Here is a 72,089-nt window from a genome sequence, read left to right as displayed (position 1 = left end):
TAAATGGACTTTTCCTTAGAATAATCAGGAGCATCTATTTAAAACCATCAGTAAGCATCATATGTAATGGGGACAAACTGCAACCATTCCCAATAAGATCAGGAGTGAAACACGGTTGCCCACTATCACTGTTACTATTCAATATTGTATTAGAAATGCTAACTTTGGCAATAAGAGTTGAGAAAGAGATTAAAAGAATAAGAATAGGTAATGAGGAAACCAAATTATCACTCTTTGCTGATGATATGATGGTATACTTAGAGAACCCCAGAGATTCTACTAAAAAGTTATTAGAAACAATCCACACCTTTAGCAAAGTTGCAGGATATAAAATAAACTCACATAAGTCATAAACATTCTTATATATAACTTAACAAAACCCAACAGTTAGAGTTACAAAGAGAAATTCCATTTAAAGTAACTACTGATTGTATAAAATATTTAGGAATCTATCTGCCAAGGGAAAATCAAAAACTTTATGAGCAAAACTACAAGACACTTTCCACAAAAATTAAGTGTGATCTAAACAATTGGAAAAATATTAAATGCTCTTGGATAAGGTGAGTAAATATAATAAAGATAACAATACTACCTAAACTAATCTATTTATTTAGTGCTATACCAATCAGACTCCCCAAAAACTATTTTGATGACCTAGAAAAAATAACAATAAAGTTCATATGGAAAAACAAAAGGTCAAGAATTTCAAGGGGATTAATGAAAAAAAAAAATCAAATGAAGATGGTCTAGCTGTACTAGATCTAAAATTATATTATAAAGCAACAATTACCAAAACCATTTGGTGTTAGCTAAAAAATAGACTAGTTGATCTGTGGAATAGGTTAGGTTCAAAGGACAAAACAGTCAATACCTTCAATGCTCTAGTGTTTGACAAACCCAAAGACCCCAGCTATTGGGATAAGAACTCACAAAAATTGCTGGGAAAATTGGAAACTAGTATGGCAGAAACTAGGCATTGACCCAAACTTAATACCATCCACCAAGATAAAATCAAAACGGGTTCATGAGCTAGGCATAAAGAATGAGATTACAAATAAATTATCCAAACAAAAAAAAAATTAAAAAGCTCAATGAAGGAAATAATTCTCTAAAAAGTTAGAAATTGGCAGATGGAAACAAATGACTCCAATACATAAAAAAAAAAATAGAAAATCAAGAGATTTAAAAAAAAAAATGAAATGAAACATGTCATCAGAAACACAAATGCCCTGAAAAATAAATCAAAATATATTTAGGGGGCAGAGCCAAGATGTCAGAGAGTAAACAGGTCTTTGAGCTCTTTCTGGCTTAACACAGATCACTTCTCTGAACAGAATGACAGAATCCACAAATATTTGGAGTATAACAAATTTCTAGTAGAAGATTCTTTGGAAAAACTATAGGAAAGGAATCAGGGAATTTACCTGATCAGGGAAACTTACCACAGAGGCTAGGCTATGAGAGAGATTGAGGCTAATAGAAGGAAGAGCAGTTTTGGAAGAGCAGTAGTGTTAAGCAAAATGTGTCTAAGGATGAACAGGATTAAAGGAGAGAGTAGAATAAGTAGAAAATAGGAAAAAAAGGACATAAAATTAATAACAATAATTGTAAAAAATTATAGCAAATATCTTTGATAAAGCCATCATATAATGAGAACAGAATCAAATTTATAACAATAAGGACCATTCTCCAACATACAGTTTTCAAAGTAATCAAAATTATGTATAAGCATATGAAACAATCTTCTAAATCATCAATAATTAAAGAAATGAAATATAAAACAAATCTTCATGCCACTCTTCAGCTGTCATATTGGCTTAATATAATAGAAAATGAAGTTGACAAATGTTTAATAGAATGTGGGGGTGGGGGAAAATGTGACACTCATGCATTATTGGTGGAGCTGTGAACTGATTCAGTCATTATGGATAGCAATTAACTATGTCTAAAGAACTATGGAACCATTGAGTCAGCAAGATCACTACTAGGTCTCTAATCCAAAAAAAAATTACAAAAAAAAAAAAATGAAAAGTACTTACTTGCACAAACATATATAAAGCTTCTCTTTTGGTAGTTGCAAAGAAATGCAATTGAGGGAAATGCATCAATTAGTGAAGGAAGGACTGAATTGTAGTATATGATTGTGATGAACTTATATTGTGCCATAACAAATGGTAATCAAAATGCTCAAAGAATGCACCTGGAAAGGCTTACATGAACTGATGGAAAGTGAAATGAGCAAAAGAGGGAGAAGATTGTACACAGTGAAAGCAATACTGTACAATGATCAGCTGTCCATGACTTAACTATTTTCAGTAATACCACTAAGAGAATTCCAAAGGATTTATGGTGAAAAATGCTATCCACTTTCAGAGAAAGAACTGATACAATCTGAATGCACATTGAAGTATCCTTTCTTAAAAGTTCTTTCTTTTCTTTTTTTTCCCCCTTTCATAATATGAATAATATAGAAAATTATTTTTGCACATTATATGACAAATTCTTTTTTTTAATTTTTTATTAACTTTTTATTGATAGAACGCATGCCAGGATAATTTTTTACAGCATTATCCCTTGCATTCACTTCTGTTCTGATTTTTCCCCTCCCTCCCTCCACCCCTTCCCCCAGATGGCAAGAGTCCTTTATATGTTGAATGGGTTGCAGTATATCCTAGATACAATATATGTGTGCAGAACCAAACAGTTTTCTTGTTGCACAGGGAGAATTGAATTCAGAAGGTATAAATAACCCGGGAAGAAAAACAAAAATGCAAGCAGTTTATATTCATTTCCCAGTGTTCTTTCTCTGGGTGTAGCTGCTTCTGTCCATCTTTGATCAATTAAGGCTTTCTTTATGGAAGAGATCCACTTCCATCAGAATACATCCTCAAACAGTATCGTTGTTGAGGTATATAATGATCTCCTGGTTCTGCTCATTTCACTCAGCATCAGTTCATGTAAGTCTCACCAGTCCTCTCTGTATTCATCCTGCTGGTCATTCTTTACAGAACAATAATATTCCATAACATTCATATACCACAATTTACTCAACCATTCTCCAATTGATGGACATCCTTTCATTTTCCAGCTTCTAGCCACTACAAACAGGGCTGCCACAAACATTTTGGCACATACAGGTCCCTTTCTTTTCTTTAGTATCTCTTTGGGGTATAAGCCCAGTAGAAACACTGCTGGATCAAAGGGTATGCACAGTTTGATAACTTTTTGAGCATAGTTCCAAATTGCTCTCCAGAATTGCTGGATGTGTTCACAATTCCACCAACAATGTATCAGTGTCCTTGTTTTCCCACATCCCCTCCAACATTCCCCATTATCTTTCCCTGTCATTCCAGCCAATCTGACAGGTGTGTAGTGGTATCTCAGAGTTGTCTTAATTTGAATTTATCTGATTAATAATGATTTGGAGCATATTTTCATATGTCTATAAATAGTTTCAATTTCTTTGTCTGAGAATTGTCTGTTCATAACCTTTGACCATTTATCAATTGGAGAATGGTTTGATTTCTTATAGATTAGAGTCAATTCTCTATATATTTTGGAAATGAGGCCTTTATCAGAACCTTTGATTGTAAAAATGTTTTCCCAGTTTATTGTTTCCCTTCTGATCTTGTTTGCATTTGTTTTGTTTGTACAAAAACTTTTCAATTTGATATAATCAAAATTTTCTATGTTGTGGTCAATAGTGATCTCTAGTTCTTCTTTGGTCATAAATTCCTCCCTCTTCCACAGGTCTGAGAGGTAAACTATCCTATGCTCTTCCAATTTATTTATCATCTCATTCTTTATGCCTAGATCATGAACCCATTTTGACCTTATCTTGGTGTACGGTGTTAAGTGTGGGTCAATGCCTAGTTTCTGCCATACTGATTTCCAATTTCCCAGCAATTTTTGTCAAATAATGCATTCTTATCCCAGAAACTGGTGTCTTTGGGTTTGTCAAACACTATATTATTAAAGTTATTGGCTGTTTTGTCCTTTGAACCTAACCTATTCCATTGATCAACTAGTCTATTTCTTAGCCAATACCAGATGGTTTTAGTAACTGCTGCTTTATAATATAATTTTAGATCTGGTACAGCTAGGCCACCTTCATTTGATTTTTTTTTTCATTAATTCCCTTGAAATTTATATGACAAATTCTTAAAGGAGCTTGGAATGTTTATGCTGGAGGAATTGCAGAACTGAAGAGAAACAAAGAAGCAGAGAGCAATAATGTTTTCATTTTATACTTGAATACATACATAGGTACAAATATATGTATGTGTGGATATATGTTTATAGGTACAAATATTTTTCAAGTACTTGAAACAAAAATTATTCCTATGTATATGTGAATATACTTTATTTCATGTATTTATATACCTCTTATGTAAAAATATAATTAGATTTATTTGGCTCAATCCTGGATGAGAATAGCAGGGGGATGGAAGTTATAGTACAGATTTTGACTGAATGGGGCAGAGTGAGGAAAGCTTTCTAACAATTTGAGTTGATTCCAAACATAAATAGGCTGCCCTTGGGAAGTAAGTGTGATGTAATTCTCTTACTAGAATTCTTCAAGGGAAAGGAGAATGACAATTCATTACTCATCAATGATTTTATAAAGCATACTATTGTTTACTATAATTTATATTAAATGACCTCCTTGGATCCTACCAATTCTATGCTCTTATGTATCTTGTTATACAGTTTTCTATTATTTAGTCCACCCAAGTACATGAGACTAATATAATCATCTCTAATGCCAATGTTATGGCTCTAATTGTACTTTTTGACCCACTCAATAGAAGATAATTCTGGCACAATTAAGAAGGTATTAATATTTCTACTTGCATCTTTCTGTTCTTGAAATTTCTTTTAGACATCATTGCTAAAGAAAAAAAGCAAAGTTCTATGCTTATATGACACAGGTGACAATTATTTAGTAAGAATTTAAAGGAAGTGAGTGTCAATGTATGTTATTGTTTATCTTAATAACATAATCCAAAGGCCAACAGGGCTAGAATTTTTCTTTCTCTTAGTTGGTATTTCTTTTTGCTTGTAGCTGATTTGTCTTCCTGTCTTTTGCTTGTATAGCTTTTAAATAGTTAAATTATTTTTATAAGTAATCTCTTCAAATATTAATAATTCAAAAACTCAAGTGATTGTTTTGGAAAATTCCAGGAAGTTTCCATAATCTATAAATAATGGTCAGCTTGATCATTTCTGAGAATTTCACTCCCCCTGAGTCTGAATAAAATACTTTCTTGGAAAATATGTGACAAGGCAACTCAGGTTAAAAACACTAGAACCTGAGATTTCACACATAGCTCTTACTGTAAATGGTTTACTATACATTCCAGTGGACTGCATTTGATTTGGGACAGAGTTATGGAACTAAGATGGTTCATATATCACAGAACTGAAAATTTAAAATCTACATAATATTTTTGAAAAAACAAAACCACAATAAAATAAGACAAAGAATTAAATTGGGAAAAAAGAAAAACTTTTTTACATTTGAATTTTAGAGTCTAGAATCTCTAGATCTTCTGATAAAACAATCCTCAAATGTTCTTTATAATAATTCAAGTTAATATGACCTGACATATACTTCCCAGATACTCTTGAGAGAGTAACACTCTCCTTCTGTCTTTGACCTGACGTAGGACTTTGTTTGGAGATCTTTAATGTATTCATAATATTATCGAACATTATAGATACCTGTTTTGGGCTAACTACTTTACTAGAAAGCTATCTAAGTACTATATTTTATCTAAACATTTTACCAAAAGATTAGCAAACATCTGCTGCTCAGATTTCTCATAGCTTTCCTTCCTAAGAGCGAGATTCTTTAAATTTCATAGTTGCGAATAGCATTTGAAATGATCTTTGATCCCAAGAATATAAAAACTGACACCTTAATTTTCTTATCTCTCTCTATTTTCCAGGAAATAATGGGACCAATATTTTTTTTTTTTTTTGAGATTAAGCTTAAAGCTAGCTTTTACAATCACCTCCTTTGCCTTCATCCAGGAGTTTCTTGTGTTCACTTTTTGCAATCTGAATAGTATTGTCTGCATATGTGAGTTCACTGATATTTCTCCAGGCAATCTTATTTCTGGATTCTGGTTCATTTAGTCTTGTATTTCACATGATTTATTCTACACATAAGTTAAATAAGATGATAACATATAGTCTTGTATTCCTTTTTCAATATTAAACCAGTTAGTTATCCCATGTTCTAACTGTTGCTTCTAAATGTGCATATAGGTTCCTCAGAAATCAAGTATGATGATCTTATACTACCTTTTCCTTGAGGATTTGCTACATTTTGCTGTGATGTGCAAATCTGAAGGTTTTAGTTTAGTTAGTAAAGCAGAAATAGATGTTTTGGTTTTTGTTTCTTCTGGAAATACCTTGTTTTCTCTATAATCTAGGAAATATCAGAAATCTGATTTCTAGTTTCACTGTCTCTTTGAAAAATAGCCTCTTCATGTAATTCTCACACCATATATTGCTGAAGCCTAGCTTACAGATCTCAAGTGTTATCTTGCTGGTATGTAAAATGGGTACAGTGGTTCAGGAATTTGAATATTCCTTGTTATTACATTTCTTTGAGATATTTCTTAAAAAATAAAATTCACTAATGATTAATTGACTATTGTATTTTTCATAAAGACATTCTCTAGTATTATTTGTTCAATGATTTTCTTACTTTCAATCTTTTCCCCTCATCTTTGATTTTCAGGATTTCCAATTTGATGCTTCATTGGCGATTTTTACATTGTTCTTTTTTTTAGTTGCATAGCCAATTAATTGATTTGCTTTCACTCTGTTACAGATGCAGGTGTTTACAAATATATGTTTGACCCTACATATTGCTTTGACTAGATCCAAAAAATGTTGATGTGTTGACTTATTGTTGTCATAATCTTAAATGAAATTACTAATTATTTCTAGGATTTTTCTTTGATCCATTCTGTCTTTAGGATTAGATAATTTAGTTTTACATTAATTTTTAATCTTTTCCCACAGTCCTTTATTGAATGTAATTTTTATGGCATTGATATGAAAAGGACACAATTACTATTTCTTCTTTCTGTACTCATTTGTGAAGTTTTTATGTCTTCCTATAGGAACGAAAAATCATGTAGATTCTATATATATTGAGGGAAAAATGGTGTATTTCTTTCTATTTTCATTTTTTTCTAGAGATCTAAAATATCTAATTTGTGTAAAATTCTAATAATCTCCTTAATTTATTTATTGTTTTGTTGTTATTCTATTTATCTGGTTCTGAGAGGGGAAATCTGAGGTCCCCCATGTAACATAACTTTACTGTCTTTTTCTTCCTCTCTCTTTAAATTTATCCAGTTTCCTGACCCCCTTACTATCTTTGCACTGAGAGCTCTGAATCTAGTAGCCTCCAGACTGCTGCTGATTTGTCATGGTTCAGGTAATGTTGGCATAGTTTACACTGGAATTTGCTCTGCTCTCACCACAGAAAGACAAGCATTTTCTGTCAATCTTCTAAGTTGTTATAGGTTTAAAATTTGTTTCAGTCCTTTTGTTGGTTTTGTCACTCCAGAATTCATTTGGAGGAATTATTTTAATGTTGTTTGTAGAGAAATTTGGAAGCGTTCAGGCAAACTCCTGGCTTTATTAAGTCTTCTCAAATATAATTTCTAAAACAAATGATACTTAATGTTTATTGTGAAATCCTTTGATTATCCAATTTGTCTAGTAAGCTGCTTTTATTTTGTACAAATTGTTTTAAATTGATATAGAATTGTAGTTTCTATATGCCCAAACTTTTTTTATTTTATTCATTTATTAATATTGTCATTTATTCATTTATTCCTTTATATACTTGTGTTCATTCATTCATTTGTTTATTGATTTCCCCTCCCTGAGTTTTCAAACCACTTCTATTTTCTTCAATTACCTGTTTTTCATATTCCCATGTAGCCCATAAATTCTTGCCCATTACTTTCTTCCCTGACCCAGTATACACATGAACATACATATACACAGAGGCATATATTTCCCAAGAGAGCTCTCTCAGTTGTTTTCAAAATTTTTCACTTTGTTCAATATATGATTATAAAATAATGCAAGGAAATACTACATTGGTCAACCAAATAATTTTTATACTAAGATTTATTCTCTGTTTCTGTGTGTGTGTATCTGATTTTGTCTCTGTCTCTCTCCCATGTAGTTCTCTCTCTTTAAGAGATCTTCATTAAGACCATTTTTGGAGTCAACATTACAAAAACTTTTACCAAAAAAAAAAAAAAAAAAAAAAAAAACCAAAAAAACTATGTTTGCTTTCTCTTCATTGACATTCCGTGGAAATGATTCTCATTCTTTCAATGAAATAACACAATTCTAAATTTATCTTTTTATATACATTCCCCTCACTCTTCAGAATCACAGGTAGCAGTTCAGGTACTTAAGTTATGGACACACTGCTACTGAATTTAAAAGAGAGCTCCACTAATTACCCAGTTATGCCACAAGTAAATCAATTAATCTGCAAGTTTTCATTATTTATAATAAATCAAGCAGACTAAGTAAGATGTTTTTCAATATTCTTTTCAATTTTGAAATCAATGAAATCAGTGAAAGAGAAAGCAACATGGTATACTATGTAGAATACTGGATTTGGAGTAAAATAAAATAAGTTCAAATACTATATTTGCTACTTACCACTTTTCTGATTTAGTTCAATCATTTATCTACTCTGATCTTTAATAATCTTATCTATATAATGAAGGACTTGGACTTCTATATCTTTTGTAGTCGGTTTTTCTAAAAATATGAGAACGTAACTTTTCCTTTTTTTTCAAGCTTTCTGTTTGATGAAGAAAATATCTGAAAACTGAAGAATACATGAATTTCAAATTTGAAAGAGGCCTTAAACATGACATAATATAGACCCTGTATGTTGTCAAAAAGGAAGTCAGATTTCTAGGAGGTAATGTGACCTGCCTAACTTTGTAAATGGTTTGTCTAAAAACAGAAAGATGACAACCAAACCAAAATTATCTGATTTCAGGTCCACTGTTTTTGTACCACAGTTCTATTTTAAAGATATTTTTTCAGAAGTTGGTGCATCAGATCCATTAAATTGCCTGATTAAGGTGCTGAGCCTACTGAATCTTTAGATATACTTATTATTTCTCCTGATTAGATTGTAAGACTCTTGAAACAGGGACTGTTTTGTCCTTTGTCCTTAAATCTTAGACCATACAGTTTGCTCTTCATGGGATTAATGCTAGCTGCCAATAGCATGATGAGAGCTGAAAGGAAATTCACATTGGAGAAGAGAGTTTTCCCTAAGGGGAAACAAAGGAGATCAAAACATCAGCTTGGATAGAAAGTCTTAATTTTGGTGAAGGGTGTATCTATGTGTATGATTCAGAAAAGGTGAAACAAACACTAACATATCCTGTTAGCTCAGAAAAGAACTGTCAGAATTTTCCTGTTTGTAAAAGGATAAATAGCATCATAATTCAGTGGAGAACAGATGGCAATAGAAGTTCAAGAGGAAAACTAGCAGATAACAGTAGCAGTTCAGTGAGTTGAATGATACACAGCAGTTAAAAGCAGTAAAATGGTAGCAACTTCAAGCTCAGAGGGAAAAAAAAAATCAGCCCAGCAAATAATAGCAGCAGCTCAGAATATGACATTAACAACTCTTCAAGAATGTGACAAGTGGTAAGTTTTTGAAGAAGAGAGATCCTTCTTCTATGACTTGACCCAAATGGTATGAGATTTCCAAGTCACATATTTTCTCTACCTTGGTGGTATGAGACAATGTAAAAGACTGTACAAAAAATTGTAAGATGGGAGGTGGATTTTCATAAAATGAAAATATGAGTAATTATTATGTTTTAGTTATTAGTTATAATGAGTTGCTTCTACACATCATTTTAACAACTTACTGTGGTGTTCTCTTCTTTTTTGTATACTATATGATGCTTCTCTGGCAACAGATTTCTTGGGGAGGTTTTCTGGGGGCAGCCTTAGTTTTGGTTCAGAGTAATAATCACTCTAAATGCAGCCAGGTGTTAAAAATTCAAATCTTTTATTGTTTCCTTCAATATAGCCCGGTTAGTTTTCTTAGAGGCCTATCTCACTCCGTGGTTCCAAGAGCTCTTAAAGCTTGTCTTTTAGCTCTTCCAGCTTCTGCCTCTAGCTCAACTCCTACTTGTGGCTTCTCAATCTCCAACTGATGCTCCCCTCTCAATCTTTTCAACTGAATTCACTTAACTGAGTTCAGCTGTTTTTATGCTCTTTTAGAGGTATAAACTCAAAGAGTGACTCCTCCTCTGAGAGTGGGATTATGGGAGGTATGAATTTGGATATCTCATACTAAACCCTGAAATCTCCCAAACGTGTGAACTAATGTGTGATGTCTCAAAAGTGTCAACTTAAGAATTGTTTCTATCAATTCCAGTGAGTTATCACCTTGTTTCAAGTTCTGGCCCATAACAACTTAATTTTAAATTTTGAAATACCATCCCAACATTCAGTAACCTTGAGAGTATTCAGAGTCTATTAAGTGATATAATCATAAAGATTCTTCCTTTTTTATATGTTATATATTTTATAACATACTTCCTCTTTTTATACTTCAATCGTTTCCTTTTTCTTCATGACAATTATTCTTGGTCAGTTTTAACTAAGTATAATTTATTAATTTAAATTCAGGATTAGAATGCAATGAAATACAGACCATTAAGTGAAAGCAAAGCAGTATTATTTACAATATGATGGGAAAATGCAATTACTAATTGGTAATTTGGAAAAAGATACAACTAGGTGACACAGTGGATAGAGAACCTTCCCTAGAGTCAGAAAAATTCATCTTACTGATTCCAAATTCTAGCCTTACACACTTCCAACTTGTGTGACACTGGACACTTGTCACTTAATATGGTTTGACTCAATTTTCTTATGCATAAAATTAAGTGGAGAGAAAAATGACAAACCACCAACAATAGCTTTGCACGGCTCTCCCCGCCCCCCCCCCCCCATTCACTCACACACACACACACACACACACACACACAAAATGGCATCACCATGGGTTGGAAACAACTAAAATAATCAAGCAACAGTTACAACAATATGGTTAAAATACTAGACTTCATCAACCTCAACAATGGCAGACAGGATCAGAAAGGCATTTCCGTAGGTTATATCTTAGAAAACAATACTCCGTAGTTTAGGCTTTTTATTCATCATATAGAAAAGAAACAAACAAACAAAAATATTGATTCAAATCCTTTGAGGATTTTAGTACCAAATTCCCCTCACTCTAGCAGACATAGTAGCAATATAAGCATAAGTATGCTCCCACTTCCGGCCAAGATGGCTGAGAGAAGACACACTGCTGTGTAACCTCCGTGTTTTTCTCTCACTATCCATTTCATTTCATGCCTCTGAATTAATGCTCAACTGAAAAAAAACATACAATTACTTACCAAGAGAAACCATCCTTGAGACTCGTCAAGAAAGGTCTGTTTTTCGCGAGGGCGGGGACAGTTATTAGATCGGAAGCAGACTGCGGGCAGCAGCTGCAGCGAGAGCACAGAAAGCAGCTCAGAGCCGAGCAGAGCGGAGAGGGGGTGGGGAGTGATCACAGCCTTCTCTGAGGGGAGAGCTTTGCTACAGGATTAGATACTTTGCTCCGGCAGCAAGTCAGCAGCCCAGCAGAAAAGCTAAAAACACCGAGGGTGAAGAATACAACCCCAAACAGCTGGAGTCTCTCAGGACCTGGCCACCCCTCCCCCACAGTGTCTCAGCACTCTCTCCAAACTCAGAGCGCAGGCTCCAGCACAGTAGGACCCGTGCCTCACAGCTACCCTGCCCCTCCCCCAAAGAAAGCAGCCTCCATTCAAGGGTTTTTTCCTTCTGTTTCTTTGATAGTTTGTCTTTGATTATTAGACAGAATGAGCAAGAAACTGAAAAAGACTTTAACCCTTGACAGCTTCTATACAGATAAAGAGCAGACTCCAAATCCTGAGGAGGCTAAAAACAAACAGTCCCCAGGTGAATCCCCAAAGGAGGAGATCATATGTTCCTCAGCACAGATGAACCTCATAGAAGTGATTAAAAAGGCTCTCACAAGGGAGCTAGAAGAAAAATGGGGAAAGCAGAGTGAGGCTTGGCAAAAGGAGAGGGAGGCTTTGCAAAAGGAGAGGGAGGCTTGGCAAAAGAGCCTGGAGAAGTCCAGAGTTAAAGAGAGAGTGGATAAAGAAACCAAATCCTTGAAAAATAGGATTGGTGAACTGGAAAACAAAATTGGCGAAATGGAAAAAAATTCCACAGAACAAAAGATCTCAATTGGACAATTAGAAAAAGATCTTAAAAAAGTGAGTGAAGAAAGTACTTCACTGAAAATCAGGGTCGAACAAATGGAATTGAATGACTCGAGGAGACAAGAAGAATCAGTCAAGCAAATCCAAAAAAATCGAACAATGGAAAAGAATGTGAAATACCTTCTGGGGAAGACAACAGACCTGGAAAACAGATCCAGGAGAGACAACCTGAGAATCATCGGACTCCCAGAAAAATATGATGAAAAAAAGAGCCTGGACACTATTTTCCAGGAAATTATCAAAGAGAACTGCCCAGAAGTCATAGAAACAGAGGGTAAAATAGACATTGAAAGAATTCATCGATCCCCTACAGAAAGGGATCCTAAAATCAAAACACCAAGGAATATAGTGGCCAATTGCCAGAACACTCAGGTGAAGGAAAAAGTACTGCAAGCGGCTAGAAAAACCCAATTCAAGTATCAAGGAGCCACAATAAGGATCACCCAGGATCTGACAGCATCCACATTAAAAGATCGAAGGGCCTGGAATATGATATTCCGAAAGGCTAAGGAACTTAGTATGCAACCAAAAATAACTTACCCAGCGAGAATGAGCATCTTTTTCCAGGGAAGAAGATGGACATTCAATGAAGTAAGCGAATTTCACCTATTTTTGATGAAAAAGCCAGAACTTAACAAAAAATTTGATCTACAAGCACAGAACTCAAGAGAAATCTAAAAAGGTAAAGATTAATCTTGGGAACTATATTTCGGCTATAAAGATGTATAAAGAATACATGTATACCTTGTTCTAGAAACTAGATGTGGAAAGGACATTGTACCAGAAAAAGGGGAAAGTGGGGGTACTACATTTCATGAAGAGGCAAAGAAAAACCTAGTATATCTGAGAGAAAGAATGGAGAGGGATGAATATAGTGAGTATTTTACTGCTTTCAGAATTGGCATTAAGAGAAAAATTTTAGACATATTCAATCTATGGTGAAACTTCTCCCACCTCATTGAAAATTGAGAAGGGAAAAGTGAAAAGGGAAGGAATAAGCTAAGTGGAAGGGAATATGGGAACTGGGAGGGAAAGGGGTAAATTAGGGGGAGGAACTCTAAAGGGGGGAGGGATACTAAAAAAGGGAGGGCTGTGAGAAGCAAGTGGTGCTCACAAGCTTAATATTGGGAAGGGGGGTAAGGGAGTAAGAAGGGAGAAAAGCATAAACTGGGGTTAACAAGATGGCTAGTAATACAGAATTGGTCATTTTAACCATAAATGTGAACGGGGTAAACTCCTCTATAAAGAGGAAGTGGTTAGCAGAATGGATTAAAAGCCAGAATCCTACAATATGTTGTTTACAGGAAACACACCTGAATCGGGGAGATACATGCAGGTTAAAGGTAAAAGGTTGGAGCAAAATCTACTATGCTTCAGGTGAAGTCAAAAAAGCAGGGGTAGCCATCCTGATCTCAGATCAAGCTAAAGCAAAAATTGATTTAATCAAAAGAGATAAGGAAGGGCACTATATCTTGCTAAAGGGTAGAATGAATAATGAAGCAGTATCTATATTAAACATATATGCACCAAGTAGTGTAGCATCTAAATTCTTAAAAGAGAAATTAAGAGAGCTGCAAGAAGAAATAGACAGTAAAACTATAATAGTGGGAGATCTCAAACTTGCACTCTCAGAATTAGATAAATCAAACCACAAAATAAATAAGAAAGAAGTCAAAGAGATAAATAGAATACTAGAAAAATTAGCTATGATAGATCTCTGGAGAAAATGAAATGGGGACAGAAAGGAGTACACCTTCTTTTCAGCAGTTCATGAAACTTATACAAAAATTGACCATATATTAGGACATAAAAACCTCAAACTCAAATGCAATAAGGCAGAAATAGTGAATGCATCCTTTTCAGACCATGATGCATTGAAAATTACATTCAATAAAAAGCCACAGGAAAGTAGACCAAAAAATAATTGGAAACTAAATAATCTCATACTAAAGAATGATTGGGTGAAACAGCAAATTATAGACATAATTAATAACTTCATCCAAGAAAACGATAATAATGAGACATCATACCAAAATGTATGGGATGCAGCCCAAGCAGTAATAAGGGGAAATCTCATATCTCTAGAGACCTATTTGTATAAAATAGAGAAAGAGAGGGTCAATGAATTGGGCTTGCAACTAAAAATGCTAGAAAAGGAACAAATTAAAAACCCCCAATCAAACACTAAACTTGAAATTCAAAAAATAAAAGGAGAGATCAATAAAATTGAAAATAAAAAAACTATTGAATTAATTAATAAAACTAAGAGTTGGTTCTATGAAAAAACCAACAAAATAGACAAACCCTTAGTAAATCTGATTAAAAAAAAAGAAAGAGGAAAATCAAATTGTTAGTCTTAAAAATGAAAAGGGAGAACTCACCAGTAACGAAGAGGAAATTAGAGCAATAATTAGGAGTTACTTTGCCCAACTTTACGCCAATAAATTCGACAACTTAAATGAAATAGAAGAATACCTCCAAAAATATAGCTTGCCTAAACTAACAGAGGAAGAAGTAAATATCCTAAACACTCCTATCTCAGAAAAAGAAATAGAACAAACTATCAATCAACTCCCTAAGAAAAAAACCCCAGGACCAGATGGATTCACATCTGAATTCTATCAAACATTTAAAGATCAATTAACTCCAATGCTAAATAAATTATTTGAAGAAGTAGGGATTGAAGGAATCCTACCAAACTCCTTTTATGACACAGATATGGTACTGATACCTAAACCAGGTAGGCTGAAAACAGAGAAAGAAAATTATAGACCAATCTCCCTAATGAATATTGATGCTAAAATCTTAAATAAAATATTATCAAAAAGATTACAGAAAATCATCCCCAGGATAATACACTATGACCAAGTAGGATTTATACCAGGAATGCAGGGCTGGTTCAATATTAGGAAAACTATTAATATAATTGACTATATCAACAACCAACCAAACAAAAACTATATGGTCATCTCAATAGATGCAGAAAAATCATTTGATAAAATCCAACAGCCATTCCTAATAAAAACACTTGAGAGCATAGGAATAAAAGGACTTTTCCTTAAAATAGTTAGGAGCATATATTTAAAACCTTCAGTAAGCATCATATGCAGTGGGGAAAAACTGGAACCTTTCCCAGTAAGATCTGGAGTGAAGCAAGGTTGCCCACTATCACCATTATTATTCAATATTGTATTAGAAACACTAGCCTCTGCAATAAGAGTCGAGAAAGAGATTAAAGGAATTAGATTAGGCAATGAGGAAACCAAACTATCACTTTTTGCAGATGATATGATGGTATACCTAGAAAACCCCAGAGATTCTACTAAAAAGCTATTAGAAATAATTCATAATTTTAGCAAAGTAGCAGGATACAAAATAAATCCCCACAAATCCTCAGCATTCTTATACACCACCAACAAAATCCAAGAGCAAGAGACACAAAGAGAAATTCCATTCAAAATAACTGTTGATAGCATAAAATATTTGGGAATCTACCTACCAAAGGAAAGTCAGGAATTATTTCATCAAAATTACAAAAAAGTTTTCACACAAATAAAGTCAGACTTAAATAATTGGAAAAATATTAAGTGCTCTTGGATAGGCCGAGTAAATATAATAAAGATGACAATACTCCCTAAACTAATCTATTTATTTAGTGCTATACCAATCAGACTTCCAAGAAAATATTTTAATGATCTAGAAAAAATAACAACAAAATTCATATGGAACAATAAAAAGTCGAGAATCTCAAGGGAATTAATGAAAAAAAAAATCAAATGAAGGTGGTCTAGCTGTACCTGATCTAAAATTATATTATAAAGCAGCAGTCACCAAAATCATTTGGTATTGGCTAAGAAATAGATTAGTTGATCAGTGGAAAAGGTTAGGTTCACAAGACATAATAGTCAACTATAGCAATCTAGTGTTTGACAAACCCAAAGATTCTAAATTTTGGGATAAGATTTCATTATTTGATAAAAACTGCTGGGATAACTGCAAATTAGTATGGCAGAAATTAGGCAAGGACCCACACTTAACACCACATACCAAGATAAGATCAAAATGGGTCCATGACCTAGGCTTAAAGAACGAGATTATAAATAAACTAGAGGAACATAGGATAGTTTATCTCTCAGACTTGTGGAGGAGAAAGAAAGTTGTGACCAAAGATGAACTAGAGACCATTATCGATCACAAAATAGAAAATTTTGATTATATCAAATTAAAAAGCCTTTGTACAAACATAACTAATGCAAACATTAGAAGGGAAGCAACAAACTGGGAAAACATCTTTACAATTAAAGGTTCTGATAAAGGCCTCATTTCCAAAATATATAGAGAACTGACTCAAATTTATAAGAAATCAAGCCATTCTCCAATTGATAAATGGTCAAAGGATATGAACAGACAATTTTCAGATGAAGAAATTGAAACTATTACCACTCACATGAAAGAGTGTTCCAAATCACTATTGATTAGAGAAATGTAAATTAAGACAACTCTGAGATATCACTACACACCTGTCAGATTGGCTAAGATGACAGGAAAAAATAATGATGAATGTTGGAGGGGATGCGGGAAAACGGGGACACTGATGCATTGTTGGTGGAGTTGTGAACGAATCCAGCCATTCTGAAGAGCAATCTGGAATTATGCCCAAAAAGTTATCAAACTGTGCATAGCCTTTGATCCAGCAGTGTTTCTATTGGGCTTATACCCCAAAGAGATACTAAAAAAGGGAAAGGGACCTGTATGTGCCAAAATGTTTGTAGCAGCCCTGTTTGTAGTGGTTAGAAACTGGAAAATGAATGGATGCCCATCAATTGGAGAATGGCTGGGTAATTGTGGTATATGAATGTTATGGAATATTATTGCTCTGTAAGGAATGACCAGCAGGATGAATACAGAGAGGCTTGGAGAGACTTACATGAACTGATGCTAAGTGAGATGAGCAGAATCAGGAGATCATTATACACTTCGACAACGATATTGTATGAGGATGTATTCTGATGGAAGTGGATTTCTATGACAGAGACTTAACTGAGTTTCAATGGATAAATGATGGACAGAAACAGCTACACCCAAAGAAGGAATATTGGGAAATGAATGTGAACTATTTGCATTTTTGATTTTCTTCCCGAGTTATTTTTACCTTCTGAATCCAATTCTCCCTGTGCAGGGGGAGAAGTGTTTGGTTCATCAAATATGTATTGTATCTAGGATATACTGCAACATATTTAACATATATAGGACTGCTTGCCATCTTGGGGGGGGTGGAGGGAGGGAGGGGAAAAAACGAAACATAAGCGATTGCAAGGGATAATGTTGTATAAAAATTATCCTGGCATGGATTCTGTCAATACAAAGTTATTATTAAATAAAATAAAATTAAAAAAAAAACATAAGTATAGTTTTTATAAGAGAAGCTACTAAACTTGGTGTTACACAAAATGATCAGTTTGCTTTTTAAAGAGCTGTAAGGCAGGGATAAGGGAGAAAATGGAATAATAATTGCAATTGCTTTTTATGTCACCACATTCATTAGTCAATTTCAATGACTTGGTCTTGCCCAAATAAAATAGAGACCCCTTCAAATAGCTTTAAGCTGATTTAGTGTGAAACATGTCAGGGCCAGTGGACAATAAATTCTGAAATATGTTTGCTATCCTGATACTCATACCCAGTTGCACTAGTTTTTTTCCCTTCTGACATTTTACAAATGTTTGTGGTTGGTTTTTGTATTAAGAACTTTTGCATATTTTTGCCCAAAAGAATTGATAGCAACATAACATTAATCATCAAATCATCTTAGAAAATTGGCAAAAAGTAAAAGTGTAAAGTTCAAGAATGAAAACTGTTAACTTGCCAGATGTGTAACTAAACAAATGTGGTAACTTTTTCTTATGTAACATATATAAGATCATTAGTGGTCATTCTACATGATTGCCCTACATAGAGATCTAGAAATATTGATCTCTATGTCAGGCAATGGCTAATGGATCTGATCACAAGTAAGTGTTGGCAATGATTCTGTTACTAAGCATATAAATTATGGATATGAAAAAAATGTTAAGACTGTAAGTGATATTGATTGTGTAAACTCAAAAGTTGATATTAGGTGTTTTCATTGCTCTTCCATTGATAAAGAAATCAGCAATGATAGGTACAAAAAAAGAAGCAAATCATCAAATTTACTCTGGATTGGGACCATCCTATGGAACATAGATTATGAATGTGGCTATTTTCAAGCAGTTTTTACATGAATGAATAGAAGTGAAGGAAAGTGTCTTAGTGCCAGCGGCAGAATCACTGAGAGAAGGAAAACTAAATTAATCATGGCATCAGAGGTTCCATGTACAAAATGGTATTTAAGCTACCTAACAAAGAAATAACTAAAGAGAAATCTTCAAGATTGGCTCTGAATGGTGGCAAGGAGAGTTACAAATTATGGAACTTCTAGATCAAACAGGATGAAAAAGAGAAGGATTAAACCATCTTGGGTCTGGAAACATTTTGTATATGATCTTATATAAAAACTTGAACCAAAGTGGTGCTTATCCTTGTTTTTCTTCACTATGGTTTGTGCTGGATACTAGAAAAAAATCAGAAAGAGCTTTGGTTGGACTGTTCTGCACTCATTAACATTGAATTGCTTCAGATTGTGGATTTTTGTTTGGATTGTAACAATGCCAAACAAGAAGGGGGGAAAAAGTCCTTTTAAGGGATCTGGCACAAATTCTGACTACTTTGATGAGATTGACAAAGATCTACTTTGAAGAAAGTGAAAAATTGAAGGAGTCCCTTCATTAAGTGACTTTGGAGGAAAGTATTCCATTAATTAGTAAGTCTTCTTTGTTTCTTTTCAAGGAAATTGATATGCAATTAATACAAATCTTGGGACTCAGTTCATTTAAACAACAACAACAACAATTGATTTCCCTTTGAGGTACTTTAAATCAGATTAGAAACTGCTACTTGGATTAAAAGTACTTACAAAAAAATATGTGGAGCATTTGGCTGAATTCCCTGTTATTGATGAAAAATTTGACTTGGACAGGAAACTGCTTTAAAGAGCCCTTTTCCTATCCAAAGTAAAAGACAATCCATTATCTTCAATGACAATCTTTCCTGCATTATGTAGACATGGCTTTGACAAAAGTATGATTTAAAGAAAGTAAGTCTGTACTAGGATTTATTAGTCAATAGTCATTGTTGGAAAAATCCTTTTATTTTTGCTGTGCAGATTGCAGCTAGTTGCCCCCTTCAGAGGGAATCAGATAGAGAAGAGACAAACAACAACAATGATGGTCTGCTCTGGGTACTCCATGTTTATAGAAAACTAATAAATATCTATCATGAAGTGATTTCTATGTTTGAAGAATCAAAATTTCCTAAAAGAAATAAGCCTGCAAGGATACAAAACAAACCCACATAAGTCGTCAGCATTCTTATATATCACTAACAAAATTTAACAGTTAGAGTTACAAAGAGAAATTCCATTTAAAGTAACTACCAATAGTATAAAATATTTAGGAATCTATCTGCCAAGGAAAAATCAGGAACTATATGAGGAAAAGTACAAAACACTATCCTCACAAATTAAGTCAGATCTAACCAATTGGAAAAATATTAAATATTGGATAGGGCAAGCAAATATAATAAAGATGACAATACTACCTAATGTATTTATTTAGTATTATACCAATCAGACTCCCAAAAAAAACTATTTTAATGACCTAGAAAAAATAACAACAAAGTTCATATGGAAAAACAAAAGGGCGAGAATTTCAAGGGAACTAATGAAAAAAAAAAATCAAATGAAGGTGGCCTCGCTGTACCAAATCTAAAATTATATTATAAAGCAGTAGTAAACAAAATGTAGTATTGGCTAAGAAATAGACTAATTGGGGACTTCTGGCCAAGATGGCAGAGAGGAGGCACTTAAGCTTCACGTTTTTCTCTCAAAATCCATTTCATTACAAGCCTCTGAATTAATGCTTGACTGAAAAAAAAAAAAAAAAACACAAATAGTTACCAAGAGAAGACATCCTTGAAATTCGCCAAGAAAGATCTGTTTTTGTTCGAGGGCAGGGACAGTTTTAGATCGGGTGCAGGCTGAAGGCAGCAGCGGCAGCGAGAGCACAGGAAGCAGCTCATAGCCGAGCAGACCCGAGCGGAGTGGGGTGTGACCTCAGTGTCTCTGTGGTGGGAGCTTTGCTATAGGATTGGATACTTTGCCCTGGCAGCAAGCCAGCAGCCCAGCAGAGAAGCTAAAAACACCAGAGGGTGAAGAATACAACCCCAAACAGCTAGAATCTCTCAGGACCTGGCCACCCCTCCCCCACAGTGTCTCAGCATGCTCTTGGAGTCTCAGAGCGCAGGCACAGCACAGTCCGGCAAGTGCCTCACTGCTGCCCCCACAGTCTATAGAGGAAGCTCAGTAACACCACCCAGTCCCTCCCCCCAAAAAAACAGACTCCATTTAGGGTTTTTTTCTTTTTTTCTTTTTGCTAGTTTGTCTTTGATTCTTCTCTGACAAAATGAGCAAAAAGTTGAAGAGAACTTTAACCCTTGACAGCTTAAGATTCTGTAAACTAAGCTTTAGCCACATGTGAAACAAGAATTACCAGAAGAGTAGGTTCATTTTTTTTTTTTTAATTATGGCATGATTAAACATTGACATGTTTTATTGACAGAACATATACATGGGTATTTTTTACAACATTGTCCCTTGCATTCATTTCTGTTCCTACTTTTTCGTTCCCTCTCTCCACTCCCTCCTCTGGATAAGAGGCAGTCTTATACATGTTAATATGTTAAATATATCCTAGATACAATCTATGTGTGCAGATCCATTCTTCTTGCACAAGAAGAATTGGATTCTGAAGATAAAAATAACCTGGGAAGAAAAACAAAAATGCAAGTAGTTCACATTCATTTCCCAGTGTTCCTTATCTGGGTGTAGCTGATCCTGTTCATCATTGATCAATTGGAAGTGAATTAGATCTTCTCTTTGTCGAAGATATCCACTTCCATCAGAATACATCCTCATACAGTATTGTTCTTGAAATGTATAATGATCTCCTCTTTCTGCTCTTTTCACTCAGTATCAGTTCAGGTAAGTTTCTCTAAGTCTCTCTGTATTCATCCTGCTGATCATTTCTTACAGAAAAATAATATTCTATAACATTCATATACCACAATTTAACCAACCATTCTCCAATTGATGGGCATCCATTCAATTTAGGAGTTTCTAGCCACTACAAACAGGGCTGCCACAAACATTTTGGTACATACAGGTCCTTTTCCTTTCTTTAGTATCTCTTTGGGATATAATTCTAGTAGTAACACTGCTGGATGAAAGGGTATGTACAGATTGATAACTTTTTGGGCATAATTCCAGATTGTTCTCCAGAATGGTTGGATTCATTCACAACTCCACCAACAATGCATCAGTGCCCCAGTTTTCCCGCATCCCATCCAACATTTGTCATTACCTTTTCCTGTCATCTTAGCCAATCTGACAGGTGTGTAGTGGTATCTCAGATTTGTCTTAATTTGCATTTCTCTGATCAATAGTGATTTGGAGCACCTTTTCATATGACTAGAAATAGTTTCAATTTCTTCATCTGAAAATTGTCTGTTCATATCCTTTGACCATTTAACAATTGGGGATTGGCTTGATTTCTTATAAATTTGAGTCAATAACCTATATATTTTGGAAATGAGGCCTTTATCAGAACTTTTGAATGTAAAAATGTTTTCCAAGTTTATTACTTCCCTTCTAAACTTGTCTGCATTAGTTTTGTTTCTTAAAAAAAAAAAACTTTTTAATTTAATATAAACAAAATTATATATTTTGTGATCAATAATGATCTCTAGATCTTCTTTGGTCATGGATTCCTTCCTCTTCCACACATCTGAGAGGTAAACTATCCTATGTTCCTCTAATTTATTTATAATCTCATTCTTTATGCCTAAATCAGGGACCCATTTTGATCTTATCTTGGTGTACAGTGTTAAGTGTGGGTCCATGCCTAGTTTCTGCCATACTGATTTCTAGTTTTCCCAGGAGCTTTTGTCAAATAGTGAATTCTTATGCCAAAAGTTAGGATCTTTGGTTTTGTCAAACATTAGATTGTTATAGTTATTGATTATTTTGTCCTATGAACCTAACCTATTCCACTGATCAACTAATCTATTTCATAGCCAATACCAAATGGTTTTGGTGACTGCTGCTTTATAATGTAGTTTTAGATCAGGTACAGTTAGGTCACCTTCATTTGATTGTTTTTTTTTTTTTTTTTTCCATTAGTTCCCTTGAAGCTCTTGATCTTTTGTTCTTCCATGTGAATTTTGTTGTTATTTTTTCTAAGTCATTAAAATAGTTTCTTGGGGGTCTCATAAGTATAGCACTAAATAAATAGATAGTTTAGGTAATATTGTCAACTTGATTATATTTGCTCAACAAGAGCACTTAATATTTTTCCAATTATTTAAATCTGACTTTATTTGTGTGGAAAGTGTTTTGTAATTTTGCTCATATAATTCCTGACTTTCCTTTGGTAGATAGATTCCCAAATATTTTATGCTATGAACAGTTCTTTTGACTGGAATTTCTCTTTGTATTGCTTGCTTTTGGATTTTCTTGATGAGGTATAAAAATGCTGATGATTTATGTGAATTTATTTTGTATCCTGAAACTTTCTTAACATTGTGAATTATTTCTAATAGCTTTTTAGTAGAATCTCTGGGGTTGTCTAAGTATCATATCATCTGCAAAAAGTGATAATTTGGTTTCCTCATTACCTACTCTTAATTCTCTTAATATCTTTCTCAACTCTTATTACCAAAGCTAGCATTTCTAATACAATATTGGATAATAATGGTGATAGTGGGCAACCTTGTTTCGCTACTGATGATACTGGGAATGGTTCCAGTTTATTCCCATTACATATGATGCTTACTGACAGTTTCAAATAGATGCTCCTGAAAAGCATCTATTTAAGGAAAAGTCAAATTATTCCTAGACTCTCTAGTGTTTTATTAGGAATCTGTGTCGGATTTTAGCAAATGCTTTTTCTGCATCTGTTGAGACAATCATTTTTTTGTTGTTGTTGTTAATTTGGTTATTGATATAGTCAATTACGCTAATACTTTTCCTAATATTGAACGAGCCCTGCATTTCTGGTATAAATCCTACTTGGTCATAGTGTATTATCCTGGGGATGATTTTCTATAATCTTTTTGCTAATATTTTATTTAAGATTTTAGCACCAATATTCATTAGGGAGATTGGTGTATAATTTTCTTTCTGTTTTCAATCTACCTGTTTTGATATTAGTATCATGTCTATGTCATAAAAGTTCTTTGGTAGGATTCCTTCAATCCCTATTTTTCAAATAGTTTATATAACATTGGAGTTAATTGTCCTTTAAATGTTTAGTAGAATTCACATGTAAATCCATCTAGTTCTGTGAATTTTTTCTTAGGAAGTTGATTAATGGCTTGTTCTGTTTATTTTTCTAAGAGGAATTTTTAATTAATTTACTTCTTCCTCTGTTAATCTGGGCAAGCTATATTTTTCAAAATATTCTTCCATTTCATTTTTCAAATTTCAAATTCAAATTCAAAAAATTGAATTCAAAATTCAAATTTGGGCAAAGTAACTCCTTATAATGGTTCTAATTTCCTCTTCATTAGTAGTGTGTTCTCCCTTTTCATTTTTAAGACTAACAATTTGATCTTCCTCTTTCCTTTTTTAAGTCAGATTTACTAAAAGTTTATCTATTTTGTTGGTTTTTTCATAGAACCAACTCTTAGTTTTATTAATTAATTCAATATTTATTTTTTAGTTTCAATTTTATTAATCTCTCCTTTTATTTTTAGAATTTCAAGTTTAGTGTTTGACTGGGGGTTTTTTAATTTGTTTCTTTTCTAGCTTTTTAGTTGCAAGCCCAATTCATTGACCTCTTTCTCTATTTTATGCAAGTAAGCCTCTAGAGATATAAAATTTCCCCTTATTAGCTCTTTGGCTGCATCTCACACATTTTGGTACAATGTTTCATTATTATCATTTTCTTGGGTGAAGTTATTAATTATGTCTATGATTTGCTGTTTCTCCCAATCATTTTTTAGTATGAGATTATTTAATTATCAGTTATTTTTTGGTCTATTTTCCCCTGGCTTTTTTTGAATGTAATTTTCATTGCATATTGATCTGAAGAGGATGCATTCACTATTTCTGCCTTTCTGCATTTGAATTTGAGGGTTTTTATGTCCTAATATGTGGTCAGTTTTTGTATAGGTTCCACAAACTTCTGAGAAGAAAGTGTAATCCTTTCTGTCTCCATTTAGTTTCCTCCAAAGATCTATCATGCCTTACTTTACTAGTATTCTATTTATGTCTTTGACTTCTTTCTTATTTATTTCGTGATTTGATATTTTCTAATTCTGACAGTGCAAGGTTGAGATCTTCCACTATTATGGTTTTGCTGTCTATTTTTTCTTGTAGCTCTCTTAATTTCTCTTTTAAGAATTTAGATGCTACACCACTTGGTGCATATATGTTTAATATTGATATTGCTTCATTATCTATGCTACTCTTTAGCAAGATATAGTGCCCTTCCTTATCTCTTTTAATTAGATCTGTTTTTACTTTTACTTTATCTGAGATCAGGGTGGCAACTCCTGCCTTTTTTACTTCACCTGAAGTATAGTAGATTCTGCTCCAGCCTTTTACCTTTACTCTGTATTTATTATCCTGCTTCCAGTGTGTTTCCTGTAGACAACATATTGTAGAATTCTGGCTTTTAATCCAATCTGTAATATGTGCTCTCAGTGCCTGCTGTGCTCCAGCTGCCTGCCTGTAGTCCAAGCCTGATCTAACCATCCCTACCCACAAGCAAAAACAGACTTTTTCTATTGAATTTCAAGAATATCTTCTGTTGGCAATGCATTCCAATGTATTTTCAGTCAAACACTAATTCTGAGGCCTTGTCATGAAAAAAAAAAGTATTTTGAGGGCAAGAAGGAGCTTAGATAGATGCATGTGTCCTCTCCCCCTTTGGCCAGGAGCAGGCTCATTTTTAAAGAGGCAGAAGAAGTAAAGACTAAATTACAAACATTGGTTGCATTATAGAGAAAGCAAGGGAATATGACAAAAACATCTATTTCTGCTCCATTGACTAAAGCATTTGATTTTGTGGAACAAAATAAAATGTGACAATTCCTCAAAAATATGAGAGTGCAAAATCTTTTTACTTTTCTGCTGACAAACCTATATGTGAGCCAAGAAGCAGTATTTAGAATTGACCTATACAATTCCTTCCATCCCATTTTCCTTTATTTATCCTTCTCTCTCTTTTATTTTACCCTATCCATTTTCAAAAGTTTGTTTTACTTCTAAATGCTTCCTCCATTAGTCTGCCTTCCCTTTTATCTGAACCTCTTTTCTCTTATCCCCTTTCTTTTCCTTTTTTTTTCTAAATTGGAAAGATGCATTTCTATGTCTGATTGAATTTGTGTATATAAGAAAGTGTCATACAAATTTATATGTACATAAATATGGGTACATAATACTTTCCCCTCTTTGCATCAATTTGGAAGAAACTATAAGGTATCTGATGCCAATAAGAATAAACTGTCCTCAAACAAATTTTAAAAAAAAGAGATAAATTAAGAATCAGTGACTTTCATGAAAGCAATTACCAAACAAATATAAAAATAAATAGATGAATAAAAGAAGCCTATGCATAATATTTTTAAAAATCATTAAAGGAACAAAAAATTTATTTTAAATGTATATCTCATGTTGAAGTCCATCCCTTTCTTCCCAATCTTCTAAATGAAGAAGAGACTTTGAATGTCATTGTAATTCTCTCATATGGCAAAATACTTGTTGATTCTGTTCCAGCTGAGCTTTATAAGACAAATGGTCCATTGTTCATTCAAAAGCTGATAGAAATTTTACAGATTATATGGCAAGAGGTTATCCTTCAGGTGTTCAAAATTCTAGCATCAATATTTAAAGAATCCTAGAGAATCATACAAAAACTTATTTGAAATAGTTAACAGTTTTAGCAAAGTTGAAGGATATAAAATAAACCCAAACAAAACATTAGCATTTCTATACATTACTTACAAAGCCCAACATCAAGAGTTAGAAATTCCATTTAAAAAAAAATGTATTTTAAAAAAAATTAAAAAAAATATTTGAGTGTCTATCTGCCAAGACAAACCCAGGAACTAAATGAAACCAATTAAAAGTACTTCTCAAATAAATAAAATCAGATCTAAAGAATTGGAAAAAAATATCAATTGCTCATGGGTAAATCTAACTAATATTATAAAAATGATAAACCTATCTTAATCAGTCTACTTATTCAATGTCATACCAATCAAACTGCCAAAAATTATTTTATAGAGCTGGAAAAAATAACAATTTTCATCTGGAAAAACAAAAGGTCAAGAATTTCAAGGGAATTAATGAAAAAAAAATACCCAAAAAATGGTGACCCACCAATATCTGGCCTAAAATTATATTATAAAGCATCAGTCATCAAAATCAGTGATTATAGTAATCTACTATTTGATAAACGCCAAAAGTTTTGCTTCTAGAAGAGTGTACTATTTCACAAAAATGGCTGACAAAACTGGAAAATAATGCCAGAAACTTGGCATAGACCTATATCTCACATCTCATAACAAAATAAAGTCAAAATGGTACATGATTTGGGTATAAAGCTTGAGACTATAAGCAAATTAGCAGAGCAAGGAACAGTTCACCTCTCAGATCTTTGAAAAAGGGAGAAATTAATGATCAATAACAAACTAAAGAACATTATAAAATGGAAAACGGATACCTTTGATTACGTTAATTTAAAATTTTTTGCACAAACAGGACCAACACAAAATTAAAAGGGAAGTATAAAGGTGGGGAAAATTTTACAGCCAATGTTTCTGATAAAGGTCTCATTTTTAAAATATACAAGTCATTTGTCTATTGAGAAATGAACAAACGATATAAACCTATAATTTTCAGATGATGAAATTAAATCCATTTAAAGTCATATTAAAAAACGGTATAAATCACTATTGATTAGAGAAATGCAAATTAAAACAACTCTTAGGTACCTCTTCATACCTCTCAGATTGGCTAAGATGACAGGAAAAGATAAATATTGGAGGGAACATGGAAATCAGAGATACTAATGGATTGTTGCTGTAGTTGTGAATTGATCCAACCATTCTGGAGAGCAATTTGGAACAGTGCACAAAGAGCTATAAAATTGTGAATACTCTTTGATTCAATACAAGTGCTACTTGTATTACAAAGAAATCCATAATGAAGGTTAAAAGATCCACATGTGCAAAAATGTAGCAACTCTTTTTGTGGTTACAAAGAATTGGAAAATGGGTAGATGTTCATCAGTTGGGGAATGGCTGAATAAGTTATGGTCTATGAAAGTGATGGAACAGTATTGTTCTATTAAAAATGGTGAACAAGCTAAATTAAGAAAGGCCAGAAAGATTTCACATGAATTAATGATGAATTAAATAAGTAGAACCAGAAATGTAGTGTACACAGCATCAGCAAGATTGTGTGATGATCAACTATGAAAGAATTACTTCTTCTCAGTGGTTCAGTCATCCAAGGCAATCCTAATAAAATTTTGATAGAAAATTCCATCTACCTCCAGAGAGAGTGCTGTGGAAAATTAATGTAAATTGACACAAGCCATAATCACTTTTTCCCTTTTTTTTTCTGCTTTTTTTTTTCTTTTGTGGTTTTTCCCTTTTTTATTTTTTCTCCCGACATGATTTATAAAGAAATATGTATTAAAAATTAATGCATGTGTATAACCAGAAAAAATAAATAAAAAGAGAAGAGAAGGGAAAAAAATAATTCTTGCACTATACATTTCTATAAAGAAAATGGAAATAGTATACACTGTGAGAATTATAGGAAGGAGTGAGGACAGGGAGTGTGTCTCTCAGTCATTTCCAGCTGGATTCTCCCTATTGTCCTCTTTATCAGGTGATCAATCACCTGAAAGATGCTTATCAACCTAAATTAGTATGGTTTCTGAAAGGGCTGAGGAACGGACTACTTGGCGTTTGCTGTTTGATAGGTGCAAGGAAATTGCCAGGAGCAGAACAGAGAACAAAAGCACAACTTTTGTTAAGCTAACCAAGAATTTTGATATTGTCAGTCATGAGGAATTGTGGGAAATTATAGCAAATTTAGTTTTCTTTTTTTTTTTTTAATTTTTTATTTAATAATTACATTATATTGACACTCATTTCTGTTCCGATTTTTTTTTCCCCTCCCTCCCTCCACCCCCTCCCCTAGATGGCAAGCAGTCCTTTATATGTTGGATATGTTGCAGTATATCCTAGATACAATATATGTTTGCAGAACCGAACAGTTCTCTTGTTGCGTAGGGAGAATTGGATTCAGAAGGTATAAATAATCCGGGAAGAAAAACAAAAATGCAGATAGTTCACATTCGTTTCCCAGTGTTCTTTCTTTGGGTGTAGCTGCTTTTGTCCGTCATTTATCAATTGAAACTCAGGTCTCTTTGTCAAAGAAATCCACTTCCATCAAAATATGTCCTCATACAATATCGTTGTCGAAGTGTATAATGATCTCCTGGTTCTGCTCATTTCACTTAGCATCAGTTCATGTAGGTCTCTCCAAGCCTCTCTGTATTCATCCTGCTGGTCATTTCTTACAGAACAATAATATTCCATAACATTCATATACCACAATTTACCCAGCCATTCTCCAATTGATGGGCATCCATTCATTTTCCAGTTTCTAGCCACTACAAACAGGGCTGCTACAAACATTTTGGCACATACAGGTCCCTTTCCCTTCTTTAGTATTTCTTTGGGATATAAGCCCAATAGAAACACTGCTGGATCAAAGGATATGCACATTTTGATAATTTTTTGGGCATAATTCCAGATTGCTCTCCAGAATGGTTGGATTCGTTCACAACTCCACCAACAATGCATTAGTGTCCCAGTTTTCCCGCATCCCCTCCAACATTCATCATTATTTTTTCCTGTCATCTTAGCCAATCTGACAGGTGTGTAGTGGTATCTCAGAGTTGTCTTAATTTGCATTTCTCTGATCAATAATGATTTGGAACACTCTTTCATATGAGTGGTAATAGTTTCAATCTCATCCTCTGAAAATTGTCTGTTCATATCCTTTGACCATTTATCAATTGGAGAATGGCTTGATTTCTTATAAATTTGAGTCAGTTCTCTATATATTTTGGAAATGAGGCCTTTATCAAACCTTTAACCTGTGAAAATGTTTTCCCAGTTTGTTGCTTCCCTTCTAATCTTGTTTGCATTAGTTTTATTTGTACAAAGGCTTTTTAATTTGATGTAATCGAAATTTTCTATTCTGTGATCAGTAATGGTCTCTAGTTCATCTTTGGTCACAAATTTCTTTCTCCTCCACAAGTCTGAGAGATAAACTATTCTATGTTCCTCTAATTTATTTATAATCTCGTTCTTTATGCCTAGGTCATAGACCCATTTTGATCTTATCTTGGTATATGGTGTTAAGTGTGGGTCCATGCCTAATTTCTGCCATACTAATTTCCAATTATCCCAGCAGTTTTTATCAAATAATGAATTCTTTTCCCAGAAGTTAGGGGCTTTGGGTTTGTCAAACACTAGATTGCTATAATTGACTATTCTGTCTTGTGAACCTAGCCTTTTCCACTGATCCACTAATCTATTTCTTAGCCAATACCAAATGGTTTTGGTGACTGCTGCTTTATAATATAATTTTAGATCAGGTACAGCTAGGCCACCTTCATTTGATTTTTTTTTCATTAATTCCCTTGAGATTCTCGACTTTTTATTGTTCCATATGAATTTTGTTGTTATTTTTTCTAGATCAATAAAATATTTTCTTGGAAGTCTGATTGGTATAGCACTAAATAAATAGATTAGTTTAGGGAGTATTGTCATCTTTATTATGTTCGCTCGGCCGATCCAAGAGCACTTAATATTTTTCCAATTATTTAAGTCTGACTTTATTTGTGTGGAGACTTTTTTATAATTTTGCTCATATAATTCCTGACTTTCCTTTGGTAGATAGATTCCCAAATATTTTATGGTATCAACAGTTATTCTGAATGGAATTTCTCTTTGTATCTCTTGCTGTTGGGTTTTGTTGGTGATGTATAAAAATGCTGAGGATTTATGGGGATTTATTTTGTAGCCAGCTACTTTGCTAAAATTATGAATTATTTCCAATAGCTTTTTGGTAGAATCTCTGGGGTTCTCTAGGTATACCATCATATCATCTGCAAAGAGTGATAGTTTGGTTTCCTCATTGCCTACTCTAATTCCTTTATATCTTTCTCGACTCTTATTGCCGAGGCTAGTGTTTCTAATACGATATTAAATAATAATGGTGATAGTGGGCAACCTTGCTTCACTCCAGATCTTACTGGGAAAGGTTCCAGTTTTTCCCCATTGCATATGATGCTTACTGATGGTTTTAAATATATGCTCCTGACTATTTTAAGGAAAAGTCCATTTATTCCTATGCTCTCAAGTGTTTTTATTAGGAATGGATGTTGGATTTTATCAAATGCTTTTTCTGCATCTATTGAGATGATCATGTGGTTTTTGTTTGTTTGGTTATTGATATAGTCAATTATGCTAATAGTTTTCCTAATATTGAACCAGCCCTGCATTCCTGGTATAAATCCTACTTGGTCATAGTGTATTATCCTGGTGACAATTTTCTGTAATCTTTTTGCTAATATTTTATTTAAGATTTTAGCATCAATATTCATTAGGGAGATTGGTCTATAATTTTCTTTCTCTGTTTTCAGCCTACCTGGTTTAGGTATCAGTACCATATCTGTGTCATAAAAGGAGTTTGGTAGGACTCCTTCAATCCCTATTTTTTCAAATAGTTTATATAACATTGGAGTTAATTGTTCTTTAAATGTTTGGTAGAATTCACATGTAAATCCATCTGGTCCTGGGGATTTTTTCTTAGGGAGTTGATTGATAGTTTGTTCTATTTCTTTTTCTGAGATGGGACTGTTTAGGATATTTACTTCTTCCTCTGTTAGTTTGGGCAAGCTGTATTTTTGGAGGTATTTTTCTATTTCATTTAAGTTGTCGAATTTATTGGCATAAAGTTGGGCAAAGTAACTCCTAATTATTGCTCTAATTTCCTCTTCGTTAGTGGTGAGTTCTCCCTTTTCATTTTTAAGACTAACAATTTGATTTTCCTCTTTCCTTTTTTTAATCAGATTTACTAAGGGTTTGTCTATTTTGTTGTTTTTTTCATAGAACCAACTCTTAGTTTTATTAATCAATTCAATAGTTTTTTTACTTTCAATTTTATTGATCTCACCTTTTACTTTTAGAATTTCAAGTTTAGTGTTTGACTGGGGGTTTTTAATTTGTTCCTTTTCTAGCATTTTTAATTGCAAACCCAATTCATTGACCTTCTCTTTCTCTATTTTATACAAATAGGCCTCTAGAGATATGAAATTTCCCCTTATTACCGCTTTGGCTGCATCCCATACATTTTGGTATGATGTCTCATTATTATCGTTTTCTTGGGTGAAGTTATTAATTATGTCTATGATTTGCTGTTTTACCCAATCATTCTTTAGTATGAGATTATTTAGTTTCCAATTATTTTTTGGTCTACTTCCCCCTGCTTTTTTGTTGAATGTAATTTTCATTGCATCGTGGTCTGAAAAGGATGCATTTACTATTTCTGCCTTACTACATTTGAGTTTGAGGTTTTTATGTCCTAATATATGGTCAATTTTTGTATAGGTTCCATGAACTGCTGAAAAGAAAGTGTATTCCTTTCTGTCTCCATTACATTTTCTCCAGAGATCTATCATATCTAGCTTTTCTAGTATTCTGTTTACCTCTTTGACTTCTTTCTTATTTATTTTCTGGTTTGATTTATCTAATTCTGAGAGTGCAAGGTTAAGATCTCCCACTATTATAGTTTTACTGTCTATTTCTTCTTGCAGCTCTCTTAGTTTCTCTTTTAAGAATTTAGATGCTACCCCACTTGGTGCATATATGTTTAATATAGATAGTGCTTCATTATCCATGCTACCCTTTAGCAAGATATAGTGTCCTTCCTTATCTCTTTTAATTAGGTCAATTTTTGCTTTAGCTTGATCTGAGATCAGGATGGCTACCCCTGCTTTTTTGACTTCACCTGAAGCATAGTAGATTTTGCTCCAACCTTTTACCTTTAACCTGCATGTATCTCCCCGCTTCAGGTGTGTTTCCTGTAAACAACATATTGTAGGATTCTGGCTTTTAATCCATTCTGCTAACCGCTTCCTCTTTATGGGGGAGTTTACCCCGTTCACGTTTATGGTTAGAATGACCAATTCTGTATTACTTGCCATCTTGTTAACCCGGTTTATGCTTTCCTCCCTTCTTTCCCCTTTCCCCCCCTTCCAAGTATTAAGCTTGTGAGCACCCCTTGCTTCTCACAGCCCTCCCTTTTTAGTGTCCCTCCCCCCGCCTTAGAGTTCCTCCCCCTATCTTACCCCTTCCCTCCCAGTTCCCGTATTCCCTTCCGCTTAGCTTATTCCTTCCCTTTCCACTTTTCCCTTCTCACTTTTCAATGAGATGGGAGAAGTTTCACCATAGATTGAATATGTCTTAAGATTTTTCACTTAAAGCCAATTCTGAAGGCAGTAAGATACCCACTATATTCATCCCCCTCCATTCTTTCTCTCAGATATAATAGGTTTCCTATGCCTCTTCATGAGATGTACTACCCCCACTTTACCCTTTTTCTGGTACAATGTCCTTTCCACATCAATTTCTAGAACAAGGTATACATGTATTCTTTATACATCTATATAGTCAAAATATAGTTCCCAAGATTAATCTTTACCTTTTTAGATTTCTCTTGAGTTCTATATTTGTAGATCAAACTTTTTGTTAAGTTCTGGTTTTTTCATCAGAAATAGATGAAATTCGCTTACTTCGTTGAATGTCCATCTTCTTCCCTGGAAAAAGATGCTCATTCTCGCTGGGTAAGTTATTTTTGGTTGCATACCAAGTTCCTTAGCCTTTCGGAATATCATATTCCAGGCCCTTCGATCTTTTAATGTGGATGCTGCCAGATCCTGGGTGATCCTTATTGTGGCTCCTTGATACTTGAATTGGGTTTTTCTAGCCGCTTGCAATATTTTTTCTTTCATCTGAGGGTTCTGGCATTTGGCCACTATATTCCTTGGTGTTTTGATTTTAGGATCCCTTTCAGTGGGTGATCGATGAATCCTTTCAATGTTTATTTTTTCCTCTGTTCCTATGACTTCTGGGCAGTTCTCTTTGATAATTTCCTGGAAGACAGTGTCCAGGCTCTTTTTTTCATCATGTTTTTCTGGGAGTCCAATGATTCTCAGATTGTCTCTCCTGGATCTGTTTTCCAGGTCTGTTGTCTTCCCCAGAAGGTATTTCACATTTTTCTCCATTGTTTGATTTTTTTGGATTTGCTTGACTGATTCTTCTTGTCTCCTCGAGTCATTCAATTCCACTTGTTCAATTCTGATTTTCAGTGAAGTATTCTCTTCACTCACTTTTTTAAAATCTTTCTCTAATTGTCCAATTGAGTTCTTTTGTTCTGTGGAATTTTTTTCCATTTCGCCAATTTTGTTTTTTAGAGAGCTGTTTTCTGTTTCCAGTTCACTAATCCTATTTTTCAAGGATTTTACTTCTTTATCCACTCTCTCTTTAACTGACTTCTCCAGGCTCTTTTGCCAAGCCTCCCTCTCCTTTTCCAAGCTTCCTTCTCCTTTTGCCAAGCCTCACTCTGCTTTCCCATTTTTCTTCTAGCTCCCTTGTGAGAGCCTTTTTAATCACTTCTATGAGGTTCATCTGTGCTGAGGAACAGACAATCTCCTCCTTTGGGGAATCACCTGGGGACTGCCTGTTTTTAGTCTCCTCAGGATTTAGAGTCTGCTCTCTATCTGTGTAGAAGCTGTCAAGGGTTAAAGTCCTCTTCAGCTTCTTGCTCATTCTGTCTATTAATCAGAGACAAACTACCAAAGAAAAACAGAAAAAACTGGAGTCTTTCTTTGGGGGGGGGGGCTGGGTGTGTTATCGAGCTTCCTCTACAGACTGCAGGGGGCAGCAGTGAGGCACTAGCAGGACTGTGCTGCGCCTGCGCTCTGAGATCCCAAAGCGTGCTGAGTCACTGAGGGGGGGGAAGGGGGGGGCGGCCAGGTCCTGAGAGACTCCAGCTGTTTGCGGTTGTGTTCTTCAGCCCCGGTGTTTTTAGCTTCTCTGCTGGGCTGTTGACTTGCTGCAGGTTCCAAACCTGTAGCGAAGCTCTCCCCGCAGAGACGGCTACGATCACTCCCCACCCCCTCTCAGCTCTGCTCCCGTGCTCTCACTGCCGCTGCCCTCAGCCTGCGCCCGATCTAAAACCGCCCCAGCCCTCCAGTAAAGACAGACCTTTCTTGGCGGATCTCAAGGATGGCTTCTCTTGGTAACTATTTGTGGGTTTTTTTCAGTCAAGCATTGATTCAGAGGCTTGTAATGAAGTGGATAGTGAGAGAAAGCGCGGAGCTTATGCAACTGTGAGCCTCCTCTCCGCCATCTTAACCGGAAGTCCCGCAAAGTTAGTTTTCTGAAGAAATTCATCAGTATTGTATGTGAGTTTCAGGATGGCATGTTTACCCAAATTCTGGATAATGGACAATGAAGTCACTAATGCAATGAAATAGGGCTTTGTGCTTGCTCCCATTAATTATAGCATGATGTTTCCTATAATATTATAGAATACCTTCAAAGAGGGCAAAAATAGCATCAAAGTTAGCCACTGTAGTGATAGTAAATGGTTTAACTTGAAAAGATTACAAGCAAGACAAAAGTGGAGAGTTTGTGAATGACTTTTTTGTTCTCAGAAGATTGTAAATTCAGCACTGTCTCTGACAGTGAGATATAGCATAGTATGGATCGATTTTATGCTGTTTTTGTTAAATTTGGAAGACAATTAACACCAAGAAAATGAAGTATATCCACCAACCAGCACTAAACCATCCATACATAGAACCAGAAGTTAAAACAAATTAAGAAATTTTGAATTCTGTATATATGTTCACTTATCTTGCCAGTACACTCTCAAGGGATGTCCATAGAACCTCCATAGACATAAATCCATAGACTGCTTACCAAACTTAAGGTCTACAAAATCATTGTGCTGATTTCATTGTTATATACCTGTGAAATCTAGAGAGTTTATCAGCACCATGCCAGAAAGTTGGACCAATTACATTTGAATTGTCTTAGAAAGAGTCTGAAAATCACCTAATAAGATTAATTGTCAGATACTGAGGTCCTTTCTTAAGCTGAGTTGACAATCATTCAAAGTTTACTAAAAAGAGTATAGCTCTGACATGCTGTTCCTGTCTTTTGAATGTGAACGTTACATTTCCCTAAAATAGTATTTTATGGAGAACTCAAACAAAGTAAGTATTCACATGGAAGTCAGGAAAAATTAAAACAATGACACTTTCAAGAACAATATTATTATTTACTGTGAGACTTGGGAGGCAATGGCATAGGATTATGGCATACTGAAATCAGAATAGGTGCTTTACTCTATGAGCTAAGCACAAGTGCAGTAGCTCAAAAGAAACATGAAAAGAGAAAATGTTTATATGGAATAAATATGCCCAACCTGTGGAAGAGTCTTCCCAGATTTTTTGGTCTGATCAGGACCATTTGGATATATTTCAACTTGAATCCAATGTAGGGATGTAATTTCAGTTTTCTTTTTTTCAAGAATAAAAAATAACCACCATACAAACACACATTCATATGCATGTAAAGAAATATAAACACAAAAATGTATATGTGCATCTGTCTTTCTATCTTACTATGTGCTAGATACTGAGCTAAACACTTTATAATTGTAATCTAATTTAATCTTTACAGCTATCCTGGGGAATAGGTTCTATTAGTAATAGGTGGGAATATTGGGTAGGTGCTATTACACATGAGGGAATTCAAACAATTGTAGGTTTAGTGATTTGACCAGGGTCATACAGCTATCAAGTATCTGAGTTTGGATTTGAACTCAGATACTTTCAACAGTACTCTATACATTGAACTATAGATGTGTTTTTGCATTAGTAAAATAAATTAGACAAAATTAGAAGAATTTTATGGAGGAAATCGCAACTGCTTTCTCTGAAAATTATTTTCTCTTTATGTAGAGAATTGATTGAAAATTATAAAAATAAAGAGCTATTTTGCAATTTATGCTCAATGAATATGAAGATAGCTTTCAGAGAAAATCATTCTTTATCAAACAATAATATCACATCATTCATGTACAAGTTTGCTCAACAATGTCTCCAAACTTCAGCACTATTTTACGTTTAGTTTTCAAATTAAAGATTAAAGAAAAATTGTTTATGCTTCCTATTTGAAGGGGACCAAAGTGATATCATGTTGTAGTCAATGTACAATGTGTTTCACTGTGGATGATCAGTCCAAAAGAACCTGGAAAGTCCCTATCACAGGTCAGCAAAATAGTTCATGCAATATTTGAGATAAAAATGTCTCTAGATTTGTGCATTTCATGTTTTTTTTTTTTGAGTTACTGAAATTCTGCTTTGCTTATAGTGTCTCTTATGTCTCACAATCAATACTAAAGTTCTTCAGAGAAACCTTGAAGATGATCTTGTATCTCTTCTAACCTCCATGTCAGTGTTTATATAAGTACATCATAAAACACTCTTTCATATAAATATTTGTTTGTCATTTGGACTATGTGCATCCCATTGAGGTTATGCTCTTTGCAATAATTTGAGAAAAGATCTTGGTGTCTAGTACCTTGTTTTGCCAGATAAGATTTATAATCTTCCTAAAATAATGCAAATGAAAGCAATTAAATTTTCTGGTATGGAACAGCTAAACTCTACAATTTTCACACACATAAAGTGATGAAGTCAGCACAATGATTTTATAGGCTTTCAGTTTACTAGGCAGCCTATCTCTTCTCTTTATACTCTTTTGAAGTCTCCCAAATGCTGAACTAGCTCTGACAAATTCTGAGTCAATTTAATCATCTATGTGAATGTCTTTGAAATGTAAAGGTAAATAAACAAATCCATAGAGTTCAAAATTTCTTTATTTCCTTTAAACACTAGTTCTATGTATGGATAGTATAATGATGATTGGCAGAGAACCTGTATTTTTTTGATGTTGTCAGGACAAAATTAGCATATAGGGTAGAGAGTTAAATACATACTTTTTTGGATCTCAACCTCAGAGACTGTGTTGAGTCCACAATCACTTGAGAACAAAAAGTCATGTTCCAACTCTGCTCTCCACTTCAATCTTGTTTTGCAGCCATTTCAAGTTAATTAATTTACTTTAAGACTAGGACCTTGTAATGGGCTGAGGCTTGAGTTGATGCACTGAGGTCCCAAGCACATGAGGCTAAATAGTAATTGGACCATACTCTATTAATAGATAAGCTTGGATAGAGAATGGCCCCCACCCACTCTTTGTGCAAGTCCTGATGTGTTGTATAGGAAATGACGATTTTGGTGGGTGGAGGCAGGGGAGTGGAGAAGGAAGGGGAGGAGAGACCTTTGGACGGCCATTGCCACAGTTGCCGACACAGTTACCTCCATGGTTGCCTCGGCTCGCGTCGCTCTCTCTTAGCTGGCTTCCTGTTGCAATTGCCTATATTTGCTATCGCAATCTTTCTTGCCTATATTTGCCATAGCAATCTTTATTCACCTCTTCACTTCAATAAATATTGAAGATTTTCCCCTTAACCTGAATTCCTGACTCCGGCTGACTTTAAATACGCGGTCATTACATTTGGCGCCCAAGCGTGGGAACCAAGGACCCTACTTTCACTGAAGAAGTCTCCAGTGACCAGGAACTTAGGTGAGTATAAGACTAACAGGGAACTTATTTTCTTAAAGACGAAAGCAGTAACTTTTTGGCTGAAATGGGACAGATCCTAGGTAAAGATTCTCCATCCCCCACCCCAAACCCCCCAACCCCTGCCCCACCCAGGAGTGGTGTTATAAAAAGCCTGCGTGACCTGATAGAAGAGGAAGGGCTAGTTGTATCTTGGGAACACGCAGCTAAACTTTTGAGTACATTAAAACTTACCTCCCCTGGGTTCTTAGAGGAAGAGCAAATCTCTCTGGTAACTGGGCATTGGTTGGTCAACAGATCTCTGATTATAACATTGACAACCCTCAGTCAGTTCCCTTCGAGGCATTCTATTTATACAATACGATACAGACGGCCTTAAAATACCGTACTAGTTTTAGGAGAAAAGGAAAAAACTCTAAGAATGGCCAAATGCGGAAGCCTGAGGTAAAGGAGGAAGACAAAGAACAGATTAATGTCCTTATCCCCACAGGGCATGAAGACTTAAGTGAGGCTCAAGGGCGGGGTGAATCTGAGGCAGCTTTAGCCCCACCTGAGGAGCAGGTAATTGACTCTCCTCCATCAACTCCACCCTCTGGGATGGAGGGAGGAGGGGTAGTGGGGGGGGCAGTGACAGCACCAGCACCTCCCCCCCAGCATCCAGCCCCTCCCCCCCAGCGTCCAGCTGCTCCTTTGAGTAGATTGCAAAAGGCACTAATTAAGGCCAAAGAAGAAGGAGAAATGTATTGGAAATCCAACACCACATTTTTCCAGTTATTCAACAGTTTGATTCTTCAGGTCAAGAAAGTAGAAGATACGCTCCTTTTGATATAGAAATCCTCAAAGACTTGAAAAAGGCTTGCACTCTTTATGGGGCTACATCAACTTATGTGAAGATGTTACTGGATAATTTGTCTTATGAAATCTTAACCCTGAATGACTGGAAATCCATTGCTAAAACATGTCTTGAATCGGGACAAAATTTATTGTGGCTTTCAGAGTTTCATGAATTATGTAGGATTCAAGCCCAACGCAATAGGCAAACAGGAGCTATTGTACAAGTTTCTTTTGACCAACTAGCTGGTGAAGGTCAGTATGCAGAAAGTTCAGAACAAATTTATTATCCCATAACAGTATATGAGCAAATTTCTAAGGCTGCAATAAAAGCTTGGAATTCTCTCCCTGGACAGAAAGATGGAAATAATGCTTTCACAAAAATAGAGCAAGGTCCCAATGAACCTTTTGCAGATTTTGTGGGACGTTTGCAGACAGCTATCACAAGAACAAATGGAGAAAATCCAATAACAGACGTTTTGATAAGGCAACTTGCTAAGGAAAATGCTAATGAGGTTTGCAGAAGAATTATACTAGGACTGCGCAGGGATGCTCCTTTAGAGGAAATCATAAGACACTGTGCCACAGTGGACACAGGTGCCTTTTATACCCAGGCTATGGTGCAGACTTCCCAAAATCCAAACATGGGAAGACAGAATCCCTCTTGGCAAGGGACTTCCAGAGAGACTCGTAGATGCTTTCAGTGTGGAAAAGTAGGACATCTGAAAGCTCAATGTTGGTATAGAGATAGAATGGGAAAACAGGGTGGGAGAACAAGACCCCAAACCCCATGTCCAAAATGCAACAGAGGCTTCCATTGGGCCTCAGAATGCAGACAGATTCAGGGAAACGGGATGAGGGGCCCAGCCCCAGGGCCCAAGGCAAAAAACACTTGGGGCATGATGGCAGCCAATGGTGCACCCAGGGAGGGCCTAGAAGTCCAGTATCCAGACATGACCAATCAGCCAGAAAGCCATATGATGGGAGAAGGGGATTACACAGTCAACCAGCCAGGAAGCAACCTGATGGCAGAAGGGAATTACAATTGGGGAGAATAGAGCTGTATGCAGCTGGGACAACTGAGATACCCCCTGGAGAGGTGAAATCTGTTCCTCTCCAGCCTATGGATCCCTTACCTCCAGGCACAGTAGGCTTGACCATTTCACCTCCTTGTATGTACAAAACAGTGTCCATCCACACACTGATGTGGGAAACTGGGGAATGTGTAGATAATATCCCAGTCACTAATACAGGTAGACAATGTGTGACTTATCACCCAGGAGACGTAGTAGCATCAGGTTTACTCATACAGAATCCTAATAAGCAGCCTCGTGATAGTCACCCAGGTTCTGACTCCAGACCACAAAAACCAGAAATATACTGGACAGCAGCAGTAACGGCTGACCGACCTATGCTCACTATCTATATAAATGGCCTACCATTGGAAGGATTAGTAGACACAGGTGCGGATCGTACAGTTATTAGAGGTGCCAGTTGGCCCAGTCACTGGCCAAAGATTAAAGCAGACACCTATATGTCTGGAGTAGGAGGATCAATAGCAGCTGAAGTTAGTGCTGCCCCTATGAGATGGACTTTTGAAGGCAAAACAGGAGTTTTTACTCCTTTTATAGTTGAAAAACTCCCCATCAATCTGTGGGGAAGAGATGTTTTACAACAATTAGGGTTAAAAATGAGTACTTCGGTTTTTTAAGCAGGGCTGCTGTTGAAGGCCTGCCAACACTTTCACCTGTTCCTATCCAATGGAAAACTGATACACCAGTGTGGATAGAACAGTGGCCCTTGGGTAGCGATAAAATTCAGGCCTTATTAGATATAGTACAGGAACAGCTTGAACAAGGACATTTACAACCTTCTCTAAGTCCTTGGAATTCCCCAGTGTTCGTTGTAAAAAAGAAATCAGGAAAATGGAGGATGCTCACTGATTTAAGAAAAGTAAATGAACAGATGGAAACTATGGGAACTCTTCAGCCTGGACTTCCATCTCCTACTCAATTGCCTAGAGAGTGGCCTCTTTGGGTCATCGATATTAAGGATTGTTTCTATTCTATCCCTCTGGATAAGGAGGATATGAAAAGATTTGCCTTTTCAGTGCCCAGCGTTAACTTAGCTGAGCCTTATAAAAGATATGAATGGACAGTTTTGCCACAGGGAATGAAAAACAGCCCCACTATGTGTCAAATGTATGTTGCTGCTGCTCTTGCTCCAATAAGAAAAGCATTTCCAAAAGTAATACTATTACATTATATGGATGATATATTGGGATGTGCACCTGAGGAACAAATGCTAGAAGCATGTCTGCAAAAGACCATAGAAACACTAAGATACTACAAATTATACATAGCTGAAGAGAAAATTCAAAGACATGCTCCTTTTCAATATTTAGGATATGAAGTATACCCTAAGGTGCTTACAGTACAAAAACTGTCCTTAAGAACAGAGAAGCTAAACACCTTAAATGACTTTCAGAAATTAATAGGAGATATCCAATGGATGCGACCAGTGTTAGGCTTGACTACCTATCAGTTACAACCATTATATGATATTTTAAGGGGAGACAGTGCTTTAAATTCACCACGCCAGCTTACAAAAGAAGCTCAAGAGGCTTTGAGAGAAGTTGAACTGGCTTTATCCAATGTAGTTGAAAGAGTCACTCAAAAACCCTTGGAAATATCAGTTTTTGCCACACAAGAGGCACCCACAGCAGTCCTTCATCAAGGAGACAGTGTGATAGAGTGGGTGAACCTCCCGGCACAACCAGAACAAAGCCTTACTCCTTACCCAGTGCTTGTGGCTAGAATTTTGTTAAAGGCCATTAAGCGAGCAGTACAATTATCTGGGGCAAGACCTGATAAGATATACACCTTTTACACCAATACACAAATTAATGTGTGTTGTGAGACCATCCCAGAGTGGCAAATTTTATTAGCCATGGCTCCTAATTTTATACATGGGTCTCCATTAAAGATAACCAGACTTTTACATAATTGGCGATGGATTCTTGAAGAAAAAGTTTCTAAAGTTCCTCTTAAAGGACCCACTATCTTTACAGATGCATCCAAACACAATATTTGTGCTGTATACTCTCATGACTTAACTATAAAGAGAGTAGTCAGAACTCCTTTTCAGTCCACTCAGCAGAACGAATTGTATGCAATCATGTTAGCTCTCACTTATTACCCAGGAGACATAAATATAATATCTGATTCAGCCTATTCAGTAGGTGTGGTACAAAGAATTGCCACAGCCCAAATAAAATTTGCAGCTTCTAATATATATCAGCTCTTTAAGGAACTTCAGGAGCAAGTGAGAAAACATCCAGGTAAGATTTATATCTTGCATGTCCACTCACATAGTGGACTCCCAGGCCCTATTTTTGATGGGAATTCAAAGGCAGATAGCCTTTTAACTATGTTAGCCAGTACACCTTTATTTCAGGAGGCCCAGGAATCCCATTCTAAGTACCATCAGGCTGCTCGAGCTTTGCGTTTACAATTTGGGATTACAAAAGAGGAAGCTAGGAGCATAGTAAAAAGCTGTACAGCTTGCCTTCCTTTCCATGCTCCTACACTGCCTCCAGGGAAGAACCCTCGTGGTTTGAGACCCAATGAAATCTGGCAAATGGATGTGACCCATTATAAATCTTTCGGTCGTCTGTCTTTTATCCATGTTGTGGTAGACACCTTTTCAGGATTCACTTTTGCCATACCAGCAGCAAAAGAGACAGCCCGAGTGGTCACTGAATTTCTCATGCAAGCATTTGCCATTATGGGTGTGCCACAAGCAATAAAAACAGACAATGGTCCTGCATACACCTCCAAACATTTTGCACACTTTTGTGCACAGTATAAGATTTTACACACCACTGGCATACCCTTTAATCCTCAAGGACAGGCAATAGTAGAGAGGAGAAACAGAGACATTAAGACGCTGCTCCAAAAACAAAAGAAAGGGGGAGCCACAGGTAACCCTAGAGAGCTTCTAAATCTAGCACTTTATACTATTAACTTCTTGATTTTTGACAAAGATGCACTGGCTCCGGCAGACAGGTTTTATAACCCACCGAAGGGCAATGTCCAGTGCGAGCAGCTCCACTATCTTTAGATAATCGCCAGGTGATGTGGAGAGACCCAGAAAGTGGTGAATGGAAGGGACCAGATAGGCTAACTGCTTGGGGGAGAGGGTTTGCTTGTATCTCTACAGGTGGAGAAGGAATCAGATGGGTGCCAATGAGCCGTATTCTCCTTGTCCATGGGAGACAGATGGAGCAGACCCTTGAAACGAAGGAGAAGACCCAAGAAACATCGGGTGGTTCTGTTGCTGATTGTGCTCACCATTGAAAGAGTGTGGCAGTTATGGCGTTTGACTCATGGACATAGAAAATCATTGGACTTCAAAACCCTCAGAAATCATTGGATTCTCTGAGACATAAGATTGTTGTAGGACTTTAAAGCCCTCAGGAATCATTGGATTTTCTGAGAAATGATAAGACTGTTACAGGACTTCAAAATCTGCTGGAATCATTGGATTCCCTAAGACATAAAAAGACTTTTGCTGGACTTCAAAAACTTGGGGGGATCATTGGATTCCCTGATATGTGAAGCAATGGACAATAGATTGGTTTTGGACTATCTCTTGGCTGCTGAAGAGGTGTATGTGTGACTGCTGTTTACATACTCTCCTTCTAGGACTTCTGGCAATCTTTTGCAACACCATGTTGATTTATATTGTTTGTTATACCGTTACTTGGGTGCATAATTCATGTTTGTTACACCACATCAAGCCTGCACTGACTGTGGGGAGAGTCATCACTAATAGTCTCTGCGTTGTTGCTATGTGCTATGTGTTCCCATGCTGATGGGTTTGTGCATAATAAGACCCTTGAGCCCAGAAACCTGCTAGCAACCCCCACTTCCCTTTGGTGCTTTTCATCTCCCTTCCTGAGATGTCAGGGAGGGCGTGATTATCTCCTTTTTAGTGCTTTCACCTCCCTTCCTGAGAAGTCAGGGGGGTCGTGATCACTTCCTTTTCGGTGCTTTCACCTCCTTTCCTGAGAAATCAGGGAGGGTGTGATCACCTCCCCTTGGGGGCTCTGACCTCCCTGAAGAGTCAGGGATGGCATGATCACCTGTGTTCTAAAACAAAAGAAAGCGGGAGATGTAATGGGCTGAGGCTTGAGTTGATGCACTGAGGTCCCAAGCACATGAGGCTAAATAGTAATTGGACCATACTCTATTAATAGATAAGCTTGGATAGAGAATGGCCCCCACCCACTCTTTGTGCAAGTCCTGATGTGTTGTATAGGAAATGACGATTTTGGTGGGTGGAGGCAGGGGAGTGGAGAAGGAAGGGGAGGAGAGACCTTTGGGACGGCCATTGCCACAGTTGCCGACACAGTTACCTCCATGGTTGCCTCGGCTCGCGTCGCTCTCTCTTAGCTGGCTTCCTGTTGCAATTGCCTATATTTGCTATCGCAATCTTTCTTGCCTATATTTGCCATAGCAATCTTTATTCACCTCTTCACTTCAATAAATATTGAAGATTTTCCCCTTAACCTGAATTCCTGACTCCGGCTGACTTTAAATACGCGGTCATTACAGGACCTGACTTCAGTGATGTGTTCATTCTCATTGAAGATATCTGATATCACAGAAAACTTCATGCTAAGACACTTGGGAGCAAGCATACAGTCCTACTTCACCAAGTTAATTACTATGGAATTTTGAAAGGATCATCTTATATTCAGGACCAGTGCCATCATGAAATGGGATACAATATTCATGAATTTATCTAAGCAACATATTTTTCTATGATCTTCCACAAGCCCTTACAACCAACAGTGTCAACATACTTGGTCAGGTTGATGAATGTTATACTTCTGGTATTTCTCCTGAAGTTGTTAAGTCATCAAACACTATGTTGACCATTCCTCAGCCCTTTCTAAAAGCACATTGGCTCTCAGTCAGCTGACCATCATCCAAGTGAAAAATTAGCCAATAAGGAAGACATTGACAAGAATCTTGCCAGAAACAATTGAAAAAGAATGCCCTGTGACTGTCACAGAACTACATGTTCCATTTTCATTTATAGAGATGAACAGTTGAGATATCCATGAACTTCTAGAGTATAATCTCCTTTTGCTAAATAACCTGGAAAATTTCCATCAGCTTTTATATGAACAGTGGGCCCTTGCATTGTAAATCTCAGCTGGAATAGAGTCACCACCAGGCAGTTCCACAAAAAAGAGTCTAATGACATTAAAAACTTCCTCTTCATTTGAAAGTTTGGGTGGAGAGGGATTGACTTCAACCTGAGATATAAGGACAATAGTTTGAGCATTGGAACACTGGAGGTGTTCAGCTTAGCTATCCAGAATCATATTGTTGTCAGTGATTAGCATGGCTAGATCAGTGCTGAGTAGATGAGATGCAAAAAAGATATTCAAGATACTTTTTTACATCTCATCTGCTTTCTTACTGAACCGTGATTCCTGCATCTCTCTAAGCTTAGAGAGATTAAAGAAGTAATGTTTATATTTGTACATGTGATCAGAGGAAAGGGTGTTGTGGGGAGATGAGTTGATTTTTTTCTTGTTGCCATGCAAATCATTGTAATATAAATTAAATAATATATTCTATGTATATAGGAAACAGTATGAATGATCTAGTATCATTTACTACTTAATTCATAATTATTTTCTAGAACATTGGACTAATCTGCAGTTCAAATAGCAGTGAGCACTGATCTTCCAATACATACAGTAACATTGAATTCCCTATCTTTCCCATTAGTGCCAATTTAATGTATGAGGCCATATATTAGAGTTTCAAATTTTGCATTTCTTTAATTGCCAATGATGTAATGCATTTTTTACATAACAGTTGTTGGCTATATGTATTTTTGGGGAAAACAGGACTTTTGGTTTATTTTTTATTTTGTTTTTACTTTTTAATCTTACTCTTTTGTTTTAGTTTTCAACATTCACTTTTTGGCAAGATTTAGGGTTTCAGTTTTCTCCTCCTTCCTGCTGATCTCCACTCCTCAAGACAGCAAGAAATCTGATAAGTTATATATGTAGAATCATATGAAACACATTTTCACATTAGTCTTGTTGTGAAAGAAGTATTAGAACTAAAGGGAAAAATCATAAGAAAGAACAAAACAACAAAAAAGTGAAAATAGTATACTTTAACCTGTATTTGGCCTCCATAGTTCTTTTTCTGGATGTGGATAGCATTTTCTATCAGAAGTCTTTTGAACTGTTTTATTGCTGAGAAGAGCTAAATCTATCAAAGTTAATGATCACACAGTTCATTATTTTTTCCATGTTTTTCTGAAATCTGCCTGCTGATCATTTCTTATAGCATAAGAGTATTCCATTACATTCATGAGTGAAAATGTGTTCAGCCATTCATCATTTGATAGGCATCCTCTCAATTTCCAATTTTTTGTCACCACAAAGAGAGCTACTAAAATATTTTTGTACATATAGTTACTTTTCCATTTTTGTGATACAACTCTCACAGTGGTATTACTCTTTCAAAGGATATGTACAGTGCTTTGGACATAGTTCCAAATTCTTTTCCAAAATGGTTGGATGGATCAGTTCACACCTTGACCAACAATGTACTAATATCACAATTTTCTCACATCTCCTCCAGCATTTATCATTTTTTTCTGTCATATTATATAATATGAAAGATTTGAGGTAGTACCTCAGAGTTGTTTTAATTTGTATTCATTTAATTAATAGTGATTTAGAGGATTTTTCATACAATTATAGATAGTTTTAGTTCATTCATAAGTTATGATTTTTGATCATTTGCTCCTGGAGATACAAGTCTTGACTGTCTAAATTTCAAAAATCAGTGTGTTTTCAAGTATTTATTACACCTTTTTTAAAATTCTACTTTCAATGTTTATTTTGGGGATTTAAAATTATATGACAGAAACTAACAGTTTTGCCTTTTGTAATAAACATTATGATATTTTCTTATGCATAGGAATTCAAATTCACATTTGAATGAGAATACAAGTGCTTTAAAAAGTTACTTACTGAGAAAGAAATTTGTTTCTTGACTGCCATAATTTGAATTTTTTTTATGAAAGCTGACACTTCTTTAAGAAAAGAATTAAAGTCAAATTCTGAGACCACTATGAGTTTTCTTAAAGGATAAAAACATGAGCTGCAAAGAGTATTAACAAATGAGGAACTTCTAAGTTATACCTGATCTCTAAAATCAAAATGAACTTCCCCAAATTAGAAATTATGGCAACAATCTACCACATATAGTCACCCACATCAGCCTAATATCTTCAACAAGTATTTTTTTTTTTTTTTGCCATTTTGTACCTTCTTATTTTCATTGTTTTCCATATGCCTGTTAATTTCTATTGCTTCTTCCTTTTATAACAATTTAAAAATCTATTGCATCTTTTCCATCTTTATATTGTTGATCCTAAACTACACATGATCAATTAAACAAATATTTTGTCAAGTATAAATGATTTACTATAAATGAATAAAAGTGTTATAAACTTTTACTATGACTTTGATCTTCCATCTTTGAAATTCTCTAACAACTATTTGTAGAGAAAATAGGTACCTGAATGATAAAATTTCTATTGGTCACTTTTCTATTGGTGCCATAATCACAGTTGTATGTTTTCATGAAAAAAGAAAAATTAGATCATGGAATACACAGAATGTCTTCATATATGACATATCCCAATATCTGTGACCCATGTGTAGTAACAAAACATAATTTTAAAAAGAACAAAATTAAAATCCAATTCAACAAAAATGTATCAAACATATACAACATTCAAGGCAAGAAAACTGAGATGATTTTTTAAAAAAATTCATAAACAGACACCATTTTAAAAATTAGAAGACATTTGCTGATATATGATCCAATTTCCATTTTTTATTGTTTTGTCTGAGTATGAACAAAAACCATTTTAGATTGGAAAGATAAAATGAGAATAAGAGATTTTATGGCTTATGAATGACCAGAACCAAGGTCTGGATTATCTCTCATTTTGTGGACATTACTCTGTCTTTGTTATTTAACTTTATTTGCTCATTTAAATACTGAATTCCATCTCTTTAAAAAAAAATCAGACATTAGATGGGTCCAGAAATTGTATCTGAATCCTAATAAAGCCATGCAAGTAAATTAAATTTCTATCTAGACTTTACAAATACATACCTTTAAAAACTTATTAATAAAAAACTTATTTGCTATGTAAAATTTAACAAGATTTTGTAGTAACACTCAGCTCCCTGTCAAAGATCTCTTCTTTCAGAATCCTTTTGCTGCAGCTTATTTATCTCCTTACTTCTAGGAGTTACAGTGCTAATAAAAATCATTTATCATTGCTTTTTCTCCTTACTTATACAGCATATTCTCTGCCTTGAATATACAAACAGTAATAACTATAACCAGGGATAATGCAGATGCTTATTCAGGTACACTGTAACTACTACATTTCAACATAAATGGGAATATTAAATACCTGTTTAAAGTATAATAAATTGTTTTCTAACTTTCAAAGGGGAAAAATAATTCTGTCTCCAATCTCAGATGAGTGATATATTCTGTTTTTAACCATTTTTTAAAAATTATATTCAGTTGGATGTAATGTTTTGTGTTATTGGATTTAGTGGGACAGTGATTGATTTTCTACCACAACATATAAGATAAAGAAAGCTATTATAATGCTAATAAGTATCTACCTATATTTCATCATGATTATGCTGATCCATTTTTATATCTTCAGATATCTTTATTTTTGTGAACAGAAGACATTGCCATAATATTTAGAAATTCTTCACTAAAGCTTTTCATTACTTCAATAAAAAAATCATTCAAAAAAAAAGTTCTAAAGGATTGCTTATTACCATTTTTAAATGGTGATTCTTCATTGCCTATCTGTATCGTCAAAGCTAGAATGGCCTTACAGAAACCAATATGAATTTTCTTCTTACAGCAACAGAGAAGTATTGAACAAGAAAAAGAAATACAAGAAAAGAAAGAGAAAATTGAGGTTTGTATGTGAAGTAATGAAATGATATCAATATCATCATGCTGGGCTTCCCCTATCCCCCCTATTCCCTATTTATTTATTCCAAATAAAACAAAATACATGACCTTAATCACCAACTTGAATGTACTCCCTACTTGTATACTATTTCAGTTTGGGGAAGATAGAAAATAAAGAACAAGGAGAAATGAAGAAGAAAATAATACTAAAGAAAGAACATAGAGGAAAAAATATAAGTGATTCTCTTTAGATGTGAGGGAGAATTATTCTAGAAAGACTGATTCTTTCTGTTGAAGTGTTATATAAATATTTCTCTTACAATGCTATAATATAGTGTTCAGATTGACCTTATCTGTTTTCTAGTCGCTTCAACAGCCATATTCTCAGCAGGAGGGGGTGAAGACTTTTATCCCACTTCTTCATTAAATGTTCACCAATCCAGGATTGTGCTTCACTTGTCAGAGAAGTTCCTGGTCAGAAGGTAACATTTCCAATTTAACGTCTCTCAGAATTTCCCTTTCCACCTTTGGTTACCAAAACCTTCACACACACACACACACACACACACACACACACACACACACAAAGACAATCAATTTATTGAATATTGGCTAGTCTAATTAATACATTGGTTATTAATACCTGGGGACTTTGTTTTTTAGGGTTTTATTCTCCACACACCCAATACCTTTACCAGAGGAAAGCTTTCCAAATATTTGAAATACTTTATTTAAAAAAAATGTAAAGATAAAGAGTATGGGAAAAGGGAACAAAGTCTAAGTCTACTTAATTCTATCTATATAGCTTTCTAAACAAATTGACTCTAGGTAATCATAAGCCAATCTCTCTCTCTCTCTCTCTCTCTCTCTCTCTCTCTCTCTCTCTCTCTTTCATTCTCTCTCTCTTCCTCCATCCCTTTACTCTTTCTCTTTTCCTCCCTCTTCCTGCACATATGCACATGTGTTATGCTAATGTACACATGCATATATGTGTGTGTGTGTGTGTGTGTGTGTGTGTGTGTGTAACTTGCAAATTTTCAATGGTGCTGGACACTCAAGTTAATAGCTATGTAGATTAACTTGAGTGTCCAGTATAAGCAGAATTTTCCAAAGTTGTAGTTAATGTTAACAATAATTGATGATTGTCTGAAGCATTGCATTTCATATTATTTTAATTTACATGCAGAGTGGGACATATTGGTAAGAAAAACAAATTCAAGAGTTCAAGGATCTTTAAAAAAGCTTCCTTTAAGAAAGAACCTTAAAGAATTGTAAGAAACTTCCTCCTTTATGATTTTTTTCAAAATAAAGAATAAGATGTTAGCATCAGGGAAAAGAGGTTTTTTTTTTTTTGTTGTTGTTGTTATTTTGATGTTTCATATATATACATATATATACACACACACACATATATATATTTACTTATTTTCATGTTTATATACATAGAAAGATTACTTTTAAATAAGAAAAAAAAACATTCCTAAAGAGTTTTCTAGAGAATTAGTTTCATGAAGTATTAAGAGCCCAAGGATAGAAACTTGTTTGGTTCTTCTGTCCAAGTAAGTTGAATAAGTTTGCAGGAAAAAAAAAAAAAAAAAAACAAGTAGATTTAAGTTGTTTATTATGTGTCAAAGCTATCAATTAACATGGACATAATGCAATCTCAGGATGCCCATGATAGTCCTAAATGCTACATCAGATGGCATGGTGACAACCATGGGATTCTTATTAATTCCTGTTAATTAAATTGTTTATTGATCCTTCAGCATACGATATGATAAGCCATTTGAATAAAAAAATAATAAGGAGTAAAAGCATGTATTTCTGATGAAGAAAAGTTTCCACTTCATTTCAAATTCCCTACTGATTCTCTGACATTTTATAGGGTTGGTGTCCCAGAATTTATCTTTGGTAAATTTAAAATCCCAGCATGATGCCTGTTATTGTTCTTAGTGGACTGCTTGATTGAAGCTGGAATCATTCTTTATAAATCTTAGTTGATCCAATCCAAGAATGAATCAAAGTTTTGCTAGGCAGAATTTAGAAAACTCAACTTGGTTTTTGAGAACTCACCTTTTGGTGACCTGACAGCTGGTTTTGTTTTGTTTTGTTTTGTTTTGTTTTGTTTTGTTTATTTTTTTTTGTAAAAACAAAGAAAAATAAAACAAAAACACAATTTGCTAAAAAAAAAATTATTTCCTTATTCATATAACTTTCTACTCATATAAACTATATTCAGAGTTCCTATATCCTTTGGATATATAACAAGAAAAAATGAAAAACAAATAGGTGACAACAAAATGAATAAATGTATATGTGTGTGTTTATTATGAATGATCCACAATAAGTCCTTTATCCTCACTGAAGCTGTTTCATCATTGCCAAAATAAAAATGTTGAATGAAATGGTCTGTAGATTCCATTGTAGCTCTTGATCTTGTGATTCAATAATGCTTCTTAAAAAAAATGATTCAATAGCAGAGAGAATGTAGAAATTAGAAAGTTAAATTTAGGGCAATATTATATCAGTTTGTTTGTATACTATGAGAGCTATTTTGGCATATTGAACAAAGTTCTATACCTGCTGGCAGCTAATGTAAAATATGATGTTAGTTTGAGTTCCCATGATTTCCAAACAATGTCCTATATCAGTATCAGTCACTTATAATTTTTTAATGACTGATAACACTGTCAGGAAAATCAAAGCTATTCTTTCTTCTGTCTGTCTCTGCCTTTGTTTCTCTGTCTTTCTGTCTGTCTGATTCTTTATATATATGCATACACACAAACCAAACACACATATCTGAAAAGAGGATAGTTTGATAGATCAATGGATAGACAGGCTTTACATGAAGGCATCCACAGCTACTTATTTGAAAAGTAGCCTGACATTATTTCAGAGGATAAACACAAATTAGCATTTTAAAGTTCCTTGCTATATCTGATGATCTTTTCTCTGTTTTCATCCTTTTCAACCTTTCTTCAGCATTTAACACTGTTGACCTATATACTTTTCTTCCTGTATACTTATTCTCCTCTGTTTTCATGAAATTGCTTTCTATTGGTTTTATTTGATTCTACTCCTCAGTCTCTTTTGCTGGTGTGATTCCAAATAATACTCCCTAACTATGAGATGACTAGAAGTCTGTGTTCTGAGTCCTCTTCTTTTTTTTTTTTTTTTTCTTTGAATTCACATTTTTTTTCTCTCATTGCATCTGTTACAATGGAATTGATTATCTTCTCTATTCAGATATCTCCTAGAACTACACGTCTTCATAGTTTTCTTGAGATCCATGTATCCAAATTTCTGTTAGATATTTCAAATGTCATCTCAAAATTGCCTTGTCTAAAGGGGAACTTATTTTCTTTTCCCCAAAGCTCAACCTTCTTCCAAATGTCTACATTTCTCTGCGAGGCACTATTATCTTTTATATCACAAAAGTTCACATTCTTGTTATCATCTTGGACTCTTCAGCCCTCATTCATGCTACATATGGTCAAATCTTGTCATTTCTCTATCTATTATATGTCATTCATCTATTTCTTTTTTCTCTATTCTGTCACATGTTAGTTGAATCCCTCATTATCTAGCGTTCAGACTTGATTCTTACTTGTTCTGTCTGCTTCAAAACTTATCACTTCATAATTCTTGTCTTATCAAAGCATTTGGAATGATATTCCTAAAGGTTAAGTCTGACCACGATCTGCTCCCTATAATCAAAATCAAGGCCTAGCCACCCCCACCTCTCTCACACACATACAATGTATATATTTTAATATATTTTTTTAGTTTGGTACTTAAAATTCTTCACAACTTCTTAGATTATTCATCTGTTATGTATTATTCCTCTTGCCATACCATATGGTCTGTCCAGAGTGGCCTTTTTACTGTTCCTCAGACACTATATCCTATTTTGAATCACTGTAACTTTGTTCTGCCTCTTCTTAATGTTAAAAAGATATTTCCTTCATGCCTCCATTTTATGTTATTTTTCTCTTCAATACTCATCTTTTGATGCACTTTCTCCATGAAATCTTTCCAGATTTCAGCATGTTATTGCCTTTTTTTCCAAAATCATCTTGTATTTTTTTTAATATATTATTATATTTAAGTATTATCTCCCCTGAAACATTTGAAACCTCTTGAGGGCAATGGCTCTTTCATTCTTGACTTTGCATTCATAGCTAATAGCACAATCCTTGGCACAAAATAGTTGTTAAACAAATGTTTATCGTTTTATTATGTATAATGTATTAAACACAGTGTTCCAGATATTTTCTAAAATGGATAGAATATAAAAGTATTAAAACATGACTCATTTTGCATATTATACTCTTGAAATTTCCATTTAAGATTCCATTAAATGTTTTAGCTATTGTTTGACAGTGGTAACTCATGTTTTTCATGAAATCAACTATGATTCCCTACTCTTTTTCAAGATAGTATATCCCTCTCATTCAGTGTAGGTACTATTTTTTTTTAAGAAACCTAATTTTAGAAATTTTCTTTCATACTCACTAAATTTCATCATCTGACATTTATTCCAATGATTGGTAGTAGATATTTTCGAATCCTTATTCTGTTATGCGATTTCTATTTTTTTTTTTTCACAAAGAGGATGATGTGGTTCATAATGTGACTTGCCAGGCATAAGGATTGGCTTACTGAGGATTAGATTCTTGACCTTACTATTTATCCTTAACTGCTCTAATGCTTGGCTTATACTGATCTGTCAACTAGTGTGTCAGTATATATGTGTGTGTGTAAGCAAGTATATGTAGGTGTGTATGCAAATGTGTATATAGGCATAAAAATACTTATATATGAATGTATATTCACACAAATATGTATATAGGTAAAAATGTATGTGTATGCAAATACATATGTGTATATGTGTGTATGCAGTGTTTACTGTATGTTGAGAACAGTGTTAAGTTCTGGGAATACAAAAAAGAACAGTTTCTGCTCTCAAGAAACTCACAAAATAATAATCAAAATTAACATTACTTTTTGTTTTACAAAGCATTGTACATGCGCATTATTTCATTTAATCTGTCTCACTAGATTGATACTATAGAAATTATTATCATGACTTTACTGATATGGAACTTGATACCCTGACAGAGTCTTGTCCATATTCATGGAGCAAGCATCAGTAGCAAAATTCAAAACTAGATGTCCCTCTACTCAGTTCCATTTTTTAAAAAATCGTACTATAGTATGTGTGTGTGTGTGTGTCTCCTTCCCTCCCTTCCTCCTTTCACTTTTCCTCCCATATTCTTTCCCTCTTTCCTTCTCTCTTTCCTTCTTTTCCTTTTCCTTTGTCCAAATAGAGTATTGTATTGTTACCTGTGGATGCTCCTAAATTTTTTTTTTTTTTTGCTTGCTGAATCCTCCCAAGATATGTTAGGGTTTACCAGCTAAATATCTTTTTTAAAGGGCCATGCCTCAAACCCAAATCATGTTGATTCTCATTAATTAGGCAACAATAGGTCCAGGCCAAGCTACTAAACCTAGATAGCGCTGGGGGAGAGAGTGAGTCAGGTGACCTTGCACAGTCCTCCCTCATTTACATCCAATTCATTTACATATCATAAATTTGCCTCCCTAATGTTATAATCTTCTTTAATAATAAAGGACAAACAACAACAATTTAAATAAATGTTTCTTGCATTCTGCAACTTGCCCAATATGAATAAAATCAGTAATCCCTGGTTGTCTTTGTAAAAGTAAAAAAAAAAAAGTTGTCTTTAAAAAAGCTACAAAAGTAGCTTGTAGAATTGACAGGAATAGGATCAGATATGTTTTCTAAGTCATTATTCCAACTAATTGTCAAGAAATAAACAGGATTATTTCATAGTTAATCCAATTCCGTAGTTAAAATCTCTAAAGAATGCTCCTCCACCCCCAAATCAGATAAACTATGAAACAATCTGATTGATTTTTCAAGGTTGCTTTGACATGCAGGAAGTTGATATGGTCATTCAGACTACATCAACCATATAAATCTAAGCAAAAATATCCTGAGGCTTAATTTTCAATCTGCCTAAAATTTGGAATAACATTAAATTACTGTTTATGACATTTTAAGAAAGTACATATACCAGATTACAAAGAAAATATATTGCTCATTTTTTAGCATTTACCCATTTTGAAACTTCCAGGTAGAAAATTTGTATGAATTTGCATTTAACCTTGCTTGAAATATATATGTTTCTATAATAGGAAATGACAATTCCAGAAGTAGAAATGATGGTAATGAACATCCAGTCTAATCTCCTTATTTTACAAAAGAGGAAAATCATGGCTAGAGAGGAGAAATGACTTGTCCAAGCTCCACAACTAGTTAATGGAAGAGCTTAGATTTATGAGCACAGAAGCCCTCCAGAGGGGCCTTTCTGATGTTATTAATTTCATTTTTGTCTTGCTCCCATTATTAAGATATTTACCCTTAGATCAGGGTTATATTAGATTCCTTTCAATTTCTATCTATATTCCCCATTATGCACCCTAGCACCCAACAAAAGAGGTCTATTCTGTCTTTCACAACATTCCCTTGCAAATATTTCAAGATAAGTATTTTGTCCTCCTAAGTCATTGCTTTTCAGGTTAGCTATCCTGTTACTTAAAATAATTCTTATGACTTTAATTAACTCCTATCTCTCCAGCTTCCTTGCATTGTTTACTTCTGTATCTTTGCCAATTGCTCAAATCCAAATTTTGAATTCTTAATACATGAAGACAAATGTTCACAGAGCCCTTGATATTAGTATGACTGTTCATCTCACTGTACTTCTTGTTTGTAGTGCACAATTTAGCATTTGAATAATTCTTCCTCTATTTCATGGGTTTAAATATTATCTTATTAACATAATTTTAGAATGATAGCAGAATAAGTGTCAGACAGGGTCTGAAGTTGGAGCCTGAATCCCTATTCTCACACTTTCTATGTAGGTCTGGGAAAATTATTTAGATTCTCTAAATTGCAAAATAATTTCAGTTCCCTATTGCTTAGAATTTTTAATTTTATCTTAAACATGTTGTTTTCTATGGTGTCTGACTCTTTATGATTCTATTTGGGGTTTTATTAGGAAAGATACTAGAATTGTTTATTTTCTTACTCAGCATATTTGATAGTTGAGGAAAGTAGGGCAAACAGTATTGATACCTGCCAAGCACACAATACACACACACACACACACACACACACACACACACACACACATACACACACACACGTGGACCCCATGTAAAAAGCCATAGTTCTGAAAGATGTGAATCTTTGGGTAGTTTATTTGCATGTAAAAATGTCCACAAAGTCTAAACAAATCCCTAAACTATCAGTAGAGACAATAAACACACTCCCAAAGGAATAGATTGTCTCTATTACCTTTCCCCACTTAATCATTTGCAGTGATAGAGATGAGGGAAACAAATTGTTAAACCCTGAATCCCAGGACTGTACTTAATAATTATTGGGTAAATTTGCTCACTGTTTGGTTATGACCTAATCTATAGAGATATTAGTTTTATTTATTTAGGAAAGGAAGGAAGCTTAGAAGTCATGGAGTCCAATAAGATCATTTTATAGCATAGGATACTAAAAACTAAACAAATGAAGTTATTTCTCAATTGTAATACAGACAGTATGGTTTTGAGGTGGAATTCAAAAATAGGTCTCAGTGACTTCTTATTCAATGTTCTTCTCTTTCCTATTGATAGCTGCCTTTCTGAAGACGTTTTGAAAAATGTCCTAACCAGTCCTCATATGTTAGTGTGAAGTGTATCACTTTTGGGAATGTCACTCCAATTCAGAAAAAAGTGGCAAAGAGGTTAATAACTAAGAGATATTTCTTTTTCAGAACAATTCTACTATCACTTTCTTCCTGCTATATGTCAGGCCTCACATCAACACCAATCCAAGGTAGTTAAATAGTTGAGACTTCTGTGCATCTTAGGATAAATACCCCTACTTTCTGTTTGATTATTTCTTGATGTCTTATAAAGTCATTAGCCTATATTTGCCAAATTCTAACATTTAAGGAATTATGTTCCTCAAGCTCTTTAGTGAATTTTATCTTTTTTCATTTGACCCATTCTGATTTTCAAGGCATTCTTTTCTTCATTTGGAGTTTTGTGCCAACATTTGGCCTGTTCTGGTTTTTTTAAGTGTTATACAATTTAAGTATTTTTTGTGCTTCCTTTATCAAGTTGTTAACTTCCTTTTTATGATTTTCTTGTATCACTTTGATTTCTCTTTCTGATTTTCCCTTACCTTCTGTACATAAATTAAATCATTTTTGAGCCTTGTCATGACCTAAACTAATTCACATTTTTATTGGAGGCTTTGGATTCAGGGATTTTGATATTATTGTCTTCTGAATATGTGTTTTCAATCTTCCTTGTCATCAGGATAACTTTATATGGTCAGAATTTTTTCCTGATTGTTTAGTCATTTTTCAGCCTGGTTCTTGTTTTTGTTTTTGTTTTTGTTTTTCTTTTTTTACTTTATGCAAAAGTGAAGTTCATTTCCCAAGAGGAGGAAGCTCTGTCTCAAAGTACAGAAGTGTAGCTGTTTTGAGAGGTAATTCTAAGAACTTAAAAGTTTTCAGTTCTTCCAAAATAGTAGAATCTAGAGAAAAGCATGTACTAATTTGTGCACTAGTTTGTAAATATACTTTTTTTAAACCTTGGAATTGTAACCATTGTTCCTGATCCTCTGCATCCACTAACTCAGCTATACTAGTGCTCCTTTTCATGCTGGTGTTAAGACACAGAAGAACTGTGACCTAGATATAAGAATAGGCAATCTAACAGAGTCCTGACTCTGGTGCCAGAAAAAAAATGCCTGCAGATTTCCTTCTGATGCATTGTCCAATCCTCTGATGTCTCTGCAAAGAAAGTATAGAAGCCATTGGTTTGCTGGGGCCAAGTGTGTGTTGATGTGCCCTGCACTGAACTGAGCTTCTGTCTCATCCTGGGGCAAGAGACTTTTTATGCCAACCTTCTAAGTTGTCTTGGATTGGAAAAAAAAATGTGTCACTCTGTCTTTTTAAAAATATATTCATTTTTAATACACATTGCTTTATGAATCATGGGAGAGAAAAATCAGAGCAAAAAGGGGGAAAAAACTGAAAAAAGAAGTAAACATAGCATGTGTTGACTTATTTGCAGTCTACATAGTTCTTTTTCTGGATGCAGATATTATTTTCTGCCCAAAGTTTATTGGGATTGCTTTGGATCACTGAAACACTGAGAAGAACTAAGTTTTTCATAACCGAACACTGTGCATTCTTGTTATTATTGTGTATAATAATGTGTTCCTAGTTTTTCTTATTTCACTCACCATTTGTACATCTAAATCTTTCCAGGTCTTCCTAAAATCAGCTTGTTCATTATTCTTAGAGTACAACAATATTCCATTATCTTCATACACCACAATTTATTTAGCCATTCTCCAATTGATGGGTATTTACATTCAATTCATTCTTTTCTATCACAAAAAGAGCTATTACAAATATTTTGCACAGGTGAATCCTTTTTCTCTTCTTTATTCTTTCCTTGGATTACAGACCTAGTAGTTGTGATGACCACGTATTTAAAATCAGCTGGAGTCAGGAATTCAGGTTAAGGTAAAAATCTTCAATCTTTATTCTCAATAGAGAGAATTCTCAGTAGAGGTGAAGAAGGATTGCAATAGCAATCTGGGCAAATAGAAAGCCAGCTAGCAGAGGGGGATTGGAGGTGAAGGGCGGTCTCCACAGCAATGTGAGCAGCCGTGACAAGACGCCAGCCAGCAGTCTCTCTTTCCGCTTCCCTTTTCCACTCCCCTGCCTCCACCCACCAAAAACGTCATTTCCTATACAACACATCAGGACTTACACAAAGAGTGGGTGGGGGCCATTCTTTCTCCAAGCATACATAGTAATAGAGTATGGTCCAATTACTATTTAGCCTCACGTGCTTGGGACCTCAGTGCATTAACTCAAGCCTCAGCCCATTACAAGTAGTGGCACTGCTGAGTCAAAGAGAATGCAGAGTTTGATGACCCTTTTGGCATAGTTTCAGATTGCTCTGCAGAATGGTTGTTTAATTTCACAACTCTACCAACAATGCATTAGTGTACTAGTTTTCTCACATCCCCTCTAACATTTATCATTATCTTGTCCTGTCAGCTTAGCCAATATGAGAGGTGTGAAGTGGTACCTCAGAATTATTTTAATTTGCATTTCTTTGATCAATAATGATTTAGAACATTTGTTGTTTTGTTTTTCACAGCTATATTTCATCATTTGAATTTTGTCTGTTCATATCCTTTGACCATTTCTCAATTGGGGAATGACATAAATTATTATAAATTTCACAATGTTCTTTATATATTTTAGAAATGAGATCTTTATTAGAAACTCTGGTTCTAAATTTTTTTCTAGTTTTGTACTTTTAATCTTGTATCTAATTGTTTTGTTTTTGCAAAAACTTTTTATTTAATGTAATCAAAGTTGTCTATTTTGCCTTTCATAATGTTCTCTAGTTTTTCTTTGGTAATAAATTCCTCTCTTCACCAAAGAACTAATAGGTAAAATACCCCTTACTCCTCTCCTAATTTGTTTATGGTATTTTCCTTTATGCCCACATCATGTAGCCACTTTGACTTTATTTTGATAGAGGGTGTGACATGTAGGTCTATTCAGTGTTTCTAACATATTATTTTCCAGTTTCCCCAGCAATTTTTGTCAAATAATTCTTTTTCCAGAAGCTGGAAGTTTATGAATATTGTTTTCCAGTTTTCTATTCCATCTTTTTATGTGTTCCATCTACCTAGAATTTCTTTAGAGTCATCATTTAAAGAGATTTGGATGGATTTCATGGAGAGTTCAAGAGAGTACCTGCCTGTAATCTCATGTCCACTTCAGCGCTATTCTGTTTGAAAGAGCATAACAGTACTCTCATATGCAAAGTGGAGCTGAGCTTAAAATTGGAGCTGATAGAGATTGCAAATACCCAATGAAACTAGGTTACAATTCAGATAAAAGTGAAGCTTAAAGAAGCTAGTTCCTAATAACTTATATGGAAAAATACATGGAACTGGAGCAGAATGCAAAGGAACTGGAGACACTACAAAGCTCTGTGGAACTGGCCGAGCAGAAGAGCATTTATAGACAATCACAAAAAAATGTTAGTCAATTACTCTAGGAAAAAAAAATGTTGTTTGGGTTGATATAGTACAAGGAATGTTGAGACAAAAGTTGCATTGCCAAAGCTCCCCAGAATAAAGACAAAACAATAAGATTTCTATATTTCCTTTCTCTGCTTTGGATTCCTCACTTAAAGCTTAAGTTTTTTTCTTTTGTCACAGAGTATAGGAGAGAAGGTTCTAAGTTTAGTTTTCTTTAATGCACACACACATTACACACACACACACACACACACACACACACACACATATTCTGGGTAAACTGCAAGTTTTTGCTATTCTAGTTAGACTTACCAGAAATCAAGTTTTTAAAAAAAAAAAGACAATTGGAAGCACAGAGCACATCTCCACATTAAAAAAATAAAATATTTTCAACTAAGGCATTTTTAAAAGGTTTATTTCTGACTGAGGGTTAGAGAAAAAACAGAAATACAAAAAAAAATTATTATATATCCTTTGATAATTATTTCCTAACTCAATGAAAGGGCACTTGTATCATGGAAACAATGTAGGCAGTGAGTCAGTCCTAAAATGAAGGAAAGATTCTGATTATCAAACCACTACTATGCAGAAATAATATAAGACCTAAATAATTGTAGAGAGATTCAATATTCCTAACTGGAAAAATGAGTACAATGAAAATGGCAAGAGAATTCAAATAGCCATATAGATTTAGTATTATGTCAATCAAATTGTTATAGAGTTACCTTAGAGAACTGGATAGGCTAGTAATAAACTAATAACATTTGAAAAAATAACAAAATCAAGATTCTCAAAGGATATGATAAAATAAAAGTAGGATGAAAAAATCTTGGCACTGCCAAGTTTCCATCTGAAAAGAAAAAAAATTATGTAAACTATTTGATACTAGCAAGACTGAACAATGTACACACATAGAAGTCTAGTATTTCATAAACCCAGTAACACATATCCCAGGGAAATATAATATTTGACCATCATGTCACATTATTTGGGGCATTAATAGTTTTTATTTTTATGTAGATCAGTTTTTTTCTTAATTTTTCCTTATATCTTTTATTTAATTTGGAATATTATTGTAAGTTCTTGATCTGAAGGTATGCAGACTTTGAAAAACAAACAATTTTCTGCATTTTTTTTTCAAAAATGGAATGAATTCTAGTTTTGTGTATTTCTCATTCCATCTAACAGTGGGGTCTGTAATGATGGAATCAGTTTGCTATGCTTAGCTATTTTTTCAGCTATTTTTTTAATGTTAAATCCTAAATACAAGAGGGAATAGTCCTGGGAATTGGAGAGATGAATCACAATGGAATGTCTCTAAAGAAGTACTAAAAAGAAGAGGAGAATATTGCACTTTATTCTCAATTTTAAACCTAAATCACATAGGGTAGAAAATTTTATATTTTAATTTTTCCTAAGATTTCATTTTGCATTAATTACCAAGATAAAAATTCTATCATTAAAGCATTCCTTTTCAATATATTTAATGTGAAATTTATCTAAGTGTTTAAATTCAATTAAGTGAAGTAACATGATGAAAAAAAAAACTTAGAATAAGGAGAACCAGTATTCAAATCCAACATCTGGCAGGTACTGGAAGGATAATCCTACATAAACATTTACTCTCTCTCAGTGCCCCTGCCAAGTCTCTATAACTGGAGTAGAAGGACAGAAAAACATCTCCTTTATGGGAGATTCCTAACTTAATGAGATCAACATTATGATTAAAAAATATATATATATGTCAACTTCAAAAATGGACAGTTTTACTGTCAAGAAGCTAGCATCCTGTTACATTCCTTTATGATTAATGCAGATTATTTTGTCACACATTTCAAATTTTGTTATCATACACACATATCTATAAGGGATGAATGTAGGTAGAAAGATTATTGCTTAACATACAGCAATATGTGTCATTCAAGCTTATGTTTTTCCTTGTTTAATAAATTTCAGTCATGTCTATAGTAATATAGTATTTGATATCTCCCTCCCCCCCCCCCCCCCCGCCCCAAATTCCACCTTCTGAAATAAGAACTTCTCATTTTACTATCCTGACTGTTTCCCCTTGGTATTGAATTGTTATTGCCTGTCAGCTTGCAGTATTTTTTTCCTTAAGATTATAGTTCTGAGATTTCAAAATAATGTTCTTTGGGTCTTTCATTGCGGAATCTCTTTCCAAAGGTGATTGAGGAATTCTTTTAGAGAATATTTCCCTCTTTTTTTCTAGAATACTGTGGCCGTTTTCTTTAATGATCTCTTGAAGAATGCTAACCAGGCTCTTGTCCTTCAAATAGGCAAGTAATTTTTTTAGTTGTCTCTTCTGGATCTATTTTCCAGGTCAGATGTTTTTTCCAATCAGGTATTTCACAATTAATTCCAATATTATGTAAACTCTTTGGAAAATAGGTAAAGAAGAAGTACTGCAAAATTCTTTCTATGACACAAATATGATATTGATACCTAAAACAAGAAGAGACAAAACAGAGAAAGAAAATTAGAGACCAATCTCCCTAATGAATATTGATGAAAAAAATTTAAATAACATATTGTAACATGCTCTCATAGCAGTTACTATTACCAGTCTCTCCTGATTCCTAGGCCTCAGAGTACCTATGACCACTGACCTTTGCAGTGTCAACTAATTCTAACAACTCTCCTCTTCTGAGGCCGTCAGAGGCCTCTGGCTACGATTTCTTGAATCATAGTTTAATAATCGATAGTGCGCTCAAGAACAGCCAGACACGTGCAAACTTAAAGCCTTTATTATACCTAGTCACATAATGCCCTGACTTGTTTTTTTTTTTTTTTTAATAAAATATATGAAATTTTTAAGGGATTACAAAAATATTTTATTTACATGAATTTAACAAAAATCCATCAGAAAGAAATAGTAGGAAAAGAAAACAGATAACAAGAATATTGAATAATACACAAAAAGTACATTAGAGACCTGTTATATGAAACACAGGAGGAAAAAGATTGTGACTGTCCAAGGGAAACCAAACTCCATGAAGGAAGGAGCATTTGAATCTAATTTTATCTCACAGTCTGTGATCCCTTTATGATTTTTGATTTCTTTTGACCAACTACACAATATCTACTAGTTCAACTGACCAACCAATTAATTAAATTCTTTTTTTTAAGGATTGAAACGGATTGGCCAGAAAGTCTTTTTTTAAATTTTATTTTATAATAACTTTTTATTGACAGAACCCATGCCAGAATAATTTTTTTACAGCATTATCCCTTGCACTCATTTCTGTTCTGATTATTCCCCTCCCTCTCTCCACCCTCTCCCCTAGTTGGCAATCAGTCCTATATATGTTAAATATGTTGCAGTATATCCTAGATACAATATATGTTTGCAGAACCGAACAATTCTCTTGTTGCACAGGGAGAATTGTGCATTGATATGAGAGAGATATATTTTACTAGGTCTTGTCCCAGATAATTTTACTATTTCTCAATGACTTTTATTGAAATTCTAACCACAAGCACTGGATAAAATTTTATTTTTTTATCTGATTGTGCTGGGAGATTCACCCACTTCATACCATCTCCTTGATGAAGGATTGCTATGGGTGCCTTTTATATAACAAAATTTAATATTTCCAATATTTTTTTATTTATTTTTTCAGCCATATTGGATAAAGCCAATCCAATCTCTCAGAGCCTCTAGAGCTTCTTTAAGCTGGTATTGTGAGTCTAAAGCACTGTTTCCTCTTAAAGGTAGTACTGCCTTAGCTCTTGGAGATATTTTTTCTCACAAGAGTAAGGTCATCAGCCACATGCCTTTGATTCAAAGTAGAGTTGTTCTTTATACCATGTAGTAAGGTCTTCCATTTAAATCTTTTATAAGGCTGAGATGGATTAATGCTGGGCACTAAAAAGATAAGCAATTGAAGAGGCGTAAGCCCAAGCTGAAAAGTTTCTATCTTCATGTGTCCATTTAGTTTTCTTGGATCAATAAACTTTCTCTATTCCCAAAATTTTCTTTTTATAACAAATTCAGGAAAATTTCAAGGACTTAGCGAAGCTTGTAAATTTCCTTGGTTAAGTCTTTTCTGTCCTATGCCTGATGAAATCTGACTTTTTTCATTTTTTAAGAAGTCTCTTCTCCACTGGTCAATGGGGGCCCTTTCAACTCTAAAATAAATAAATTTTTCTGTCTTATATTTAAATTCCCATTTCCAAGAGGTAGTACTATTTTTAGCTATTATAGATACTTTTATGCCAGACATATAGGTATTTGCTGTGGTCTTTAACCCATTACTAGATCAGCTGGCACCTCTAATAGCTCCACTGTCTACATCTGTGTCTACCAACCTTTTCAATGGTCTGCCTTTCATACAGATAATGAGCAAAGGACACTCAGCTATGAAAGCTTCAGTCCATAATATCCCTAAATTCTTTTCCCTAAAGTCAAAGTTTGAATTACTAACACTAAATTGTATTTCAGGAGTGTAAATCAATAAATCTGATGTTACTTCTCCTGGGTCACAACTCACACACTGTTTATCTATACTAGTGATTGAGACAGCAGTTTCCCAAATCATTCTATAAATAAACACTATTTTATAAATACTTGTAGGGGGTTGGGCAATCAAGCCAACCTGTGGGAGTGAAAAATACACGAGGTGAACAAAGGGGAGTTCCAACTCTCCAAAAACTATCCTAGCAATTTTATAGGTTACCCTCCTATGTTTGCTTAGAAACTAACTGAACTGTATTTTTTTTAAAATTGAATACTAAGTAATTACTGTCCTCAGTAAGCCACAAGTCTTTTTTGCCTTGAGCCATAAAGCCTACTCCTGCCTTTTGAAATGAAGATGAAGACATAGGAGTTTTGAATGGATTAATGGGCAGTGCTGATGATATTATCACCCTTCCTATTCTTCCTCCTCCTCCTTCCTTGGCTGGTTCAATATCAGGAAAAGAATTATTATAAATGACTATATCAATACCAAAACAAACAGAAATCATATGATAATCTTCATAGATGCAGAAAAAGCTTTTGACAAAACACAGCACCAATTCCTATTAAAAACACTATAGAGCATAGGGATAAAATGAGCCTTCCTTTAAAATAATGAGCAGTATCTATATAAAACCTACAGCAAGCATTGCCCATATTAACAGATGAGGAAATTAAAAAAAAAAAAATAGTGCTATTTTAGATAAATAAATTGAACAAGTCATTAATGAATTCTATATGAAAAAATATCCAGGACCAGAGTGAATTACAGGGTCAGAATTACAAGTGAATTCTAAGAAACATTTAAATAATAATGAATTCCAATTACATATAAACTATTTTGGGAAAAAATGGGAAGAAGGAGTCCTGCTAAATATCTTTTATTACAAGATATGGTGCTGATACTTTAAATCAGAAAGGGCCAAAACAGAGAAATAAAATCATAAACCAATTTCCTTAATAAATTTTTATGCAAGAATATTAAGTAAAATATTGGCAAAAAATCTCCAGAATAATAAACTTGGGCAAATTGGTTTATACCAGGAATGCAGGGCTAGTTCAATAACAGGAAAACTATCAGTATGATTGAACATATCAATAACCAAACTAACAGAAATCATATAACTAATACAATTAATGCATTTTTAAAATTTTTTAAACATTAAAAAGCATTGAAATAAATGTAAGTTTTCTTAAAATCATACACAAGAGCTATCTAAAATGATCACCAGATGACTTGATGGCATTCTTAAAGAATCAACTAACAAATCCCTAGAAACAATTCATAACTTTAGCAAAGTTGCAAGATATAAAATCCACATAAATCCTCAGCATTTCTATATAATGCCAAAAAAAAAAAAAAAAAAAGCAGAAAGAAGTAGAAAGAGAAATCCCATTTAAAATATATTTAGATAGCTAAAATATTTGGAAGGCTATCTTCCAAGACAAAGACAGGAACTATATGAACACAATTACAAAACATTTTTCATATAAATAAAGTTAGATTTAAACAATTGGAAGAATATCAAGTATTCATGGTTAGGCTAGGATCATATAATAAGAATGACAATTCTATCTAAATTAATCTACTTATCTAGTGCCATACCAATAAAATTGCCAAGAAATTAATTTATAGAGCTAGAAAAAAAAATTCATCCAGAAGAATAAAAAGGTCAAGAATTTCAAAAGAATTGAGAAAAATGCAAACAAAGGAGGCCTATCTGTACCAGAATTGAAACTATATTATAAAGTGGTGGTCAACAAAACCATTTGATACTGGCTAAGAAATAGATGACTAAATCAGTGGAAGTGATAAAGCTTACAAGACACAATAGTCAATGACTAGTAATCTAGTGTCTGATAAACACAAAGATTCCAATTTTGGGGATAAGAACATACTATTTGACAAAAATTGCTGGGAAAATGGGAAAATAGTATGGTAGAAACTAGGCACTGACAAAAATATAACACAATATGCCAAGATATGTTTGAAATGGATTCATGATTTAGACATGAAGGATGAAGCTATAAGCAAATTAGAACAAGTGATAATGTGCCTTTAAGATCTGTAGAGAAGAAAGGAATTTATGATTAAAGAACTAAAGAACCTTATGAAATGCAAAATCAATTGTATTAAATATATTAAATTGAAAAGTTTGTTGTTGTTGTTGTTGTTGTTCCCCACAAACAAAACCAATGCAGCCAAGAGTAGAAGAAAAGCAGAAAGCTAGGGGAAAATTTTATACTCAGTATTTTAGATAAAAGCCTTATTTTAAAAATATATGTAGAATAGACTCAAATTTAGAAGACTACAAGCCATTTCCCAACTGATAAATGGTAAAAGGATATGAACAGACAATTTTCAGCTTGTGAAATCGAAGTCATTACAGGTGATATGAAAAAATGTTCTAATTCACTTTGATTAGAGAAATGCAAATTAAGACAACTCTGAAATATCATTTCACACCTTTTAGATTTGTTAAAATGGCAGTAAAAAATAAATGATATCTGTTGGAGTGAATATTGGAAAACTGGAAACTAATGTATTTTTGGTGGAATTGTGAATTGATCCAAGCATTCTGAACAACAATGTGGAATTATGCTCAAAAGCCTATCAAACTATGCATACCTTTTGACCATCAGTTAATCTACTAAGTCTGTATCCCAAAGAGATAATAAAAAACGAAAAAAGGGCACATATGTGCAAAAAAGTTTGTAGTTGCCCTTTTTCTCAGTCAAGGAAATGGAAACTGAATGGATACCCATAAGTTGGAATGACTGAATAAATTATGGTATATACATGTAATGTAATATTGTTTTATAATAAATGACAAGCAGGTTTATTTCAGAAAAGCCTGGAATGATTTGCATGAACTGATGCTAAGACAATAGAACCAAGAGAACATTGTACAAGTAATACGATTATGCCATGGTTAATTGTGATGGACTTGGCTCTTTTCAACAATGACATGATCCAAGGCAATTCCAATAGACTTGTGATGAAAAGAGCCATCCATATTCAGAGAAAGCATTATGGAGATTGAATGTAATCAAAGTAAAGGATTTTCACATATTTGTTATTGTTTGTTTGTGATTTTTCCTTGTGTTTTTTTTTTTTCTTTCACCTTTTGATCTGATTTTTCTTGTGCAGCATGAAAAACATGGAAATATGTTTAGAAGAATTATACATGTTTAAAGTATTTTGGATTGTTTGCTTTCTATGGAAAATACTAGGAGTTTAATGAGGGAACAAATTTTAGAACAAAAGGTTTTGAAATGGTGAATGTTGAAAACTGTCTTTGTATGTATTTAGAAAAACAAAATGCTATAAAATAAAACAGATTTTTTAGGAGGCACTGAACAATCAAAAGATCTGAAATGTTAATAATGCTGTTTGATTAGGATACTAGGTCATGGTGGGAAAAGTTTGGAGAGTCAGGAACCAGAAAAAATAGTATACTATGAAGTGATATGAGAATGAAGAAGAGAAAGTTATCATTGACTCAGTAACTCAATCTAACAATCTTGGAGAAGGTAAAATCTGAGTTAAGCTTCAAACAGTAGGTTGGAATAAGTGGAAAGGCAATTAGAGAAAACTGGGTGAAAAGGTCGGTAAGATAGAGGGACCATTGAGAACAAATGTACATAGAAGAGAACAGATGTTGAGAAAAAGTTAGGAAAACACATGGATGAAATGGAGTGTGTGTGTGTGTGTGTGTGTGTGTGTGTGTGTGCGCGCAGTATTTTCTAACACATCTTAGTAATAAATTCATTGATACTCTTTTGAGTTTAATTTCAGAATGATAAAATTTATTGAAAATCCCAGGAATAGAATTGCAATAATAAAGTTACATTTAAGGGGAAAAAAATGACAAAATTTACTATAAAGAAACATACTAAAAACATAAGTAAAACTTTATCAGGAAGTCAAAAGAAGTTAAAATGTTCTGGAAATTTTACTCTATTGCTTCAAGGTGGGGGGAGAGCACTACCGTGTTTTCCCGATAATAAGACACTGTTTTATTATTTTTTTGGACAGAAAAACACCAGAGGGCTTATTTTCAAGGGAGGGCTTATTTTAATGAACATTGACAGCAATTTGAATAAACAGGTAAATATGAATCAAAAAAAGTACCTTTATTCAATAATGATCATGTCATCTTCTTCAACAACATCATCATAAGTATCCATACCCTGAATTCTGTCCTGGAAGTCTTGTGCCTCTATTTCCTTCAGAAGAAGTGGACCCAATCTGTCATGTCCAGCAATATAGCTCTCTTTAAATGAACATGTCTTGTCCAGGTAACCTGCTCGTAATGCCTTGGCGACACAGCTGTCAGTAATTTTATCCCATGACTTCTTCACCCAAATCACGATTTCTTGCAGACAGGGCTTCACAAAGTTTCCACGCTGATTTCTTTCTTTTTTTTTTTTTTTAATTTTTTTATTTTTTTTTATTTAATGATTACTTTATAATGACATTATTCCTTCCACTCGTTTCTTTTCCGATTTTTTTCTCCCTCCCTCCCTCCACCCCCTCCCCTAGATGGCAAGCAGTCCTTTATATGTTGGATATGTTGCAGTATATCCTAGATACAATATATGTTTGCAGAACCGAACAGTTCTCTTGTTGCATAGGGAGAATCGGATTCAGAAGGTATAAATAACCCGGGAAGAAAAACTAAAATGCAGATAGTTCACATTTGTTTCCCAGTGTTCGTTCTTTGGGTGTAGCTGCTTATGTCCGTCATTTATCAAGTGAAACTTAGTTAGGTCTCTTTGTCAAAGAAATCCACTTTCATCAAAATATGTCTTCATACAATATCGTTGTCGAAGTGTATAATGATCTCCTGGTTCTGCTCCTTTCACTTAGCATCAGTTCATGTAAGTCTCGCCAGTCCTCTCTGTATTCATCCTGCTGGTCATTTCTTACAGAACAATAATATTCCATAACATTCATATACCACAATTTACCCAGCCATTCTCCAATTGATGGGCATCCATTCATTTTCCAGTTTCTAGCCACTACAAATAGGGCTGCTACAAACATTTTAGCACATACAGGTCCCTTTCCCTTCTTTAGTATTTCTTTGGGATATAAGCCCAATAGAAACACTGCTGGATCAAAGGGTATGCACAATTTGATAATTTTTTGGGCATAATTCCAGATTGCTCTCCAGAATGGTTGGATTCGTTCACAATTCCACCAACAATGCATTAGTTCCACGCTGATTTCTTTCCATTCTATTTTCAATGTAGTCATTGACTTCCATGTGCAAATGGTCCTTGAATGGCTTGTTTACTGCAATATCAAGGGTCTGGAGATAGGCAGTCATTCCTGCAGGAATCATTACTTGATCTATTCTTCTCTCTGCAAGGAAGTTCTTCATTTCTTTAGCGTGATGAATGCTGGCTGAATCCCAGATTATCAGACCTCTTTGGTTACCTCACATAACAAGTGGCAGCATTAAATCAACCCACTTTCTTACAACGGCTTGTGTACCCCAGGCCTTTTCAGTTTCAAGAACGTAAATGCCTGATACACGTTCAATCTTATCTTTCTTGCCCTTATTGATGATTAGAGGTGTGGCTTTCTTTCCATCCAAACGAATTGACAAAACACAGGTGACCCGTGCAGACAGAATAATAAAATTATGACCATCAGTCCTTCTTTTCACTCCATCATGCCCCTCAATAAAGTTTAACCCCATCATGCTCCCTGAGTGCTCCTTCTATCCTCTATGATGCCCCCTGAGTTCTTCTTTTATCCTCCATCATGCCCCTTTTATCCTCCATCATGCCCCCTCACTCCTGCTTACATACCAGGTTTTTATGTTGTCCTGTCTCAGCTCTCCTCCACGGCACTGCTCTCAATGGCGCCAGCAAGCAAATCACTGGGGTAGAACAGGATGACGCACTCACTGCTGCAGCTCTGATTGGATGCAGCTCGGAGTGCGGGGTGCATTTCACCTGGAGAGGAAGGGGGGGGTACGGTGCATACAGAGGGTACTGTAAAGTAGCGTGTAGCGCAGGGGATTGCCTTCACTACAGTAGCAATCTCAATAGGGCTTATTTTAGGAGGAGGGCTTATTTTAGAGGAATCTTACACAGTAAGGGGAGGGCATATTTTCGGGATAGGTCTTATTATTGGGGAAACACGGTATTCAGGTACATTGTTCTCAATAAACAATCCTTTCAAATTTTTCTTTTAATATTTACATGACATTAAAATAATTAATATCATTAAAACATTCTCATTCTTTGCTCTTCTTTTTTCTCTTATGTTTTCTCTTTATTTGCTATGCAGATCTACACTTTAAATAAAGCATTCAAAATAAGAGATCAGTGTTCTGTTTTATATCTTCAGTGCTTTTGTCCTAAATATGTAAAATATAGTATTAAAGTTATTATAGAAACTATTTTAGATGCATTCTATCCCCTTACACATGTATACATACATAGACTAATTTAAAAGATTTCATAGAAAAAGTGCAACTATGAGAGAAATAAAAAGGAGAAAATTAAAGGAAAACAAAAGAGTCAGTTTTAAACACTGTTTTTTGGAAAGCAACTTGAAAATGTCCTGAGAATAGTGAGAAATAAAAATCCAGGTTTTTTTGAGCTCTATATGTCAGATCAGCTCCAAACCCAGAGCAAGGGAAGCAGATGTCCACAGAAGAGTATAGTACACACCTGGGGAGAAGATTGTAGAGGAGAGGAAGATTCAGAATTATAGTGCTTATTATAACAATTTTACATTGAACAATAGGAATCAGGCAGACATCAGAAAGACTGAGAGAAAATTGCAAAGCTTTTTAGAGTTTTCCTTTAGTTTTGTTGATGACAAACCCATAAATAAAAATGTATTCCTTTTAAAACATTCAGAATATGGAAGCAAAAGGAAGGAAGAAGATGAGTACAAAAGTGTGACATGGTCCTATAAAAATAATGTGTCAGAAGTGTCAAAGCTCAGAATGAACCATATCTGGCAAGAAGAGCTAAGAATACCCTCCCTCTCTCCCCCCAAACTGCTTGTTTTATTTTTGTTTTAAAGCTGCAGAGGGGGAGGTAGGAGTAGTGTCAAAGAAGGAATGAGTTTACTGCCTGTGGTAGATGGGAAAATGATAACTTATAACAGAAAGAATGTTATACTTTCATTCCACATTTGAGCCAACATGCTCAAATAATATTATGTTTTC

This window comes from Antechinus flavipes, chromosome 1, assembly GCF_016432865.1.
Source record: "Antechinus flavipes isolate AdamAnt ecotype Samford, QLD, Australia chromosome 1, AdamAnt_v2, whole genome shotgun sequence".
In the NCBI taxonomy this organism is placed as follows: Eukaryota; Metazoa; Chordata; class Mammalia; order Dasyuromorphia; family Dasyuridae; genus Antechinus; species Antechinus flavipes.
Note: the sequence above shows the minus strand (reverse complement) of the source record.